Consider the following 63,066-nt stretch of genomic DNA (forward strand, 5'->3'; position numbering starts at 1 on the left):
CTTTCTGTCGGTCTCAGTGGGAAAAGCCAAACTGTAGACTGTGTTGTATTTCTCTTTGATATCTTGCAGTAATAGTTTGTATCTGCAGACGTTTTCTGTCCTACTAAGAGATTTTGTTACAGTTTAAACAGAAGGGAAACAGTGATTAAGCAGTGAGAGAAGATGGGAAAATCTGCTGGTAAACAGTGTAAGCGAATGAACAATGTCAAGAGTTATGTCTACACTCCTTCTCTTCAGTAACATGGCCGTGTCCTTCCATCTGTGCAGGTTTGTGTATGCAAGGCAGTCATTACCTAGGAGCCAAGTAAAACAATGTCAAGAGTTACGATGGTGTTGAGCACCGCCTACAACTCAATCCCCTAGAGTTCTTTAGATAGAGACAAATGGCGTTTTATTTTTTTCTGAGCTAGTCAATAACACACTTCCAAATCAATCTGCACTGACACTAACAAGCAGTAAATTGTTACACAACCTTTCATCCAAACTGTTCAACTGTCCTCAAAATAAAATAGTGCTTTGTATTTGGTGCACTGCAGATGATCATGCAGCTTAAGTGGAGAAAGAAAACATTTAAGCATCCTACCTATAATATAATAATAATAATAATAATAACTAAGATTCAGTATCCTTAACAAATTGTGGATGTCATTTGAACCCTCAGGTGTCAGTTTAATTTACTACACTGTTAAGTCATTAGAGGACAAAAATGTTCACTTCCAAAAACTGTTACAGATATTTTTTTTCTGCTTAAATAAATCTTAAACAACTCAAAACAGGATTTTAACCCTTTAAATGCCACTTTGATTAATAACAAGTAATCAAACTGGCATTTAAAGGGTTAAAATCCTCAAAATTATTGAATGCTTGGTAGTTTTGAGCAAGTTTAAGAGATTTATGCAGAAAAAATATGAATCCGTAATATTTTTTTTCATCCGTTAAAAGTGGACATAATTAATAATAATTAATATAAAACCTCTAATGACTTAAAAGTACAGTTAAAAAAACACACCGTTCTATTGATCTATTAGAAAAAATGAAAATTCCAAAATGTATCAATAGTAAGACTTTTTTTTATATATACAAAAAATTGTGCTATACACTTTTAAGAAAACGTTGCCCCAAAAATGTTCATAACTGCTAACTTTGTCCAGGCTGTTTCTCTTCATTCATATATGCTGCACATGAGAAATGACTCAATCACAAGTGAAGACAAAAAAAAGGAGACTCATTGTGTCACTTTTGATAAATACATGATTTATGTGCACAATCTGAGTTAAAAACGAAACTTTATCATTCTGAGTGACAGTACAGTATAGCTGCCGAAGGCATCAGAGTACACATCAAAGCAGCCTTTACTCAAAGCGCTTCTCTCTACTTGAGGTCGTATGGTAATACTCGATTCTTCGTGTGTTACAATGCCATCATTTAGTATCAACAAAAACAAAGTATTGGGTTTCTTTTACAGTGTGGCAGGATTAAAAAGTGTGCATCATTGTTCACAGTGTGTGTGGAAGTGTGTGTGTAAAATGTTCATTGGAATTATGTTAAATAAAAAAAAAATGCGCAAACAAAAGGTTTCAAGCTAATGTAGCCATAATAGAATAGTCACACTGTCTCGCTTTTGTTATTTCTTTCAAAACTAAAATGTTTATTCTTTTCTCTCATTCATCTGAAGGCACAAGAAAACACCTGACAGCAGGTCATGTCAGCCACAGAGCAGTAAACAGATTTGGTCTGTGGGATTATAACTTATAAAATAATGGCTGCTTCATGATGGTGGTTACCTTACTGTTATCATTATTTGACTGTGGCACCATGTGATTCAGTTCCAGTCCTCAGTATGAATATTAAGAATTACTCAATCAAAATGACTTATAGCAGGTATTGTCTCAGTGAGGAAGATGATTACATCCAGAAGTAGCAGCAAAGGGATTAAACTGAATGCCAGTGCGGACAGTCGTCATGCTAAGCTAAGCTAAGCTAATGAGCGGCTAGTGGCGTTAGCTTCATACAGAGGGTCCTCTAACTCTCAGCAAGAACGTAATAAAGTGAATGTCCCCGAAAAATTCTCAACACTGCCTTCAATTAGTAGGTCAAAGCTGTGTATTTCAAATAATACTCAATTATAAACAGTACTGTGCAAAAGTCTTTAGACCATTAGATTTAGCAATGCTGTAATGACCATGCAGTATAATTATTTCTCGAGTCACGTTATCGAAACACTTCCAGAAAATACAGGACATATGAATGCCATTTTAAAATGACACATTTTCAGACAAAAAACAACAACTGCTCCTACAGGTTAACGTGGGAGCTATTGAAGTATTTAGTGTGACCTACTACAACAACACAAGCGAGGCTCTCTTAAACCTGGAGTGCAACTTTGTTTGTCCTACCATTTCATTTGGAAAAATATCTGCTGTGAAAAAGGTATATTTTGTCAGGTTTATTCAAGACATATGTACTTAAGTTAAATCCATGCTAATACACAAGACCGAATTTCAGTCATATCAATCAAAATGTCAATAATCACAGAATATGACAGACAAATAACCACAAAGCTGGTGAGACTTTTGTTCAGTACTGTTGTTATAGCATTAATATATAAAACCAGATCATAAACCTCCTTGTATATGCAATACTGTTTTCACTGGAGATTTGCTTTTTCCTGTATTGAGTGATAAACGGGCCAGAGAATTGAAATGTCACTAAATGTGGCCTCCAGGTTCTATGATGAATACTGGCACTTCTAACAAGACATCTCGTGAGACACTAAGGAAGACAAATGTTTTTCCTCTGTGTAGTTGTCAGTTTTTGGGGAAGAAAAAAAAATCACCAGTGAAATTCAGTGTGTCCTTTCAGAGCTAATGGTGAATAAATTATATAAAGGACTGAATTAAAAGTGAACTTGTATCAAGCCCTGTTGCACTTGTTCCTCCAGTCCTGGACATGGCAATAATGCCCAATCTGCTCCCTTTGGTGTGTCCCTCTAAATCATCTTATTTCTACTGTGGTTCTTCAGTTAACACGTCAGTCCATGCAGCCCTTTAACAGAGGGGTTGTCCAAAAGGAAAAGAAACAAAACCTGTCTATTTCGCTCAAAGCAAAACCAATTTAGATTGGCTTCTCCAGTGTTTCTTTAATCTAGAGTTGGAGACCTGAGAAAGGTCAATTTTCAGAAAGAAGCTACATTCACTCAGCTTGGGTCCTCAACTCAACTGAAGGAGTTAAACATTGTGTTCTGCAGACAGGTGAGGAAATAAGGTGGGATTTTGATTTTGAGAAGGAGCTTAAAGTGTCTCTTTAGAGAAGCGGTCAGGCCACCAGACCCAGGCGGGAGATCTTAGCTGAGAGGAAGGAGTGGAGGATGAAGACGATAGGCTTTGGACACGAGTGAAGGTCCAGTTGCTGCAAAAAGAGGGGGAAACAAATGAATTAATAGCAGATCAAGAACACTAATGCAAAAAAGGAGACTGAGATTAAGCAAAGGAAGAAAACAAAGAGTTGGTAAAACACACAAAACTATAGAATATATATTACAAAATAACTGTTTAGTCAACAGTTTAGTCCTATTTGGAGCTCAGCACTAAACACTTGGACACAGTGAACACGGCTCTGTTTATAGCTTGAATCAAAAGCAGGATATTTCACCACTTCTGTGACTCATATCCTGTTTTTAAGGCCTTACGAGATTATAAATTCAACATAAACTACTGTTTAGTCAAATTTAGGTGATTTTTTTTGGCGGCAGCTTGGCTCTAGGTATGACATGGGTATTTTTTACTTTTTTATTATTAACCAGTAGTTCGGTATTTAGGATTTTGAGTGATAAGGCATGTTTACAAACACTTATGTCCACTTCAGAAAAGGACTGAAATAACAGTCAGTGCCTCTGAACAGCACACCTTTATGTGTTCCTAGAAATCCACTGAGAAATGGTGCCTAGCAAAAACAACAACTCTGCACTGCTTTGTGTCTGGAGTAAGATTAGATCCTTGGCCTTGCTCTTGTCTTGTCTTAGAACTTTCTGATAAACCACATCAGAGGAGAGTGCATTTGCCTTTCAAGCCCCAATCAATGGTTTTTCTTGAAACCATCTTATAATACATATCTTTTCTGTGGCCATGTGACTTTACTATCAGTGCTTTTCTTTTTCTTTCCCCGTGTGTGTTCCACTCTTGTATTTTTTCATCGTGTTTGTGTGTAAAGCCATTTAGATGCTGGCAGCCATGTTTTCAGTGAGCTCGAACGTCCATGTCCAAGGCTGGTTCTTGGAGACAGCAACGTGTTCTGAGGTGTGTTCTGCCAAGGCAGTACTGACATGAGCTCTGTTTGCATGTGCAAATTTAAATTGTCTGAAAGTAGGAGTGGAAAAGGAAAAGCTTCACTTCCCCATGTATTGTTGCTGCTCGCTCTTTTCTTTCGTGTCTGTGACGTTTACTTCTGTTTCTAAGTGTTTTTTTCAAAATGCATGTTCATGTTCAAACAATACGTTTCCTTATGTGCTCCATAACAAAGCTACCGCTGCAGCCGTTCATACTCCTCTTGCAATCGATTATTTGACATTTACATTAAATCCAAGCACATCTAATTTACTGCCCTAAAATCCAGATGCCCATAAATTTACAGAGTACTCAGATTGGCTTGTTTACATGAATCAGTCTTTTATTCTGATCACATGGCTAGTGTGTCCTGTGACCTTGTACAACTACACCTTTAGGGTTTTAAATTAAAACTTAGTCTTGAGTGTGACCTGAGCTGTCAGACACACATGGATGAATCTGAAAGAGATTTGAATCAGAGCTGCAGTATATGTGGATTCATACAGAAAGATAGAGGGGACTATGTGGTTTCCTGTTTCCAAAATCCCATAAACCGAGAGAAAAAATACTTGAGTTATCATTTTTCTTTCCAGCATGCAATGAATCACAGTGCTGTTGCTTAATGAATGATAAACCCTCGATGCAGTCTTTGTGGATAAAAACTGTTTTTTTTTGTAGTGTTGCCAGGGGAAGGGTAATAAAAGAGCTGCAGTTCATTCTCCCGTCACCCACATTAATAATACCCGTGTGAACATTGTCAAAGGGTAGAAAAGTGAAACTTGACAACCAAAATGATGGTCATGTGGAGTAGTAGGAGTGTTTGTACTTGGTTGTTTTCAGATGCAACATTAAATCCCCCCTGAAACATGGGATGAAAAGTCTCACAGTAAGTGACATGTTATTTAAATCTTACTCTAAAAACACACCTATGTATGTGTGAGGTTCCTTTCATTACAGGAAAGTCAAGTTATTTTGTGATGAATTGGTGTAATTTACTTTCTGCTGTGCTGCTCTACCTTAGCTTCCTCCAGTTTGTGTTTTGCTTCGTGTCCGAGAGAGCTTCCTCATCCTCAGAGAGTGGTTATTTACTTGTTTACTCAGAGCTACACAACTACCGCTGTGAAAGCTAGATTTAGAACTTGGAAACACAACTTTTTTTTCTTCTTAAACTTAAAGGTGTAGCTGCAACTAACGATTATTTTTGTGATCGATTAATGTGTTGATTATTTTCTCCATTTATCTTGTAATCGTTTGGACCATAAAATGTCAGAAAACGTGAAAAAAAAACCTTCATCAGTGTTTGTCAAACCTGGAAATGATGATGTTCTCGAATGTCTTGTCCACAAATTATTCAGTTTTAGTGATTTCTTTGTTACATGGAGCAAAGGAACGAAGAAAAAAAATCACATTTAAGAAGCTAAAACAATCAAAAATCTTGTTTTAATAATGTAAAAAAGCTTCAAACGATTAATTAGAAGTCTTCAGTTGTTTTCCCCGTATTTCCTCTATTACTGTAATCTATGTTGAATCTCTCTCCATGAGTTATGAATAAGCTTCTGTCAGAGCCTTGTCTCGACACATTTTCTGCAAGAAATCCAAAAAAAGCTTCACAAAATATCCAATACTCACAATCTCTCCCTCCTTCCCTCCAAAGTCAAGGAGCAGCATGCGAACTCCATCGTCTGACGACGTCTTTAGTTTTTCGTAGGGGTACGAGAGCAGCACTTTGGGTTTTGTAGGAGTGAGAGCTCTTCTCTCGTCTCCGTTCTCCCAGTCTTCCAGTGTGGGGTCAGCATGCACAGAGAAACCCTGTTCATAGTGAATCACCAGCCGACACTCCTGACCTTGGTACCTACAACCTGGTGATGGACAGAGAGGATATTTATTCTCATTGATTAACGTTGACATTGTGGCCCACATGCGGCTCGCCATACAACTGAATTTGGTCTGCGAGATAATATATTGTCTTTCCTGCTCCTTCATTGACACACTAATCAACACCACACATCGAGTTACCTCACCCGTAAAAGAATTAAACAAATTGAAAAACACAGAGCTGGAACCAAGGGGGGGTTAAAAGGATTTTGCTCCCTCTCTTTAAGGTTAAAAATCACAGCTAATTATTGGCTAAAATACATGTGACAAAAGGCCTGTACGTGCTGTTCTACTGAAATACAGCAGAGCACATCAGCTATATGTTCTTTTGTCCTTTGAAGGCACAACAAAACAAAACAATCACACTTGTAGCTCATAGAAATATTAAAGAGACTGGGCTTGAGTTTTTGAGTGCAGGTGGAAACAGCAACTAAGGCTGAGGGATATGTCTAGAAAATGATCACTCAAAAATATTCCTTAGTCTTGCTCCACTGGATTCTTTACCAAGAGAAAAGGTGGAACATACACATTGAGTACTAGAACTACTGTGTAAATAACTTTGAAACAGTCGTCCAATGGTGATATTTTGCCCTTCTGAGTCTACTCCATGGGTAAATCAAATTTGATGTCTGATTTGTGTCTTTATTTAATCTATAAGCCTGCTTTGTTCCGATTATTATATTATTTGACCTCGCCCGGCCGTCGTTTTGGACGTGTTTTTTTCACTTTCAGCCCCCTCTGTAATTGAGTTTGACAACCCTGTATGTCGTGCAAGAAAAGGAACTGGACAGTAGTAGTCATCCTTCTGATAGATATCTACCACATTCAACCCTAACCACCAAACAAGAAACACAACCCCGAGTCTGTTTTCTGGAGACATTGTGGTCATAGTGTGGTGAGTGACTCGTGGGCATGAGGGTCAAGTGAGTGCAGTGAGTCTGTAGACTTTTACATTTACAGTCCAGAATGAAAGACTTTGATGACATCTGGCATCAGCGCGGCATCAGCCGGTCTTATCTTGTGTGGTTCTGCTGTGCTTTTGCAGCCACACAAGTGTTTAGCAGAGATGATACAGTGAAAGGGTCATTAAAAGGCGACCACAATGAAATGGTCCATTGCCTTAAATAGAATATGGATTTTTATGGATCACAAAACACGTCTTTTAATGTTAATGCAAAAATGTTACACATTTTATCTTTAAATGAATGTAAATTTCCTTATGATCGCAGCTCAAGTTTGTCCCGGCCCTAGGCTGATCCCCAAGGGTTTAGAACCCCCTGGTAATGCACATAAGTGAGTACAATGACAGGCAGTTTTTATACTTTCCATCCATTTGATATGAAGGAGAAGTACTGTACATTCTCTGCGCTCTAATGGATTCTGTGCAGGCAGGATCACTGACTGAGATTAACGCGTTATGTAAGTGAGCTCAGCTGGATGTTTCTTTTTTGTAACAGCAGTCCTTTGCTCTGCATTACATGTGACAGCTCTACACACACACACACACACACACACATACACATAAAAGGAAACACAATGACTTGTTTTTGCAGTATTAGATACCATTAATAATTTACTTGGACACATTCATTTAGAGAACAAAGTTTTGGATGTCAGTACGTATATATATGTTATATATACAGTACTCTGCAGAAGTCTTAGGCCACCGTTAGATTTGTTGTTTTAGCAGTGCTATAACGACAATAGAGGATAATTATTTCTATTTCACTTAAAAACAAAAAACATCCGCTATAGGTGTCAAGTATTTAGCCTGATCTACCCTTACACTTGAACAATAACACAGCTCTGTTAATACTTAGAGTGGAACCTTAATTAATGTTACTGGTAAATCCTGTGTATGTCCTACTATCTCATTTAAAGAAACTATTACGGCAGGTTTATTCAAGACATGCTTGAGCATTACATACACATGTGGCATGAGTTAAACTCATTGACAGCGCGCTGATATATAAGACCAGCTTTAAGTCGCATCACTTCATTCTAAATTCCAATGATCACAGAATTTGACAGACAGAGCTTGTCATGATAATAATATTGACGGTATGATGTGTTTGAAAGAAGAAGCATAAAACAATACTACTTCTACTGTTTATTACATGCACAGAGCTAAAACTAATGTCCTGCAATAAATCCGGGCTTCATAAATGTTGAGAGGGTTTTCTCATTTGTATCAATGAGGGTAGAACAAAATCTTTTATGTACCTTGTAAACTCCTTGGAAATCACAACGTCGTATATTTTTAATGCTTCCCCTCATTAAAACATATTGTTCCATTTTGTCGACAATAGGGCCCCATCTCACATCCATTATAATACATCAATACTGTGCACGCCACACCTCCTTAGTAACTGCAGATAATGCATCACATTTTCTAGGGGACACACTCTTCTCTTCGTGCGGAGACCTACCTGCTGAAAGCACGGAGTCATTTATCTGTTCCGAGCACTTTGTGTCCCACTCGCTCTCCTCACAGCACAGGTCCGGCTAAAACACTGAGCTGAACTATCTTTATCTACTCCACGAGAGCCTCTTTTGTCTCCTCAACACATTTATGCACACTTCTCAATGACAGCGGCGTGAAACCCCCCCGTGGCAGACATGAAGGCCACATGCTGGAAACTTCATTCACCGCGTAAGCACCTCTCACTTGATGACATCCAATCTTCCAGGAAGTCTCTCTGTCCTTGTGACAAACAGAAGGGAGTTGTTATCTTTCCATTATTTGCTGACAGCCTGAGCAGGGCGTGTGACGTATGATGTATGGAGAGGAACAGTGTTGCATGTGTGTGTGTGAGATACAGTGAGTGTGTATGCAATACCTCTGTACAGGCAGAGATAGGGAGTGTATATTCCAATCTGCAGATACAGTATGTGAACTAAAAGACAAATGTGGACGCATATGTGTGTTTGCCTATCAACGAGCCGTTTCTCCCGTCTACTCCGTCAAAACACACTAATCGTGCCATACACACCTAAATCCCTTCAGCTCTTCTACAAAGGCAGGCGATTACGAAACACAAATTTGTGTCTGACTGCGAATAAACACAATTCACAAATAATTCTTTGGGAGTTTATTTATGATTTGAGCTGTGCTGCAATGCAATGATTGTTTACTTGTTTTCGTGCACGTTGTGACCACGTTGTGTGGTTTTCACACTAACTTTATGACTCGGCTGATGTGACGAAGTAGTAAAAAGCGAACTACACTGAAACAACGTGGGCACAGTTACAAACGAGGCTATAAAAGCCAATAGTCTAATTGATTTTCAATTAGCGCGGTGCATAAATTAGCCCGTAGATAAGGAGATTAACAACAGGAAATTGTAAATGACACTTTTTTTTTTAATTGTGACAACTACCTTGCCATTTATATATAAACACACAATACATGTATATGTAGATGTGTTCTAAGTCAGAGCCCAAATCTGCAGGCCCACTTGCAGAATTAAACTGTAGATGAACTTGTGAGCCTCAGAGATTATAAATGGAGCTTGAAGTTCACCACCCTCTGCTTCACTATCAGCTACAAACTGACTGCTAACGTCAAATTCATAATCACACAGGTGCATTGTAGGATTATTCATTTGCTACAAAATTTGCTTAAAAAAAAAATGCATGCGTTAAGTGGAGATTAGAGTGTCTTTTCTCTGAGAGTTCCCTCAAACAGCCGAGTCTACCTCAAGTATGGGCTCCTGACTCTTTTGTGTCAGCAGAGTCAAATAGACTCATCTGTAACCTACTGTGATTTTAAAGCTGAAAGCAGAAAGAAGGTTAGAAGAAGGAATTTCTGTTCATCTGAGTCTTGTGAGGTGTTATATTATTGCGATGATGTGAGAGGACAATCATCAACCAAATGGCACAACAGTTGCGCTTTTGTCATGAAAAGTAGACGTGAAACTCTACCCTTCTACCTGAGAGCATTGATCTTTGGGGCCAGCTTGGTTTCCCACCACAAAACACACACACACAAAATAAAAGGGGCTTTTCAGGCTCCAACAAAAGCCCTTCTTTCTGCCTGGTGGGGGGGGGGGGGGGTGGGGGGGGGGGTGGGTGATAACACTGGCGCACATAGAGAGGATATGAATGAAAGCGGGTAAGTACCATACCAACAAGTGGAAAACACCAAAAGGTTATTAGAGGTCTTGATTTTTAATATTTGCTTTAACTTTTTAATGACATTAGCAGCAGGTAAAACCCTTCATTGTTTGAAACTGTGTCCCCACTGCTGTGCTCTTCTTCACAGTCTCAGCAGGTGAACTGGTTAATGTTCCATAATCACCAAGGTGAAAGTGCTTTTTCTATATGTGCTCCAAGTCACTGAGCCTTTTATTTCTTCATTACCAATCCACCTCTAATTAAGAGAGAGAGCGTGCTGTGATGCAGTGGCAGATATGCAGTACGATGTCCAGTGTGATATTGCTTTTTAAAGAACAATAAATCTATTCTATGCTCTCTATTTAATAGTTGAGCATTAGAACAGGTTATGTAGCTCTGCTAACAAAAATAGCTCCATATCCGGACCGACTTGACTGTTGCCTGTCAAACCAAACAATGTTCACTACTTTGATTCATAGTTTGAATGATGGCTTTCATTTCCTGCTCTCTGCAGGAACGTTTTAATGGACTTGCAGATCTGCAGAACATATCGTTTTTAACTGGGAGGTTTGCACTGAAATATCCAGCGCCTTCTCCTCATGACCATTCATATTTTAAGTCCAAACTTTGAGGTCTGGTTCACACCGGATGTGTGGCACGAGTGTCGCTGCCGTGTGCAGTGAACACGAGGTGCAGCGTGTCTGCTACACCTCGTGTTCACACCATGACACCTTTAGTTTCTGCTTTATCTCTGACTTACATGGACAGCAGGAGAGAGAGAGAGAGAGAGGGTCTGCCCTTCAGCTGATATAATTTTTACAGCTGCTAAAATAAATTTAAAAATATAAATACTGTGACAGGTGTCATATAATTAAATGGTCTGTATATAGCACTTCTCTAGACTCTTGGACACTCAAAGCTTCTGCCATTCTCCCACACTTTCATACAGCTCATTTTCTATCACATCGTTCATACCCATTCACACGCTGCAGGCACAGCCGTCAGGAGCAACGGGGGGTTGTTCAGCATCTTGCCCAAGGACACATCAGCATGTAGACTAGCGGAGCTGGGTATCAAACCCACAACCCACAAGTTGAAAGACGACTCACTCCACCACTGAGCTACTATCGCCGGTGTGGTAAAACGTTGTGGTCCAATAACATTTTTCGATACGTTGTGTCTATCTTCGCGAACTGCATACTTCCTGTGTGATAAATAGATGACACAGAAACTTAAAAATAAACGGAATATGACAGATGCAGCAGCGGCACAGGCATCCAGTGTGAACCAGGAGTAACACTATAGTGTAAATACACCTGTGCAGGCGTGCTGTTATCAGCACTCCTGGATCGCTCATCTCTCATCCAATCAAATGACTCGCTCACAACTGGTCGGACACTGCTGTGGAGTGCAGCGACACAATAAGGAGCACTGACATGAAATATTTTAAAATTGAATCATGTGTTCACTCCCCATACTGGGAACAGTAAACGAGAAAACAACACTGAATAGTTTCATTCCATTCATTCCAGTTCTATTAAAAGACACAATTGTCCTTTGTAGCAAATGAATGTGCATGAATTATTATTTGAAACTGTGACCTCAGTTCAAAATAAAAAAAATAATAAAAAAAATCTTAGTGTTTAAAATAAACCATTACATTGCACATCAAAATTACAAAGGTTATTACAAAGGTATTACATGAGGACTCTGATGAACAAGAGCACATGGAGGGACAGAAAGCTCCAGAAAAAGTTCCCTTACCCTTTAGTGATGCTGCTTTTCAAACAATATTTTAAATATTAATAGCACACACGATCAAATGATTGATTTTGATTTACTGAGACATTACGAGCTATAGAAGACGGGAAGGATTTAAAACGTATGCATAAAAATAGCGTGTTCCGTTCAATACAATCTCAGAAAGGTCACCATCGACATACTGTAATAATTAACAGTAACAACAGCTGGCCAAGCTGTTTCCGGAGGAATTTGATTTCACATAAATTACTTTGAAACACGAAAATGATCAGTGATTGAGAGTTAATCTGTCTTCACAGCAAATCTTAATCATGAGCCTTGACGGTGAATAAACCACTGACGTGATTTATCAGAACGTTACACAAATGAAAAGGCCAGCAAGGTCAGTTCAATGACGACGGGAGTGGAAAATGATGAAAAAAAAAAAGCTAAATATATGCATTGTCACCCTTTTTTCACAGTGAAGTGTAAATTACTTTTAAACTTCCATAAGGATAAACCAGGGCTTTGTGCCAACATCAATCTGTCAAAGAAAAGAAAACTTCAAAAAACGACTTTTGCATTAGAAATCAGCATACATTAACATTTGTACACTAAATATTTGATGCAGCTGCGTGGATAGACAAGTCTCTCGGTCGTGCAGGAAGTACTGGACGATTCTTGAACTACTCTTTTTAATGAACTGTTTCTAATGATTCAGTACACCGAAAACAACTGCTTTGCTCATCACTAGTTTGTGTCGTGTATAAAAGAACCTCACAGGGTTACGTATAATTTTCAATACTTTACAACTTGTTTGTATACAAACTTGACAAAATGGTGATGAGATGTGTTTACAGTGTGTTCCTGTTGTCCTCAAGCAGCAAAAAATAAATCAATTTAACCAGGATTAAACGTTTATCTGTTCATTCTCCTGCGACTTTTAAGGTGCAACATGTCAATACTTGGCCGAGAGTTTCAGTCTAGACAGCATTTGGTCACAGGATTAAATAAGATGTCCTTCTGTCATTCACATTTCCCAGTAAACAGCTGTGACATAGGAAATCAGATTTTTTCTATCGCACACCTCGCGGTGCCCGAGAGTAAATCACTCTGCGCTGACGTGGACGAGGCCTCGCCGAGCCCTCGCAGCGTGACATTTAAACCTAGATTGGCGCGTAGATGTGATTTAGCGGAGTTGTAACAAGAGTTTGGCGTCGACAAACCCTGACAAGATGGTTGTAGCTTTGAGGTCGTGCGGCATGCGGTGCTGGATACATGCTGTTTCATGTGTGAGTGGAGTTTGAAGTGAAACTTTGGCATGGTGTTATCATAGATGGAGAGAGACAGGGGACTCAGGGGAGAAGTGCAGTTCCAGGGACATTCTGTGCTTAGAGATGGAGGGAGCCAAGGGGAAAAAGAAGGTGGGAGGTACTCTGCTGGAATTCCCTGGACGACTGATACCCAGTGCTACACACACACACACACACACACACACGCACACTAGAATAGCATTCCTTTCTATAAATAGCAAGTGCTTTGTCTACATCTTCCATATGGCTGTCAAATTAGATCACAAACCCTCCAGAGTCTCAGTGGTTGTGGGAGTCTGTGTTTGTGCCTGGCTATATTTTTGCTTTTTGCACTAGATTAAGACTTTATTTTAGCTATGCGAGACCTTAGGCAATACTTACTCTTGTAGCCTCTCAAATCTCTCTGGATTGATTCTGCTGCAGCATGCCCGCCCCTGCTCAGTCCACTTGAACCACTAAACTGGCCCATCTTCCCTGTTACTAATGTTCATGTGTTACATGTGGGCACTCACTTGTACTGACTTCTTTGATCATCTCAGCTGAGGCGTGGCATCCGTTGACTATGTGTCTGGTCCACATGGACAGGTCCTTGTTTGTCTCCACCCGGAACAGGTACGTCTCGATGCCGAGTCGTGTGCCGGTCCTAGTGGCAAAGAACAGCTCGGTGCCAGAGTGAGGAGACCCCAGGTCAGGACCAGAGTGAACCAGGCTGAAACAAAACAAGCACTCACTGTATGTAAACACAGCGTCGTTAAACATTGAGATGTTTTATTTTGTTATCCGCTTCTAACTCTCTAAAGATAACTCTTTTTTTTCCTTTCTAATGAGGTGACTCTTCTTCACTTCCATGGTTCCACAAACAATGTGTCTAGAAGCAAAACATTTGGTTTACTGAGCCAGTGAAAAGGAAGACTTACAGGCCAAAACAAAAGCGGCGACTTAACAAGATCTAAAGCCAGACTACAAGTCTAGCAGCTCTGACAGGATGTTTTATTTTACATTTGCTAAATGTCCAAACATAAAGTACACAAAGTGATACTGTAGCGCAAGTTAAAGCTATTGTTAAGTAATCTAAATATTTAGTATGAAAGTCAAAATCACAATCTCCACGAAACATGTAGGCGTAAAATTGTTGTAAATTGTTAAAGCGTTGAGCGATAGTTCAGGATTTTTGAAGCGTAGTCGTGGGAGGTTGTGACACATTGTCAGCACTGAAATTCTACAGAGAAAATCAGTGATTTTACATCAGTGCAGACATGAGTTGTCAATCCACTGCTGCCTCCATCAGTCAGTTCATGTGTATATATGTCATATAACTCTGTGAGCTAAATAATTGTACTCCTGTTTCTATACTTTAGTGCCTGAGTTTGCAAAGGTTTTTAATGGTAAATAAAGCAAAAAACTCGTGTTTCATAGACTTAGGCAGGGATAGATTTCTATTACGTGACCTTTAGTCACTTTCAAAATATCAAAAATGATAATTAGTAACTAGTATTACTAATGCATTTTATTGTAAATGTATTATATTTTTATGTACAGTATCTATACTACGTGTGTGTTGTAGATGTCAGTACATGTAGTGTTGGACCTACCGTGTTGCTAACAGTGGATATGTGTGTGCTGGCTCCTGCCAGGCCTCTTTGCCTCGAGGTAAACTGTCGTAGAGCAACAGGTCCTTCTCTGTCACGGCCACCAGCACGGGCCTCCAGCTCTGCTTCTCACTCTCTGTCTGCAGCACAAACGCAGGAACAGTCCTTATCCATCAGGCTCACAAGGAACTGCACATAACTGAATAAGCTGACTGTAAATGTTCAGACATATTGCTATATCGTTAAAGTAAATTCTTAAGTAATAACTCTGAATATTGAGCATTAAATACTTAAACATATTTTCTAATAACATCAACAGATAAAGCTAATAGGCTAAAGGGCTGGTCTTGAACTTCAGTTAATTACACCAGGCTGCTGAATTTAAATTTGAATCAAGCACAAGCTCAATTACTGTGATGCCTTTCCTACCCATGCCCTCTTGTATTTATCACAAATACTGATTTTGTGAGTAGGATTTTAGATAAAAGCAGGTCTTGCATCAGAGATAACAATGCTTGTGTGCAACCGTGTTGCTTCATGGGACTGATGTTGCGTCAGATGACAGCACGTCAGTTTAATACGTACAAAACGGCTTGCATGCCTAGAGGGTGTGCACACGTCTTCACCTCTTAATCTCTGACTCAGTGTGCAAACACTATTTACATTATTTATTCCTCTCTCGTACACTTCCATTCCGCGAGGATCTCAAGGAAAACCTAAAAATAAAGATGGCTCGTGTGCAGGTGCAGCTTTCACTACGTTTGCTTTGCGGTGCCCTCTCGCCCACCCATTATTCCTAATGAGCAAACCCTTCGCTTTCCCTTCACATGCTGTTAATCTCTTTACTCACAGAGAACCCCCACACACACACACACTTTTCATTATACAATGCTCCATAAATATTCTCATTATGAGAGCTTATCTGCAGCCCAGCCATTGGAATTCTAAGCCGCTCTTTGAAGTTCAGCCTCAGCCAATCACACCGCGGGATTTAGAGGGTCAAAGGTCGGCTTTTTAACGTGATGAGAATATGTTGCTAAGTGACAGTATTGTAATGCATTTGAAGGATGAAATATTGTCAAATTCAAAAGGGCTAAATTAGACACGTGTGTGTTTACACAGCTGTGTCTGTACATGAGCTGTAGGTGGAAACTCGCTTGTGTGAATTTCAAGAATGTGTGCGTCTGTGTGTACAGTAGATATGCTCAAGGCAAAACTAGGTACACACACACACACACATCCACCCACATACATGTTTGCGTAGCTATTCTTGTTCGGTCACTTTAGTCAGAGTCTAATCGAAACCTTATCCCTTCCCCTGTGACTCGTGACATCAAAATCAACATTATGTATCAAGTATTATGTATGATGATGATAATTCGCTCCATGCCCCACCCAATCCCAATATATCATTCAGATTAGGGATGGAAAGCGGTATCGTTCAGTATCGGTCCGATACTAGTCACAATCACTGGAACTGATATCAGACAGATAAAAATACGATCCAAAAATCCTATGTGTTGCATGCTTCACTATGCACAGACTGTACAAATGTAAATACAAATCACAAAAAAGTCATGTTTGGGCTGTTTATGTCTTCTTTTTTCTTGGGAGAACAACCTTTGTTGCACAGTTGGAGAAATGTGTCTTTGAACTGACGAACGTGTCATTTCATAGTTCATAAAAGGTCTCAAATGACTGATACTGACTCAGTGTCGGTAGATACAGTTTGTGATATCGTATCATCCAATCCCATCCCTCATCCTCTCACTCAGAAACATCGCTCTCAGCTTCCTCCACAACAGACAGTGGTCCGTCTTTCATGTGTAGCGATATTGTCATGTTGTGTAGCTTCTGGCCACTATAAAAGATGCTCCCTTGCAGCCCACTTTAACTAGGAATACATAGATATGTGGAAGCTAATCGCGTTAAGAGAGCCATCTCATGAAGACTTTCACCATAAGCAGCCATGAATGCCTAGACGCTAACCTCAAAATGAGGTTCTGCCTCAATGGGACCTGTCTTCGGTCTCCATAGACACACTGTCAGTGCATTTCCATTTGTTCGCATTTGTACATAATGAATCCCATGCTTGTAGCAACCACATCCACATGTCACATTCACATAAAAGCAAATGGAAAGAGAAGAGAGGTGTCTGTGTGTTGATGTAATCTGTCTCTGTCTCTCTCTCTCTCTCTCACACACACACACACACGCACACACCTACCTTCCCCGCCAGCCATCCCAGGTGTCGTATCTCTTTGCTGCCAACACCTATCCTGGCTGTATTCTGGATAACCTCTGCCAGTGCCCGCTGTGGTGGGATGACATTTTTTGGGGTAGATAATCATTCAGGATGCATTAGACTCAAAGCAGCTCTACAGGAGCTTAATCCTTGAACATTTTAATTCCAGTGGTCACACTAAATGATGAAACTCACTTTGAAATTATTAGTCGAATCAAAGACAGACCTGTGTAAGTGTGGATGTGACGGAGTGAATGGCAGAGAACCAAGACAGGGCAGAGGGTTGGTCTGGGCACCGCAGCACCACAGTGTGTCTGGCGTCGGGAGAGTGTAGCTCCAGTTGTCTGGAAGAGAGGATAAGAAGATTTCAAACAGCTCTAGGTTTTCTAAAACTTATGCGCTTCACAAACTTAGATGAATGCATTTCATTCGGGAATATTGAAAATGTATAACAAGCCCTATCAAGCAGACCCATGTTGACTCAATTTAGTCCCACCTCATAGTTTTGGACGCCACATTCACTCAGTTTGTCTCATTCTCACTCGCTCAGAACAACATAATGAAGTTCATTTTAATTTCTGTTTAGTCAAATCAGTGCGTCCTCTGAGGGCCATATGACACAGTACAGTCTCCCACTGAATTTCCATAAGTAATCTGCTTATATAATATGGGGTATTTCTGGCCTGGAGAAAAATGCATTAAGAATCCTGAATAGCGCTTTGATTGTGTTCTCAGCGAATATGAATTTTAAGAAGGTATATGAGGCAGCCTTTATAGAGCATAATGCAGTGTACTGTTGCTTCATACTGTAGCATCAACACAGCCAGTGTCCACATCTGCATATTCCGTACAGGTATGCAAAAGAAAATTATAGTAAATTAGATATAAAAGGGGCAGAAAATGAGAGAGGTTGTGGTGTTAAAATGGTAAATGGTTTGTATTTACATAGCACTTTTCTAGTCTTGATGACCACTCAAACCTGCAGTTGCAGCCATTCACTCACACTTTCATACAGCACATGTATTTATTTATTTATTTATTTATCTATCCATCTAAAATAGAGACCAGGCATATTACCAAACATTTTCATGTAAATATACAAGATTATATCCGGTGGCTACAAATAAGACGGGAGACAAAACATATGAACATTGACAGCAGTAAAGATTGAGACAAGGTCACACCTCTTTTTTTTAGATCAGATCAGATGTAATAAATATATAAAACACATATATACATATTTGGGTGATAAATTGCCAAAGTGCCTATAATGAAAGTGCGAGTGCAATTGCGGATCTCCCGTTTCCAAGGTACTCGCACATTGCTCTCATTGCACAAAGCCCTATGGCTCAACATCCATTTCAATGGTAGTGTACATGGATGCCATTACACAAAAGAAGTAGGCTAGATTAGGGTATAAGTAGATGTGACAGTCTGGCTTGTTCTTAGTCATATATAGTCATGGTTTCAAAAACAGGCACAGCTTTCAGATCATAGTCATAGTTTTGGAGGATATCAATGAATGAATGAATGAATTCAAGCTTGTCATAGTTTCTATCACTCATCTTTTATACCCGTTCACACGCTGCCGTCACAGCAGTCATCGAGTCGAACCCACAACCTTCCAGTGGACAGACGACTCGCTCTACCACTGAGCAAGTGAAACACTACAGTCAGTAAAACCTGCTGCAGGAGCACCCAGCACAGATCCTGTTAAAAGTCAACATTTGAATGAAAAAGCACTGACCCACTGCGTTTGCCAACAACTCATGTGCCCAGGTGGTCTTAGTGTTAAAAAAAATAAATAAAAAAATAAATGCTGTTGTTGCAGGTTTCTTTATTCACACACACTGGGGACCAGGAAAAACCCTAGTGGATGTGATGAATCTGCACTTCCACGAGCCATCAGAGGTGGGAGAGACCGACTCTACATGAGCTCTAGGTGTGTCGCTCTGGGGTAAAAATAGAAGTGGTGCCTGTAAAAGGCGAGTTGATTGGGGACAGACGGGGCGGGAAAGTGGGTGGGGGGCGTGGGTGCGGGGGGGTTGGGACACCAAGGCCAGATGTGCAATTCTGTGCAGAAGGATCTTCAAGGACTGAACCATTCTGACTCCCATTACTTATTTACCAACATGTGGAGTGAAACTGACCCAGGAATGAGGAACTACAGGGAATCACTGACTGCATGTGAAGTGGATGACGTGTTTATAAATGAAATGTCGTGTGGTCCTGCCTGCATGAAGATTGCAGCCTCTAAATTGGTCAAAGGATCGCTGTTCTAACAGGATTATCACCACATACAGCAAATATGAATTCAAGTTGCAACACAGCAGGCATCCTTGTATTCAATAAATGTAATAATACAAAACACACGTCTCGCGGAGTTTAGCTTTTAAATAATATGTAAGAGAGAACCAGAAAAGCAGCACAGATGGGCTCCAGCTGTTTTCAAGTCTTTTGGAATCAGACAAGTCTAAGATCTCCAGTCAAAACAAGATTTAACTCAAGTCATAAATCTTTAAAGCTTAATAAGGAAAATTGAGTCAGCTGCATGTCTATTTAGATATGCACTATGAATATTATGATTAAAAAAGAAAAAAGAAAAAAACTCTCCCAAAGTTGTGTAACATCAGTGTTTGGAGCTTTGTGTTTGCATGGGAAAATCCCTTAAAATTATAATTAAATACCTAAGGTTTGGAGCCATGCTCTATTCTGAGCGTCAACTAATATTTGAGTTTTTAACTGCAGCTCAGACAAAACTACTTCTTTGAAAATGTCACGTGGATATTTATGAACTGAACAAAACAATCCACAGATCATTCGTTACTGCAGTTAATTCTGATATGAAGCACCTACAAATGGAATCACTGATTCATCATGTAAGCACATATATATATATATATATATATATATATACACAGTATATATGTGCTTACATGATGAATGTGCTAGTATATATATATATATATATATATATATATATATATATATATACAGTATATATATATACTTATCGATATGTGACATTTTCAAGCCCATGTGGAGACAACTGTGATGCCATCATTATTTTTGAAATGTCACGAAACCCTCAGACCTTTTCAAGTAGGTTACAAGTAAGTAAAGTACAAAACCTCCTATCTGTAGCTTAAGCCTTGTATCAGGTCGTCAGTCCACAGCTCTGACTCCAACACAAGGTCTCATTCCTCCAACTAGAGGTGGACCAAAGTGGGTTTCTGTCCAATGCTTATACCAGTTTTTAGAAATAAGGGCAGCAGATGGAGAGTAATTGATTTTTATATATATATGTTGAGCTGATTCCCCCCCCCCCCCATCCATATGTAAATATAACTGTGACAAATAATCGGCGCAATTGATAAAGTGGAGGAATATATAACATACAGGCATAGTTACAGCTGGACTGTATGTACTGATAAAACAAAGGCATTTTCTTTACACGTATTTCATCTGTCCTCACCTACAGATTATGTTAAAATGAAGAGTCTTAAAATAATCCTCAAGCTTCGTCTCTCCTCTTTGCTCATATTGCTCAAATTTAAACTACAATCTGATGAAATGAGTACACTGTAAAACGCTACAGCCCCTTTTAGTTATGTCAAATTAATACTTCTATTTAACTCAAAGAGCTCTGACAAGTTTTGGATTTTAAACTTAAGTTTGCACGTTTTCTGAATTTAAACTTTAAGTTCTATGTTGTGTTGACAATTGATGATCTTGATGTGTTCCCTTAACTAGAATTTCTGAGTTATGATTAAATTGTGCGTGGGTGGTGAAAAGGGCGGGCTTTCATTGAGCAGGGGTGAGGGGGGATGGCAGGTGGCAAGATGGAAAAAAAAGCAGCTATTACTTTTAATCTTGAAAGAAAATCGTCTTTAAACCATGGCAAAGTTTAAAGGTATATAAAATGACCTGTCTGCACATACAGCTAAGTTTTGTGTTCACAATTATGAATCTATAATCTACAAATATAGAAAAAAGTGGTAAACAAAAGAGGACTACTTTCCATGGCGGATGGATAATATGCAGCGCTACCTGATAACAACCTGTGAATAGTGGCGGACTCATTTTCTCATCGAGTTGGAGCAGCAGGACCCCTAAAGGAGAGGAACTTTCCTACTGATTTACCTTACCGAAGGTGAGTTTTTATATATATCTTTTGATTAAGTATGTGTAAATCAATCTTAATGTTGTTTAAAATGATGTTTGAATGTAGATTTTAGTTTTTAACTGTAGCTGAAAACTTAATTGAAGTCGATAATAAGCTAACTACCGTGACCTTGTTAGACTCATTGTGGGCAAATTTCCTTAACCGCGCCTTTTCTAAAAAAGTACATAATTCAAAAACATTAACCAATTAGGTCCGTTTTTATATATATTTAATATGTCTGGTTTTTAGCTAGACGGAGAGATGAGACCTTCATTTGCGTCAGACCTTCGTTTAATTTTAATTTTTTTTTCCAATGTAAACCTGTGTTGTCAGTTAAACACGTAATTAGCGGCGTAAAAGCAAACCTCATTTGAACGGCGGCAATTTTTTTTATCGCGATATCAACGTTCCTTTTGGCCGAGCAAAATTTGTAGTTTTTTCACATACTGTTGCAACAACTAGTAACGTTAAAAAAACTACAACACCACACCGGATATAGCTAGACCGGAAAGAGTAGTAGGTGAACGTTACGCTTTGAGTGGATGACAGCGCTCCTCCGTCTCCAAGCGGGCTCTGCGTATCCAACACAGCCTGGATCATTTCTCGCCGCACTCCCTACATCCAAGTAATGATGTATGCAGTGTTATCAACTAAGCTGGCTGACCCCCCCAAACCGTAGTAAGGACACGTCCAAAGACCGCTAGCTCCTTTAGCTCGGGTTACCTCGTTACGGCAACAACACACTAAATCACGGGACTTTGTCTGCGTTGAAGAACTGCACTTTATTCACAGCACTGCAGGGTGATACACAGCCTCTCTTATTATTGTGCGGCTCGCACAATAAGAGGAATAACTCAAAAATATGCAGGGTGACAGAGATATTCACCTGCGGCTGGCTAATGTATGTCTGATATCATGTATGTATATGTGCTATGTAATGTCTCTTCGTAGAATAAGATGTGTAATAATAATTAATCTAAAATAATATTTTGACACATTTTGGCTTGAACAAATATTGCGTCTCCTGCAATTTGAAATTGCAGTAAGCTGTATTGCTATTTCAATAACATTTGTATTAATTGTTCAGCCCTACACTACAGTATATGCCAATATTGTTTAAAATAAAAAAAACATTTGCAGAAAGTAAGCTGATCCACTTTTCTATGTTGATGTCCGTCACCAACAGCAACACTGCATAAAACAAAAGTAAATGTGTTGATAATTTTGTGTAATATGCCTACAGATAAACAATTAATATATGTTTTTCCCAATTTTCAGATATCTGCAAGAATAGGCATTTAATGAAGTGGAAATGTAAGTTTTGTCCATTCTTCAGTGCGCAAGGAGCCTTTAATGTATTTTCATTGTCTTTATAAAGCTTTATGCAGCTCCAATTTCTTTCTCTCATGCCCCCTTTTCTGTATTTTGTCATTTGTTTCAGCTGAGTGCTGAGTTCGACAGAGTTGTCACCAAAAACCTGCTGGAGTCATTTCTGGAAGGACTAGATGCCACAATGGCAAGTCTGTTGGAGCTCTACAAAGCTGGGGTGGCATCAAAGAGGAGGTCAAACCTGAGCAGTGTTCTACAGTGTCTTCAACAGGAGGTATAGACTGTTCAGGAAAACAAATCTAATTTCTTATAAGTATGTACCAAAATAAGATGATTATAGAGGATTCTATTGCATTTACATACTCTTGCCTTTTTTGTGTAGGACACAAACCAACACAAAAGAACAGCTGCCTTACTTGATCTGGCTGAGGATTCGTCAGATGTAATCAGGATGTGTGATGTAAGTCAATGTATTTACTAGGGCTGGAGAAATTACTCGATTAATAAATTAATCTTCATCTACTTTGATAATTGATTAATCGGTTTGAGTATTTTTCTTTAAATAAGAAAAAATAAGTTTTCTGATTTTTCAGCTTCTTAAATGTGAATATTCACTGGGAATATAATTTCCAGGTTTGAAGAACACTGATCAACATTTTCAATGTTTACTGACATTTTATTGATGAAACAACGATTAATCAAGAATTTTGAAAATAGTTGTTATTTGCAGCCCTAGTCTTTTATACAGATTTTTTTTTGCCATAATTAAAATATATACAATATTCCAACTACCAAGAACTAATCTGAAACTGTCAGTCTTTAACATATTTAACAAAATCTTCTACACAGAATTTACAGTAATAAAATGGAGGACTAGCCTGGCTAATGTCAGACTGTATCTCAATCTTATTTGAGATTGAGTATTAGTGCAGACCTTGTCAGAATAAAGGTTCAACCACTGTTCAGCATCAGTACATGTTATACAAAACAGTACAATTTAAGAAAGATGCAGCAACCTGGCCCTCAATAGTCTGTATTAAAGGGGGTTATGTCTGTAAAATTTTTAAGTATTGATAAAATAATGAGATGTCACAACTGTTCTATCAGTATATTTTGACGTTCATAAAAATAAAAAAAAAACATGTTTTCCTTTTATGATAATTTAATTGTCTTTATCTTCGTCATCAGGCTCATGGAGAAACCCTTGATGAGAGAAATGCAGGTTGGACTGTTAATTGGACATGAGGAATCTCGGCACGGTGCATTTGCTCTCAAAATCTTCAACGTGGCTGTGGTGGTATAAGAGACAATCATTCTTCATGACCTACAGGATGTGCCCACAGGCTTCGCCATGCTGATGGGAGCAACATACTGCCTGAACCTCCAGTACCCACACCACATTGGGCCAAATTATAATGTGGAAATGTATGATACTTAACAACTTGTCTTTGGTGTGGTTTAGACATTTTGGCTGGTTTTGTTAGCACAGCTGTTTTTTAAGCTGCTGTTTAACGTGGTTCAAATAAATGACTGCAAGAGCTGCAAGAGTCGATTGTGATTATTTCAAATCATTAAGCTTGATAGCATCAGTCAAAATAAAATAGACATTCAAATTAAAACAAATATGAAATTAAAATTTTCTTAACTTGATAGGACAAGTTGTGTCAATATAAAATAGTTGTATCAACTTGAAATTGTAATTTATTATAATGCAGAAAGTGACTTTTAAATCTCTGTAAATACAGGATATTTATTTGTTTGAACTTGCTGTAACGAGTTGAACCACAAAGCGATTGAAAGTTGAATCAACTTTATAACTAATAGAAGAATGTTGAGATAACTATACCACTGCACTTTACTCAACTTTATTAACTTGAGTTTATTAGTCAAAACAAGGATAATGCTTAAGTTGAGTTGAATTGCAATTCTAAGGCAGCAGGTGAACTTCCGTTTGCAAGTTGAACAGACTAAAAATGTCTTACAGTGTAGTGAAACCCTCTGAAACATTGCCCAAAGTCTGGTTTACTGTCATTACCACATAACATGGAGTCCTTTCAAATACTTTACTTCTGAATGCAAAGTGAGAAAAACAGAGCAAGTGTGAAACTTCCTGGCATAGCTGTGACAATGTGACACCCGTTTTAAAGTTTCATGGACACAGTCAACTACATTCCCCCTTGGATGCCCTCCCATTCAAACATTTATAAAATATTTACTAGTGAGTCAAAGGGGAATTTGTCCTCTCTGCAGGAAGGGAAGTAACTTTAAAAAAAAACACTTGTCAAAGTCAGTTGCTGAGAAGTTTGTGTGTGCGCCTGTCAATCTGCCCTTAAAGTCATAGTAAGCAGGATGTTGTAAATCAAGTGATAGGAGAGACGCTGACACTTGTGTGCCTCCAGTGGACTCCATTTTTTGACCGATCAAATCACAAAGCAGTTCGAGAGAGACTCTGTTCCAGTACACATTTACAGTTGTCACTGTTGGATACACAAGAATCCTGCCTACTGCAGCTTTAATCGCACCACAAAACAGTCCTGTCTTGTAAAATTGGCTGACCGATAAAGAAGAAGTTATGGCTTTTGAAGTGAATGTTCAACCACACAGCTTTGTTAATACATGATCTGAGATTTATTACTTTGCAGCTCAACGTTTCACCAGTTTGTGGGCATGTGGCTGACTGTATGACCTAAATCCACAGCAGACACAATCTAATGTCTGATTCCAGCCCACGTCCTTTACAAAAAGCAAACAAAACTTTTGTCAAACATATTCTGTTTGAGCTGAACTATTTTTAAAAAAAGAAAATCTGTTTCCACCTTTCCACCATTTTCAAGGTTCTCATGGATAGAGGTGAACAAATCTCACCCCTGTTGTGTAGCAGCGCCTCTGAAAAAAAACCTCACGGCTGAAACTGGATTCACTGACAGGTTACAGCAGGTCCATCTTGTCACTGTCACTTATAGCCAAAGTCTGAGAATCATTGCAACTGTCCCCGGGGCCCTCAGGGCGTCAGAGCCCCGGCTCCACTGGAAAACTTTGACATTGGTTAAAGAATCGCCTGCAACTTTGTCTGGGAATCAGCCGACACAGATGCACGTCTTCAGGTGGCTCCTGCGTTATTACCTGATCTTGATCCCTGTCAAGCGTTAGATTGTATAAGCGCCAGCTCTACCGACAGTGAACTGTGCTTTAAGTACTTGTTTTACATCATCTGTGGTAAATATACGTAGCAATTAGTGTTTGTGTATGTGTGCACACGACAAGGGCTGTAACTAATGATTATCTTCATTATAGATTCATCTGAAATCGTTTGATGTCAGTTTCTCAGACCTGGAAATGATGATGTTCTCCAATGTCTTTTAAGTTTTAATGATGTCTTTGTTACCTTTTAGCCTGTCTTCATTCAGAATCTCTATGTTATACTAATTATGTTATTTATTTGTTTAATCCCAAAACAATGTGAAATGGAAAATTGACATTCTGGTCACCTGGCAACCAAAAAAAGGGCATGGAAGATAAATAAACCAAGTTCAGTTCTGTTTGTGGATTAGTTGCATGTTTAGAGCGAGACTCGATTTTTATAGCCTCTAGTCACTACCTCAGAGAGTTTATGTACAAACCTGTACGATTGTTACTTATTATTCTCATCGAACTCAACAGATCTGGGGGGGTCATGTTTCCCCAATTTCACCGACGGGAATTGATAAATTATTCAGATTCTGATTCTAATTCCAATTCTGATAATCCAGTAAGGTATTTCTGCCCACGGGTGGCCCTCAGACTGTTCTCTGTAATAACAATTTAACAAAGACGGCACAAAATAGCAACAAAATAAAAAGTGCCACATGCATTTACATCTGTTAAATGCATTGTATTTATTCCGTGTTAAATAAAGTAGGTTTAGACATTTAGACTGACAGATAATAGAGAATACTGGAAAGGAGATCACAAAATAAGAGACAGAGAAAAGAAAAGGAGTAAGAATTAAAGCAAAGACAAAAAGAATGAAGGGAAACAACATGAGCAGAGAAATCAAATCATTTCTTTAGACGTTCTGCTTGATTGGATCATTGTCATATTACCAACCAATTCACTTCAAAGACTCCTCCTAACACACTAACCCCTGACCGAGAATTATTTCACAAATGACCAAAAAGAGCATCCTTTTCATATGAACTTAAAAGTCAAATGCATACAGGACTGGTTATTGATAACAGACATTATAAATATCAATATCTGGACTTTCATACCAATACTTTCTTTGTTACCAATTTTATTAAATCTGATTTCACAAAGAAATGACTGGCGACATGTGGCTAAAACCAACATTCTTTGGCTTTAGCCAGCCTGATAATCTTTTTGAGGCCAAACACGGAGCAACTTTCTGCTCTCATATTTATTCCGTGCCATGAGATCCCTTCAATAAACAAGCGTCATCCTCTGAAAACACAACAAGGGCACATCTTCCTCTTCTCCCTTGGCCCAAACTTCCTGCTCCCCTCGAGACTAACAAACGTGAACACTGTTAGATCTCGGACAAACAAACAGCGTGCTGCATCCTCATTGGCTCACTGACGCTGATGACATTAACTCCTTAGGTACCAAATTCGACTGATCCACATTTTTCGTTTGGCAGAGACTTTTATGCACATTTTTATGACATAGGTGGCACTACTTGTGCCCCCCCCCCCGTACCCTGTCCTAACTTTTATGAGTCTCCGTGTTTCCCAGTGACATGCTGCTGCACAGAGCAACTGATTTGTTTTATGTTGAAACAGACGGGTAGTAGTAGTAAAGCGGGTACAAACGGGTATGACGTAGAACCCCCAACAACCCAAAACTCTCCGAAAAAAAAGCTTCTGTGTGCTGCTTTACACGTACGAATATAGGTGTATAATAGTGTATGATATGACCGTGGATGCAGCATAAAAACATTGTTGTACAATTTCTGTTCATGAACAGAGGCAGAGTAGTATTCGTGCAAGAAAATGAAATGTTAATGCAGCCATTGACTGACATTTAATAGTGTTGCAGTGTTGCAATAAGTGCTGTCAATTCATAGCCATTCCCAAAGTGGAAAAGAACACCCACCACGCACCAATTGAAATTGTGAATTGAAAATCTTCTGCTGCCCATCAAAACTTTTAAAAGGTTTTTTTTTTTTTTTCGATTTTCCCCCTGAAGGCCACTGCTTCATTGTGCCCCAGCGTAAACAAACACTTCCTCAGACTGTTTATGAACAATTCAGATAAAGGAAGAATGAGACGGTAATTTGACAATTAATTATGAAACTCTTATCTACATTTTAATGACCTCTCGTACCTCACCTGCAGTACGGAAGTCACTACCACGACCCAAGAAGATAAGCGCATTGGTATTTGATGATTACCGGACATATAATTACAAAATAACAGAGATTGTACATCACCTAAAACCATTTCATTGTTGAATATTCTTACCCTTATTTGCACGTTTTAAACAACACGTACATAAATGCACTCATTCATTCAGCACGTGGGTGTGTGTGTCTCTTGTGTGTGCATCACCCACCTGTTCTCGGGGTCTGGTGTGGTCATTGCTCGGGTAACATGACACATCTTCAGTGGTATGCACCTTCTGTCACCTTGGAGGGAGAGGGAGGGCATGGCAGGGGAGCTCGTGGGGTCAGACGGGGCGGAGGAGGAGGAGGTGGTGATGGCAGGGCTGCCGATGCGGGGAGAGTCAGGAGGGGGCGTTTCCCAGCTGATCTCGGACACGGGGGAGCCCTTTTTGACGTACGGCGTGGCCTCACGCATGTACTTGACTGTAAGAAAGTGAAAGACATGTTTATTTTTCAGAGCGTGTCATGGTTTAGTGAGAACAGCGTCAAGAAAGTAGCATTTTAACGTTCTGGAGACAGTTCTGTTAATACAGAAAATATTTCACATTGTATAAAAGACACAGGTTTCTGATACTTACTCTATAATGTGAATAAAAAGGTAGGTTTAGTTCATTTCTAGCACAACGTGCCAAAGCTCATGGTGATACTGGAAGTGAAGTTCTTACTGTCCCTGTCAGACTCTTTCTCTATGTGTGTGTGTGCATTAGAGCATGTATGGATGTGTGTCCCAGGACTGGGCTCACATTGGAATGTCCCCGTGGATAAATCCAGTGCTAAGTTCCAAGTCTGACTACGAATGAGGTTCACTCTCTCTGTCTGTCTTCGCCTCCTCGGACAGCCATAGTCTTTTTGTTTATTCAGATAAAGTTTCCATAGTGACACTGACAGGAAAACAAAATCGCTATCGTACTGTTTCGGTTGCGCAGTGGCGACCGAACTTCCTTTGTGCTGTAAATCAGAGTTACTCTATCTCTGTCCTGTGGAGCCACTGCCCTGCATGTTTTAGAGGTTTCAAATAAATGCGTCGTTATCAGGCTTCTGCAGAGCTTGCTGATGAGCCGCCATGTGAATCAGGTGTGTTGGAAAAGGGAAAACATCGAAATCATGACCAGTGCATGCGCCAGGATTGAGAAGCACTGCTGCAAATAACAAGTTAAAGAAAAACCTTGATTGACACTTAATGTTTTGAATTGAAATGATATCAAAACGTGTCTCTTGGTGGTGTTAAAAATTGTTAATCATAATGTGATCAGAATCTATGGTTGACCTTGTGGACGTCTGATCTGAAACCCAAAACGTGTCTGTGCAGCGGTGAGTGTAACTCTCTGCCTTGAAATAGTTTGCTACGACAAATCCGAGCACAGATGCTCAGACACACAGCAGCAACAGACGCTGTTTGGTAATGATGCCCTTGAGGCAAAGCCCTGGGTATCACACACTTGCATGTGGCTGCAGACATTAAGGTCATTTTCTTAGTTTGTTTTGTGAGCATTGAAATGTTTGTTATTTGCAAAATGACATCATCAAAGGGACATTTTAAAATGAAATTGTCTCACTTCGCTGCCACTTGGAAATGATCACTTTAAATGTCAAAGTGCCAGCGGCCAATACAGACTCAGGTGGCTCTTCACTTGAAACTGAAACCTTGTCTATGAAGTTACAGACATGAAGTAGGAGGAACAACGCCACAGCACCAAAAACACTGTCACTCTCAATATAATCTGGTTACAACCCGTGCTGCCGCTCCACGTGAGAAACGTTCCCAGCAGTAGTTGTAAAAGTCAAACTCTGAACCACTGGAGGGTTTTTCTTTTTTTTATTTATTTATTTCTTTAAATTACTCTGCTGCTTTTATGTCAGCGATGGGGAGAAGAAAAGTGAAGTCAGGACACGTGTTTCAGCAAAAGACAGAAATTGAGAGGCTTCAGATAAAGTGGGTGCTTAGCACACTCTTCTCCTGAATGTTCCGAATCCCCCGGTATGCTGTGGATGTTTAATTGGCATGTCCCACTGTACCAGGCACGTATAATTGGCGTATGGCTGGTGGCATTTGTAATCACAGCATCAGATTTATTCTTGGGAGAAGCACTATAGACCCCTATGAGATGGTTAAAACAAGCCTGACTGCCAACCTGTGGAGAAGAGATGACAGGCTGACACGTAACACAGAGGAGGAGATGGGGATGATGTGAGTGTGTCCTCAATGGACCCACAGAAACGATGCCATTCAGCTGCACAAAGAGAATATCCCACCAAGCCATATCAAATTAAAAACTGCGAAGGAGCAGGAAAGCATTGGTAAAGATTAAGGTCGGGGAAAAGTACACACACACACGTCAACAAGGAGACAATCTTCCCACGTTTGTTTTTGTTTTGCTCTGTTGGGAAGATCTGCTCTTAGTTCCATTCATTCTTGTTCTCTCAGCTGTCAATACTGCAGGAGATGACAACCTACTCCTATGTCTGGGATTTTAATGCCAATCACAGTCACAAAGCCTATGCTGTGGCCGACACGCTCCTGAAAACGGCTACAAAAGGGGGGCACGATTGTGATTGGTCAGCAAAGCGGCTTGTGTTTCCTGATGGTGGGAGAAATGTCTGACCACAAAGACAACATGAGGCAAGCTGAAAACCCTGTCTCCAGCCCTCTGCTCGCTGCAATCCTTATCCTGTTATCGCCATGACTGTAAATGCAGCAACAAAAGCAATGTGACGGCAGCAAATGCGCGAAACAGCTCAGTATTCGGCAAAAAAAAGGCGAGTCTCCCCGCCTTCACCCTGTCATATAATAAAGTTCATGACACCATGTAAACACAGTTACTGATGACAGTGTAATTAACGCACAATCAGGTAAAAATGCATCCATCTGCTGTTGAATACAGTGATATAAATTAAAACCTGTGACTTCCAAGACTCACATTAACATTATGCATCTGCCATTAATCAGACTTTACAGGTCTTAACTTACTAGTGCGAGAGTGGTACGGAATAACAATTCAACAAATCTTATTATGGATTATTTGTCATTTATTACACAGAAATGCTTGATATTCTGCCATTGTAACTATTGCCTGTGTCTTGTATCATTGCATTTTAACACTTTATAGACTTAGAAAACGCCTTTAAAAAAACAATACTGAATAATAATGGAAATAATCATTAGTCGCAGGCCTGATGTGATGATGATGGCAAATGCACCGTCAACCAGATTAATTTCTAATGATTCTGTAATTATGTCATGCACACAGCTTGTTCCACACATATTTGCTCAGTCCACTCTCTTAACTGAACTACACTGGAAAACAACTACAGCAGCAATTATAAATAAACATAATGTTTAGAGGCTAATTAGTTTTACATTAACATTTACTGGAAAGAGGAAATGTAAACTCACTGTCAAGCGTCACTGTGTCCAGAAAAAAAAAAAAAGAGAAGCTGTAAATGTTTCCAGTGGTTGGGGAAATAACTGGGGTGTGGTGGGATGTGATCATTACACTGGAAGTGTAAATGTGTGCGTGTGTATTCCCCTGGGTCATGTTTTTATTCCATTACGGCACCAACACGGCCACACTCTGCACATAACCTCAAACGTATGATAAGAACTTGGGCGATGATGGGGCAACTGTGACTCCATTGAAAAGAAGAGTGAAAACATCTACTCCGCCATTTCTTTTCCATCTTTCCGGGTCACGCTTTCGACAAAATAGCGAGCAATTGAGCAGTGGTTTTACTGTGACTCCCACTCTCACAGCAGAGCAGCTGTCCACTGCTCCCCTATTTTAATAAGCTGTCCACACATTTATATAAACTGCTCTCAATCACATTTACTTACACACATACAAATGGCACACACACAAACCTGTTTTTATATCTTAGTGAGGATACATAACCCTAACCCTAACCCCTTACTCCTAATCTTAACCATCAGAACTAAGTGTCTAACCTAAACCCTTACTCTAACCCTAAAACCAGGTCTTAACCCTAAAAAAGCCCTTTAAGGTTGTGGTGCCCAGACCTCACAAAGATATAAATACAAGTACACACACACATGTTTGCGCAGTATTTGTAATGAAGACACTCAAACATAAGACATAAAGCATTCCTTAGCCCCTAACACTAACCTTAACCATCACAACCAGAACCCTTCCCCTAAAACCAAGTCTAAACCCTCAAAAAAGTCCTCATAAGGGGTGACCAGCCAGAAATGTCCTCACTCCCAATGGTTAATGAGTTTTTTGGTCCACACAAACATCACCCCACAACACACACACTCTCTCTCCCTCTCTCTCTCCCGTTCTCTAACCTAAGGTTTAACGAATATATTTGTCTTAATACGTCTTTTGGTTCTAACAAAGTCTGTTGTTGTTGGAGTTTCTTCTAAAGACTCTGAAACATCCTCTGACTAAAACAGGTTTGCCAAAGATTAGAGGGATTACAATTTAACATTTTCAGAAGTTGGAAAGAGAACAGATGGTGGAAAAGAAGAAGAAGAAGAAGAAGAAGAAGAAGGAGGAGAAGAAGAAGAAGGCTGATCTGATTGCAGAGGGAATACTTTAACTCCTGTGCAGGTTTCTGGATACGAGAGCAACACAAAAGGCTTTTTACAAATCCAGCCTCGGGGGGGATGTTTTTGTTGAGTTTCGACCAGTATCTAAAAGAGTTCAAATGTCATCTTTGCCGAACAATGAACAGTAAATAAATTGACCTTTGAACCTTGTGTCAAACAGTTACTCACTGCAGACACAGAATGTTTGATCAAAAGGCAAATACAACTGATCCGACACACTATTTGGGAATGTGTAGATTAGAGATTAGATTATGAATAGGGCTTTTACACACATGGTATTGTGTTTGTACACACACAACATTACACCACAAAGACACATTTTTAAAGACAATTGGGGGAAAAAAAGAGAAAAGCATGATACCTATCAGCCATGCAACCACAGAGCTGTGTGCTACATGTTCCATAAATGACATCAAAAGCCGCCATCATTTGTCAAAACCACAGAGACACACTCTGTGAACAGAAGGCAGCTTTGACACAAAGCTGTGGACTCAGTCAGTGTCACGGAGGACACTGGAGAATTGTTTTTCAGGTCATTTGTGGCCACAGTGTAAAAATATTCCTAAATGAACTGTGAAAATGAAACATTTCTCCATTATGCAACAGTTCCCTTTTATGATAACTATCGCAAAGAACAAATAGGACAAAACAAACACAATGATTACACCTGGAGGGGGACGGAGTATTAGTCTTCCTCGAACAAAGCCGACAGGAAAAACAGATGAGCCTCCTCTTTTGTTTTGGCTCTAAAGACATTCACGGTGGAGTGGAATGAATGATTCAATCTATTATCTTTACCACAACAGTCACTATTGCTTCTCCACTTTGTTATTGTCACCCGCCGTCATCCGCTGTGAGTCAGAGTCTAAAAGCGGTGGCGGAGGAGATGATAGCTCCTCTAATGACATTAACAGTCAGACGCGTACAGTAGACTCTCTCTTCTCCCTCCCTCTCGTTCTTTCTCTGACACACAATTGACCACATTTTTGCCACAGAGTTAGTCGAGACTACGCTGCTGACTAAACCTCATAATGACACCTATCTATTTACTCAAGTAGGCACATGTTCTCACACACACACACACTGCTGACAGCAGTATATATACACACACACACACGCATCAGATGACAGGTGATGACAGATATGGCTTGTTAGAGGCTTAACAGCAGAGCCTACTCATTTCCTGTCTGCTGGCATTTGGCAGTTGTTGCTTTCTGACTTTTTTATTATCAATTTCATGCGCTTCTATGTTTGTTTTCATCAGTGTCCACTTTTTTGGATTAATGCATCTGGTGTCATATGTTCCCCTACAAATTCCCAATTTCAACATGGGCCGTCTTCTGCCACCATCGAATCGACATTATATTCTTTGCATGATCTTTACTTTTGCCGCTCAAAAACATTGTCTACAAGCACTGGTTTCTGGCAAAACAATAAGGTCTGCATTCAGTGGATTCTGGCTATTTAAATACATGAAACAGCTGCAATATTGTCACATCCAACCAGCTTAGAATCATAGCTTTTAGGTGCTGACAAGCAGCGTGACGGCTTTTAAGTAATCGCAGATTCTCGTGCTTTCCAAAAGAAACAGACAATTTGTTATTTTTACTTGGCACAAGAACCTGAAATAACAGAACAAAAAAAGAATCCAGCTTTGTCTTGTATCTCTGATGAAATAGCAGACCAACTTGCCATTTTTGGTTTTATATATTTACTGCCAGCCACACGGTTGGCGTAGGCCAATTGGACACTCTAAATTGACTGTAGGTGTGTGTAAGAGTGGATGGTTGTTTGTCTCTATGTGGCCCTGTGATGGACTGGCGAGCTCAGCCAAGATTGGCACAGAGACCCCCGCGACCCTCATGTAGAGGATAAGGCAGTAGAATATAGTTGGATGGGTAGTTACTGCCAAGTTTCATATGCTTTGCAATCAATGCATGCCAGTGGGAAGTGAAAGTACAGAGCGTCAACACTATGACATTTGAATACGTACGTTTCACTATATGAACACGGGGGGGGGGGGGGGGGGGGGGGGGAAGAGGCGAACGTATTCATTAAACCATTTAATGTAATGAAATACTTGAGCTACAATAGTTACATAAACCTTCGACCATGAAGCACGTTTGCTGTGAGCAGCTGTTTTCGAAACACAAAGTACATACAGTACGTAGACTATAATAGTTTTATGTTTGCAAGAACAAACCTCCGGTGTGGAGCCTCAAGATTTGGAATTTGTCAGGTTTTCAAAGGTAGATATTCAGATGTAACCTGCAGGCATCTTTTGGCTGATATCAGCTTGCAATCACAGTGTTGTCCACTCTCACTACACTATGTGCCCCAGTATGAGATGATTTTTTTCTTATCTATTGTCCACCGAATGGTCACATCATTTACAAAACTTACATCATGCTCTGTGGAAAAAGACCTGAAACTATAGCCATCGAGACCATTAACTTGTCAGGAAAATGCCTGCTCTCCTTTAGTTAACCCATACTGTCATCTGTATGTCAGCCTCTTAGCCTCCCTCATTAGCTCTCCTTCTATTTCCGTCTCTCTCCCTCTCAGCATTTTTGCCCATTAAATTCACATTTCAGCTCCATTCCCTCTCTTTTCTCTCCTCCTCTCTTGAACAGTGGATGGTCCATTCCTTCTTTACTTTTGTCTCATCTTAGTAAGTTTTGAGCTGGGACTGACTGTTCTCTCTGCAGTACAGCACCTGGACCCCCTGTGGGAAGACTCCTCATGTTTTCACGTGTGCATAAATGAAAAAGAGAGAACACATGTGTATGTGTGTGTGGATGAGTGCATGTTTAAGTAAGAGATAAAGAGAGAGAGAGAGAGAATGTTTTTTTTCATTCTAGACTCCTCCCAGGAAGCCGGATTGTCATTTTCAACTTCAGAACACCAACTGGCTGAGTTGAGAATTTTAGATGAAGTGAGACAATATCATACAATATGATATGATCCACATTCCAAGAATTCAGCCTGCCCTGACTAAAACAACAACAACCTCACGTTTATCAAATTAAAACAAGGCCAGAAGCTTTTCAAAAAGTCTCTGGTGATTAAATCTGACAAAATAGAGAAAATACACATAGAGCACAAACCTCAGCCAAGGCCACTCAGTTTCCCATAATGTTGATAGACTCCCTTATCTTACAAGGATAACGACTTTTTTGGGTTGTAAAATAAAATAAATAAATAAATAAATAAATAAGAATCCAGATCTGCAGAAAAGGCTCTAAATCAATCCTTTGCTTTTTGAGTTATGCCGTTCACAAACAAGCAGACAAACATGGCAAAAACCTCTTTGGCAAAGGTAAAAAGAGTAAAGCAACTTCATATAAACAGTATTTCTGGGAAAAACATTCTGCCAACATGGGACGTATTGGAAGGGCTGCAAGCTGAGCTGCTTCTTTGATAACTTAAGATCCAAACCTCAGATGACTGAAATCCCTAATCCTGCTATAATATATAAATAAATAAAAACATCTACATTGACTCAAAACTGAAAGTTCACCCCTTGCAGCAAACAAACAAACAAACAAAAAAAAACACAGACGTACAAGATGATGCAGGAGACTATGAAAGGGACCATTACCTTGAAAAACATTATTATTTTCTCTGTTTGAAAATTGCTGCCAACACGTAGGATAATGTTGGCACACTGCACAATAAAATATATAACACAGGTCTGGTCTTTGTAGATATTTTAGTGCAGAAGTAACATAATACGTTCAACTCCAATCCCTGAGGGTAGGAAAACAATCCTTCACCAACATTCACAAGGCAACATCCTGAATTAAGCTGGGTTTTGTGGAATTGACCGAACACTGAGCCAAGGACCCCGACAACATATGGAAAATATTGACCACTTCAAGTATTTCCTTTAGAATAATCTGATGATAAATTATTAAGACTTAAAAAGTAATCATTTTCATCCAGAGGCCTTTATTGTGCCTCTAGGTTTTAAATGTGGTTAGGGTTAGGGTCAGTGGTGGATGACAGGAACAAACCACACGCAGAACATACGAGACGAAAAGACACGGGCCAATGATCCCACAGTTAAATGACAAACCAAAACAAATAAATAAAGAGGCATCAGATTGTTCAGGTGTTAAAACAGCTATTGGAACCATCGACTAACCTGGAAGTCAAAACACGTTAAATGGCCATCAGGATGCGACTTCAGTGGTTGCAAAAAGACGTTAGAGTTTGAACTGAAGTCTGCAGGGAAAATGACCGTAACTTGCACTTGATTTAGAACCTCAGTCAACATGTTGTTTCAATTGCTGGTTTTAGGTGTTCTTCAATAGCACATGATGCCAATTGTGTTCCCATTTAGAGGAAACTAGATGATTTGAGCACAAAAAAGGGTGGACAACAGTGTGATTGACAGATGGCAACATCTAATCATCCAAGCTTCAAAATGAGACTTCAGATTTGTATGCGTGAGTTGCCATCTGACAATAAAGTGCTACTAACAGTGAAGGCATTTATTTTACTAGTTGACACAATGGACACTTTGCTCCTTAATGTGGGAATAAATGAACTCTTTCACATTACAAAATAACAATTCATTTACTATTTTTTGCCTTTTGAAAATAAATAACTGCAATATTGGGCCTGAATACATACAACATTTAAATGAATGGTTTTGGAAACTGTGCGTGCTGTGTCATGCCCTGGCCCGGGCAGGGTCACTGACCCTGGACCCCATTTGAGAAACACTGCCCTGACTTGATGAATGAGTACTTACTTGAATATGGGCTTGAGTTTCCTAACATTCTAACATTTTAACACTCTCTCCTGTTCGTGAACCCCTCCAGCTCACATACCTTCCAGTGTCACCTCTTTCCCGGCACGTTTAAGCGCCTGCACAGCCTCGTCGTGGGTCGCGTCCCGCAGGTTCATGCCGTTCACGGACAGGATAGCGTCCCCGACGTAAAGAGTCTGGGTCTGGTCCGCTGCAAGCCCCTTGAATATCTTACTGATGAGGATGGGCATTTTATTCTCCTTGCCGCCCTTGATGCTGATCCCCAGCCCCCCGATCTCCTGCTTGGTCACCTTGACGCACCGCTTTCTGTTGGCGATCGCCTCGGGCACTCGCTCCGGGAGGTCCGTGAACGCGGTGCGCACAGTTTGGGGGCCGTTGTTGGAGTTCGTGTTGCTGTTGTCAAGGTAGGATCCGTGAGAGACGCCGTTAGAGTTGACATTGTCGCTGACGCTGCTCTCCTCGCAGCTCAACGTGAGCGCTTCCTCGTTCAAGTTGACCAAAACTTTGTGCCAGCTCTCCCGCACCAAAACCTCCACAAATCCACTTTTTGGCACTCCGGAGGATCCCGAAGCGCCCGTCGCGATTACCACCGCCATCTTTGGAGCATTTCTGTTTAAAACAACATGCGCTTTAAGTTTCCTCTCACACACTAACTTCCACACCGCGTCCCCTCCACGCTCACGCTCCCGGACTTTGCCCCTTTACAAGTTCTCTGCGGGACTTGTTAAGCGCGTCCAGCCCAGCCAGCCCGAGCCCTCTGGACACAGGCTGCCCTCCGCTCCGCCTGCCTGAGATCCTATCTGCTGGGTGGAGTTTGCTCCCCCCGCCGTCAGCAGATCCCATCTCCAGATCCTGCATGCACACAATGTCTTCATCATTTCCACTCAATATGTAAGTGGTGCAGAGGTTAAAGTAACCGGCACCAAAAAAAAACCACACACACAAAAACCTAGTATTTTGTTTTACTACTTTTACTTTAAGTGTGTTTATAACATGTGTTACCATATACTATTATAAATAAATAAATACATAGAACAGAATATCATTGTGTTACAGTGATACACTCATTTGGCCACCTGGAGCAAAACCGACCAAAAAAAATGAAACGACCTTTCAAATGAACCACCCTCTTTTGCGTGAAAATAAAAATAAATAAATACATAAACAAATTCCAATAACGTTACAGATTACTTTCCAGTCTTCAAATGTCCAAATTGAGCCCCCCTCGGCTCCAGTTGGCCGCGTTCACGTCGCAGGAAAGAAGTCGGGTGCGCGCGTACAGGAATGCGCCCTTGCCGGTTTTTTGACGTTTTCATTGAGAAGTGAAGATGAGAATCACTGACACACACACACACACACAGACACACACCTGACGCTCTGCCCTCATTTCTATTAATATTATTCTAAAAAGGAAGGACACCCGCGTGTCCTGTCAATCATGCAGGATATTTCAGAGAAGTGAAGTCAGACTGAAGTCAGTGTTATCATTATTAATGACAGGAGCCGCAGGGGTTGCTGCGCTGCGCATGAACTGTTCTTTGCAGGGATGACCACGGGGTTCGAGACCTGTGTGTGTGTGTGTATGTGTGTGTGTGACAGGGAGGATGAGAGCAGACAGTGAGCGCAGTGGCATCTGATAATAAACTCACAGGAAGCTGTTGTTGCAGTTTCAGTGGACGCTCGTTCCACAGCTCAGCGCTGTGCACTTCCAAAGTTTCACAGAACAGCGCGTTTCTTAGGAATCTCATCGTTGCCCAATCCACGACTGAGGAAGAGACTACGTGCGTCACACTGATCTGTTAAGAAATGTAACTGCGCCACCTAGTGGCGACGTAAACGCAGCCCCCAATATTGGCTGAGAGGGGCCCAATTGACATTTGATTTATGATGTTAAAATGGTCTGTCTATTTATTTATGTATTTAAAAATCTCCTGTTTTTAAATCTCGTGTCCAAACGAATTTCTTTGCATTGGCCTTTGACACTGTTTAAGTCAAACAGTCTGTTTTTATTGTGGGTTTTTTAATCGGCATTTTTATGTCTTTTGATTTATTTGAGTTGTTTTTGATGTATCTTATCGCCTCTTGTGAGCTATTATGCCTTTTATTTATTGTGTCTGTTTATTTATTCTCCTTTACAGCACTTTGGTTCACTGTGGTTGTTTTAGAGTGCTTTACAAATTGGACTGGATTCAATAAACTATATCTGCTGTGGTTAAAAGGTCCAAGATGTTTTTTTTACAGGAACGTAAATGCTTGAATTTAAAATGTTTTTCAATCGTCTTATAAGTGATATAAAGATTAATGTCTTCATCCTGGGAAATAAACTACAAATCAGACGTATCCTCTTCAATTAAATCATGAAATATTTTTTTTGTTATTTTGTAAGTTTTATAATGTCATTACAGTATGTAACATATATATAGTAGATGAAGGCTGTAGGGTGTATGAGTCGAGCTTCCTCACTGCCCCCCCCCCCCCACTATACCAGATCATATATTTGATCATTACTACTGAAGTGCACAGGAGAGATGATTAATTTATTTATTTTGAGGAAGAAACAGAAATAGTAAGAGTATCTTTGGTTTAATGAGGCGTTTGAGCTACATTTGATTCTCATATATGGAAATAGGCCATTCCCGTTGAATGCACATTTCTTTGTTGTGGTAATGACCTTCAAAACAAAGAAGAAAACATACAAAGAAAAGGTGACGGTATCTAAAGCACATTGATTGCACTATTTCTGTCTTTGCATCAGGGAGCGGGATCTGCATGGACAGGTAGTTTTGCACAAACACACAATGACACCTCTAACTTTGTTTTGCCTTTCTGGGGCAATTGAGAGAATTTCTTTCTACAAAAAAAAGAAACTGCAGCACTTTATTTCCCATATTTCTAATGACAGTCTCCCTAGAACTCTATCTTTCTTTCTGCTTCCTGTTAGATTTATCGTTCCATATTTATCCAACTCTTTTGAGTTTGAGACCCTTCCCCTTCAGCATCCAATAGTTGCTAATGTTAGCTTGGATTTACCATCATCAACAAATTGCTTCCTTCCAGCACAACACAAACTCAGTGTAGTCACATTTTTCTTCTTCTTGATTTACATGGGCAAGGCTGTTTCAACCAGCTCTGGTTAAAACCAGGGTCAATATTAACTGACTAACCCTAAGTACACAGAGCATTTAAGCTGCTTTTTTCCCCCATCACTATGTTAAAACGTACAGTATATACAGAGGCTATAAGAATATGCAATATAATGTGTCTTATATCCTTTTTTTCCCAGCACAACCTATCTGATGTTTTTTTTTCCATTTTCACCAACTATATAAACACACCGAAATAAAAAGTACTCAAAATGTTTAAAATTGGATTGAATTTGTAAAAATTGGAAATATGTCACAGTTCATAATTTGCTCTGCTAATTTTTTATGAACAAAAATGAATGAAAAAAAACGGTCTAATTTTATGACTTTTGCACAATCATATCTACTTTATATCACTACCAAAATATGTGATATAAAATTAATCATAACTTCGACTCAACACATAAGAAGAGGGAAAAAAAACGCATTGTGTAGTCTGAATATGTGACCTATAAACACCCCCACAGTATGTCCATATAAGGCAACGTGTTATTCCCACGGGAATTTACCAAGGTTGCACCTGCGGCAAAGATCCGTGCTGTGCCGTGCACTAAAGTGCATGCTCCAAATTTTGGACGACACTATGACTCTTTGTCATGTTTTGGACGACATTAAACTTTGCCATTTTTGTCACATTTTGGTCGACATACTATACTATGACAATTTTGTCACATTTTGGACGACATACTATACTATGACAATTTTGTCACATTTTGGACGACATACTATACTATGACAATTTTGTCACATTTTGGACGACATACTATACTATGACTTTTTTGTCACATTTTGGACGACATACTATACTATGACTTTTTTGTCACATTTTGGACGACATTCTATACTATGACTTTTTTGTCACATTTTGGACGACATACTATACTATGACTTTTTTGTCACATTTTGGACGACATACTATACTATGACTTTTTTGTCACATTTTGGACGACATTCTATACAAGACTTTTTTGTCACATTTTGGGCGACATACTATAGTATGACCTTTTTGTAACATTTTAGACGACATACTAACCTATGACTTTTTTGTCACATTTTGGACGACATACTATACTATGTCAATTTTGTCACATTTTGGACGACATACTATACTATGACTTTTTTGTCAAATTTTGGACGACATACTATACTATGACTTTTTTGTCACATTTTGGACGACATTCTATACTATGACTTTTTTGTCACATTTTGGACGACATACTATAGTATGACCTTTTTGTAACATTTTAGACGACATACTAACCTATGACTTTTTTGTCACATTTTGGACGACATACTAACCTATGACTTTTTTGTCACATTTTGGACGACATACTAACCTATGACTTTTTTGTCACATTTTGGACGACATACTATACTATGACATTTTTGTCACATTTTGGACAACATACTATAGTGTGACTTTTTTTTCACATTTTTGACAACATACTAATATATGACATTTTCGTCACATTTTGGACAACATACTATAGTGTGACTTTTTTTCACATTTTGGACGACATACTAACCTATGACAATTTTTTTCACATTTTGGACGACATACTATACTATGACTTTTTTGTCACATTTTGGACGACATACTAACCTATGACTTTTTTGTCACATTTTGGACGACATACTAACCTATGACTTTTTTGTCACATTTTGGACGACATACTATACTATGACATTTTCATCATATTTTGGATGACATACTATACTATGACATTTTCATCATATTTTGGATGACATACTATACTATGACTTTTTTGTCACATTTTGGATGACATACAAGTGTGAAATTTTTGTCACATTTTGGACAACATACTATACTATGAGGGCCACACGGTGATGTAGTGGTTAGCACTCTCGCCTTGCAGCGAGAAGACCCGGGTTCGAGCCCCGGTTGGAACAAGGGCCTTTCTGCATGGAGTTTGCATGTTCTCCCCGTGTGTGCGTGGGTTCTCTCCGGGTTCTCCGGCTTCCTCCCACAGTCCAAAAACATGCAATGTGGGGATAGGTAAATTGAACACTCTAAATTGACCATAGGAGTGAGTCTGAGTGTGAGAGTGAATGGTTGTATGTCTCTATCTGTGTGTGGCCCTGCGATGGACTGGCGAACTGTCCAGGGTGTACCCCGCCTAACGCCCGATGTAGCTGAGATTGGCACAGCACCCCCCGCGACCCTCTGGCAGAGGATAAAGCGGTAGATGATGACTGACTGACTATAGTATGACATTTTGGACAACATAGTATAGAATGACAATTTCGTATGACATTTTTGTCACATTTTGGACGACATACTATAGTATGACATTTTCGTCATATTTTGGAAAACATACTATAGTATGACATTTTCGTCACATTTTGGACGACATACTATAGTGTGACTTTTTTCAGATTTTGGACGACATACTATAGTGTGACTTTTTTTTCACATTTTGGACAACATACTATACTATGACATTTTCCTCACATTTTGGACAACATACTATGTTGTCCAAAATATATATATAAATACTATACTATGCCTTTTTTTTTTTTGTCACATTTTGGACGAAATACTATAGTATTACTTTTTTGTCACATTTTGGACAACATACTATACTATGACTTTATTGTCACATTTAGGACGACATACTATACTATGGGGTCAAACGGTGGTGTAGTGGTTAGCACTCTTGGCTTGCAGCGAGAAGACCCGGGTTCGAGCCCCGGTTGGAACAAGGGCCTTTCTGCATGGAGTTTGCATGTTCTCCCCGTGTGTGCGTGGGTTCTCTCCGGGTTCTCCGGCTTCCTCCCACAGTCCAAAAACATGCAATGTGGGGATAGGTAAATTGGACACTCCAAATTGACCATAGGAGTGAGTGTGAGAGTGAATGGTTGTTTGTCTCTATCTGTGTGTGTGGCCCTGCGATGGACTGGCGAACTGTCCAGGGTGTACCCCGCCTATCGCCCGATGTAGCTGAGATTGGCACAGCACCCCCCGCGACCCTCTGGTAGAGGATAAAGCGGTAGATGATGACTGACTGACTATACTATGACTTTTTTGTCACATTTTAGACAAAATACTACAGTATGACTTTTTTGTCACATTTTGTTGTCCAAAATGTTGTCCAAAATATATATATAAATACTATACTATGCCTTTTTTGTCACATTTTGGACGACATACTAAACTATGACATTTTTGTCACATTTTGGACAACATAGTATAGAATGATTTTTTTTCACGTTTTGGACGACATACTAACCTATGACAATTTTTGTCACATTTTGGATGACTATACTATGACATTTTTGTGACATTTTGGAAGACATACTATATTATGACAATTTTGTCACATTTTGTACGACATACTATACTATGACAATTTTGTCACATTTTTGTCACATTTTGGACGACATGCTATCGTATGACATTTTTGTCACATTTTGGACGACATACTATAGTATCACATTTTTGTCACATTTTGGACAACATACTATAGTATGACTTTATTTGTCACATTTTGGACGACATACTATAGTAGGACTTTTTTGACACATTTTTTGTCACATTTTTTGTCGACATAGTATGACTTGTTTGTCACATTTTGTATGACATACTAACCTATGACAATTTTGTCACATTTTGGACGACATACTATAGTGTGACTTTTTTCAGATTTTGGACGACATACTACACTATGACATTTTTGTCACATTTTGGACGACATACTATAGTTTGACATTTTTGTCACATTTTGGACGACATACTAAACTATGACTTTTTTGTCACATTTTGGACGACATACTATACTATGACTTTTTTGTCACATTTTGGACGACATACTAACCTATGACTTTTTTGTCACATTTTGGACGACATACTATACTATGACTTTTTTGTCACATTTTGGACGACATACTAACCTATGACAATTTTTGTCACGTTTTGGACGACATACTAACCTATGACAATTTTTGTCACGTTTTCGACGACATACTATACTATGACATTTTCGTCACATTTTGGATGACATACTATAGTGTGACTTTTTTTCACATTTGAACGACATACTATAGTATGACATTTTTGTCACATTTTGGACGACATACTATAGTATGACATTTTTGTCACATTTTGGATGACATACTATACTATGACATTTTTGTCACATTTTGGACGACATACTATACTATGACATTTTCGTCACATATCGGACGACATACTATACTATGACATTTTCGTCACATTTTGGACGACATACTATACTATGACATTTTTGTCACATTTTGGATGACATACTATACTATGACATTTTCGTCACATTTTGGACGACATACTATACTATGACATTTTCGTCACATATCGGACGACATACTATACAATGACATTTTCGGCACATTTTGGACGACATACTATAGTATGACAATTTTGTCACAATTTGGACGACATACTAAACTATGACATTTTTGTCACATTTTGGACGACACTTTGGACGACATACTATAGTATGACTTTTTCGTCACATTTTGGACGACATACTATACTATGACAATTATGTCGCATTTTGGACGACATACTATAGTAAGACAATTTTGTCACATTTTGCACGACATACCATTGTATGACATTTTTCGTCACATATCGGACGACATACTATAGTATGACAATTTTGTCACAATTTGGACGACATACTATATTATGACATTTTTGTCACATTTTGGAAGACATACTAACTTATTACTTTTTTGTCACATTTTGGACGACATACTAACCTATGACATTTTTCTGATATTTTGGACGACATACTAAATCCCAGTGGGATGGATGTTGGTATTTCGGGGTGCCGTGTGACATCACACACTTATGTGCATGCGCTCAATTCAAACAGTATGTGGGTAATGATTTATTTCATCTGGGTGAACACTGAAACATGAATCCTTTGAAATGAACCCTCTGAGAGAGCAGAAATTATAAATCATTGAGTACTTGTTATCTGGGAGAGACCCTTTAATTTTTGAATCACTCAACAAGTATTTCTTAGAGCTTTAGTCAGTGTTGTTTTAGTCGGGTAGAATTGATGTCTCAATCAGTCTCCCTTGGGGACTTGGCCATATCTTCCGCTCCTTTTCATCCCTGCTAAACATGTTTTTCTTTTACACCTGCTAATCACATTCTGTCCACCAGGTGTCCACAGTTATTGTTTTTCCTCATCTTCCTTTTCCTCATTTCTCTGCCCATTAGCTACACCAGTTCTTTCTAAAGCTTCCATTTCCTCCAGCTTGCAGTCGGATTTACTTTATGTTCCTTTGTGTTTCTGTGTATTTATCATCCACCCATCTTGCCCATAAGTCAGTTTATTCATTTAGGAAAGCTCACCTTCTCATCTGCATACCTTGTCTTCTTTCTAGATGTACAATTGGTTTTAGTTTAACAACTTAAAGGCATATATTTTATAGTTGCTAATACAGTATTAGAACATTTTAGGAGTGGCCTTGCAGGGGAGAGAGCACAATGCATTCTGGGAGTTGTTGGTCAAGAAGACATCAACAATGATTTCACATTTCTACTACACAGATGACCCAGTTATAACTGTCTAACTACAAGAAATGATGTACCTACTAGAAAGACCACAGAGGTCATTTTGACCGTTCATAGATTATTTACACATGAGTTCAATACACAAAGTACAATAATACAATACTACATAAATAATAATAATAATACTACAAAATAAATAGATGTGTAATGTGAATATAGGTGATAGTTAACATGAGGAAACAGTGAGAAAATGTATTAATAGACCAACAAAAACGGGAGCAGCTGTTAAAATTACAGACAATATTCCTTTAATGTCATGTGGGATCATAAGAGGGGAGGAGTATGTGCCTGCAAAGGCGGAGCATCACTACACCATTTACAGCAAATTGAAACTTATAAACACAGTTTTACTTCCTGGAAAAGAAACAGACAGCAAACAGTTCAGAGCTTCTATAACCAAAAAGGTAAAGTTTAACTCCAGAATATTTACAACTATGTGTATTACATGTGAGGAATGTCTAGTTGCTGTTAAATATGTTGCTGTTGATGATCTCTTATATCATCTTACAAGGGATTTTTTTTGTTTTGTTTTTGCTTAAGGTGTTAATATGTCTTTACGACATTTCACATATTCAAAATGCGAAGCCTTTCAATTAATACGCTTCTAATGAAACTGAAAAAGGCAAATTGGTAACTGTTGTTTTTGTTCATCAGGCTAGTGGAGAAAGTTTTAATATGATCTGACATGATTTTTCAAATTCTTTTTCCCCACTCCTAGTGTAAATACTATAAGTGTTGTTTTGGTGAGCCACGACTTGTGTGTAAAATGGTTCATATTCGTACTTTTTTTCTGTGGGAACAAAAACAATAAATATATTATTTTTCACAGATTTAAAAGCTGAAATGGCTTCATCCAGTGATTTCCTGTCTGAAGAGCAGTTCACGTGTTCCATCTGTCTGGATGTCTTCGCCGAGCCTGTTTCTATCCCATGTGGACACAATTTCTGCAAGGCCTGTATAACAAGACACTGGGAGGACAAAGCCCAATGTCAGTGTCCACTGTGCAACGAGAAGTTCAACAAAGGGCTCAAACTCTGTGTCAACACTGGTTTCAGGGAGGTTGTGAACAATTTCAAGAAGCACGGTGTCAGCAAAAAAAATGATGTCCTCGTCAAACCGGGACAGGTGCCATGTGACTGTTGCACTGGCAATAAATTCAAAGCCTTCAAAACCTGTTTGGTGTGTTTGGCATCTTATTGTCAAACACACTTAGAGCCACATAAGAGAGTTGCTGCATTGAAGAAACACAAACTGACCGATCCTGTGCAGAACCTGGAGGTCAATGTATGCAAGAAACACAACAAGATGCTCGAGCTCTTCTGCAGAAATGACCAGAGTCGTGTTTGTGCTCTGTGCACAGAACATAGAGGTCATGATACAGTCCCTCTGGAGGAGGAGTATGAGGAGAAGCAGGGTGAGCTGGAGCAGAAAAAGATGGAAGTAAAGGGGATGATTCAAGAGCGACAAAAGAAGATTCTGGAGATAACAGAAGGGCTGGCCAAAAAGAGGGAACAAAACAATGAGGCAAAGGGAAATAGTGTTCAGGTCTTCACATCTTTGATAGTCTCTATGCAACGAAGTCTCTCTGGGCTGGTGAACGCTTTTGAGGAGAGGCAGAAAACTGCAGAAAAACAGGCTGATGTGCTTGTTGTAGAGCTTCAGAGGGAAATCATGGAGCTCCAGAGGAGCCTCACCAAACTGCAGAAGATCTCAAAGACTGAAGACCATCTCCAGCTCATCAAGCGCTTCCTGTCCATCACATCTACGTTTCCACTCACCAAGGACTGGTCTGACATCAGTATCAGTGGACAGCACTGTGTGCAGGATCTGAAGAGAGCAATGGTACAGCTGCAGGTGACTCTCACCAAAGAGATGCAGCGAGCTGGTCAAGACTTTAGAGCTTGCTATGATGAATTCCTTGCTGAAGAAACTGGTGAGGATAAGAAAATGGTACACACAGATCTGGAGAACCTGCCTGAAGGCATCAAGCTGGACATAATCCGGCGGCAGTACACAGTAGATATGACATTCGACCCATGCAGTGCAAATGATTTCCTCGTATTTTCAGAGGATTTCAAAGCAGTGCAAACTCCCCATATTGTGTGGGTAAATGGAAGCCCCCAAAAATTCAACAGGCATGCCTACGTCTTGGGAAAAAGGGGATTTTCAAGAGGGAGATTTTATTACGAGGTTCAGACTGCAAGTAAGACCGGCTGGGATTTAGGCATAGTCAAAGAGTCACTGCGTGGGATGAAGACAATCATACCAAACCCCAGGACTGGAGTGTGGGTCATAAGGCTGAGGAACAACACCAAATTCACAGCTTTAAATAATGTCCATGTCAACCTGAACATGTCAGAGAAACCAAACAGGGTCGGAGTGTTTGTAGATTATGAGCAGAGACTGGTGTCCTTCTATGATGTGGACACTGTAACTCTGCTCTACTCTTTCACTGACTGCCTATTCAGTGGTAAAATCTACCCATTCTTTAGCCCCGGCCTCCCCGAGGATGGTGTAAATGGTGGTCCACTGGTCCTCTCACCAGACAACGAGTCAGACAAAAAAGTAAACAAAACATCAGAGTTTCTAGGCTGGAGTTTTGCTGTTATTGCTCTGGTTTTGATTTCCTTTACATATCAAATCATCTTCAACAAGGGCTGAAACAGGTTGATTTCTACAAAAATCTTGTAATGATGAGCTCAGCTCGTGGATATTTGTGAAAACTAATGTCACGTCATAATTTCGACTTTTTTATCTCCTAATTATGGCTTTTTATCTCATATTCATGACTTTTCATCTCATAATTTCAACTTTTTATCTCCTAATTATGACTCACTGTGAGGATATTTTTATTATCAAGGCTAAATTTGACCCTTTTTTTTTTCTGGTGGAAATGGGCTTCCATAGGTTGTTCATTTGACTTGGTATACTTGTTTTTTCACTTGTTGTTGAATTAACTGCATCCAATGTACAATTTACATAAACATTTATTCTATGCTTGAACTTGACCATTGGTGTCATTTCTGTAATTTAATTAACCACTCTATCCAGCCACGTATCACACAGACAGTCAACTAAACACAATCAAACAATGTCAAACACGCCCTCACACAGGCATTGATTAAAACTCTGTTTTGCATAAAGACAAGAAGAAGAGAACAGAACGTACTATTGAATGAGATGCCAATACAAAACATAGTGACATCAATACGACATTTGGAATACAGCCACAATAACTTCACCCTCATATTCCATGTCAGGCAAGACGTAAATAAAAGTAACCTGATTATATTATTGATCAGATTTGTGTTATATTTTAAATGTATTACCTATGAAAGGTCAACATTATACATCAAAAACAGAATTTAGGCCTGGTGTATTTTCATTTCTCATTTATATGCAGAAAATAATCATCAGTTTTTATGCTGAGAAGAGAAAACTCATAAAGTGATTCATTACATTTCAGTGACAAATACATGAAAATATTATTCTGATGAAGATTTAGCATAATATCACTTGAGCTAACTTGGTTCAAAGATGGATTTAATTTTCAGTCAAATTTTTCTTCTTCTTGATTTACGTGGGGAAGGCTGCCTGGCCAAACAGGAATGTAACCAGCTCTGGTTTAAACCAAGGTCAATATTAACTGACTTACCCTAAGAACACAGAGCAGCTGCTTTTTTCCTATCACTATGTAAAAACGTACAGTATATACAGAGGCTATAAGAATGTGCAATATAATGTGTCTTATATCGTTTTTTTCCCAATACAACCTATCTGATGTTTTTTTTTTCTCCCATTTTCACCAACTATATAAACTCACCTGAGTAAAAAGTACTCAACATGTTTAAAAATTGATTGAATTTGTAAAATTTGGAAATATGTCACAGTTCAAAATTTGCTTGGCTAATTTAATATGATTTTTTTTTTTAAATATAGTATAGTGTATTTTTAGTTAGTTCATCTATTGACATGAGGCCAGTCACTCACATACACATAATCATCAGTATTTATATTGCTTTATTGTGTGTACATGTTTGACAGCTTTATTATTTACCATGTTTTACCACTGACTCTAAAAAGCTGCACCAAAGGTTTCCTAATCTCTTGTGCTGTATCTCTGTGTACAGATTAAATCTCTTGAACCTTGTTCAATGAGATTAATCCCAGTGGGATGGATGTTGGTATTTCGGGGTGCAGTGTGACATCACACCTTTATGTGCATGCGCTCAATTCAAAGAGTATGTGGGTAATGATTCATTTCATCTGGGTGAACACTGAAACATGAATCCTTTGAAATGAACCCTCTGAGAGAGCAGAAATTATAAATCATTGAGTACTTGTTAACTGGGAGAGACCCTTTAATGTTTGAATCGCTCAACAAGTCTTTCTTAGAGCTTTAGTCAGTGTTGTTTTAGTCGGGTAGAATTGATGTCTCAATCAGTCTCCCTTGGGGCCTTGGCCATATCTTCAGCTCCTTTTCATCCCTCCTAAACATGTTTTTCTTTTACACCTGCATCAAATTCTGTCCACCAGGTGTCCACAGTTATTGTTTTTCCTCATCTTCCTTTTCCTCATTTCTCTGCCCATTGGCTACACCAGTTCTTTCTAAACCTGCCATTTCCTCCAGCTTGCAGTCTGATTTACTTTATGTTCCTATGTGTTTCTGTGTATTCATCATCCACCCATCTTGCCCATAAGTCAGTTTATTCATTTAGGAAAGCTCACCTTCTCATCTGCATCCCTTGTCTTCTTTCTAGATGTACAATTGGTTTTAGTTTAACAACTTAAAGGCATATATTTTATAGTTGCTAATACATTATTAGAACATTTTAGGAGTGGCCTTGCAGGGGAGCGAGCACAATGCATTCTGGGAGTTGTTGGTCAAGAAGACATCAACAATGATTTCACATTTCTACTACACAGATGACCCAGTTTTAACAGTCTAATTACAAGAAATGATGTACCTACTAGAAAGACCACAGAGGTCATTTTGACCGTTCATAGATTATTTGCACATGAGTTCAATACACAAAGTACAATAATACAATACTACATAAATAATAATGATAATACTACAAAATAAATAGATGTGTAATGTGAATATAGGTGATATTAAAAAGGAATAATAGACCAACAAAAATGGGAGCAGCTGTTAAAATTACAGACAATATTCCTTTAAGGTCATATGGGATCGTAAGAGGGGAGGAGTATGTGCCTGCAAAGGCGGAGCATCACTACACCATTTACAGCAAAATGAAACTTATAAACACAGTTTACTTCGTGGAAAAGAAACACACAGCAAACAGTTCAGAGCTTCTACAACCAAGAAGGTAAAGTTTAACTCCAGAATATTTACAACTATGTGTATTACATGTGAGGAATGACTAGTTGCTGTTAAATATGTTGCTGTTGATGATCTCTTATATCATCTTACAAGTGATTTTTTTTATTTTGTTTTTGCTTTAGGTGTTAATATGTCTTAGTCATTTTTAGGCATTTATATTTGCCTAATAATAATGTATTAATAGACATTACACATATTCAAAATGTGAAGCCTTTCAATTTATACGCTTCTAATGAAACTGAAAAATGTCTTTCCAAAATAGCAAACAACATAGATAAACACAACTTCCATTAGTTTTTCAGGTAAATTGGTAACTGTTGTTTTTGTTCATCAGGCTAGTGGAGAAAGTTTTAATATGATCTGACATGATTTTTCAAATTCTTTTTCCCCACTCCTAGTGTAAATACTGTAAGTTTTGTTTTGGTGAGCCACGACTTGTGTGTAAAATGGTTCATATTGGTACTTTTTTTCTGTGGGAATAAAAACAATAAATATATTATTTTTCACAGATTTAAAAGCTGAAATGGCTTCATCCAGTGATTTCCTGTCTGAAGATCAATTCGCGTGTTCCATCTGTCTGGATGTCTTCACCGAGCCTGTTTCTATCCCATGTGGACACAATTTCTGCAAGGCCTGTATAACAAGACACTGGGAGAACAAAGCCCAATGTCAGTGTCCACTGTGCAGCGAGAAGTTCAAAAAAGGGCTCAAACTCTGTGTCAACACTGGTTTCAGGGAGGTTGTGAACAATTTCAAGAAGCACGGTGTCAGCAATAAAAATGATGTCCTCGTCAAACCGGGACAGGTGCCATGTGATTGTTGCACTGGCAACAAATTCAAAGCCTTCAAAACCTGTTTGGTGTGTTTGGCATCTTATTGTCAAACACACTTAGAGCCACATCAGAGAGTTGCTGCATTGAAGAAACACAAACTGACCGATCCTGTGCAGAACCTGGAGGCCAATGTATGCAAGAAACACAACAAGATGCTCGAGCTTTTCTGCAGAAATGACCGGAGTCGTGTTTGTGCTCTGTGCACAGAACATAGAGGTCATGATACAATCCCTCTGGAGGAGGAGTATGAGGAGAAGCAGGGTGAGCTGGAGCAGAAAAAGATGGAAGTAAATGGGATGATTCAAGAGCGACAAAAGAAGATTCTGGAGATAACAGAAGGGCTGGCCAAAAAGAGGGAACAAAACAATGAGGCAAATGGAAATAGTGTTCAGGTCTTCACATCTTTGATAGTCTCTATGCAACAAAATCTCTCTGGGCTGGTGAACGCTTTTGAGGAGAGGCAGAGAGCTGCAGAAAAACAGGCTGATGTTCTTGTTGTAGAGCTTCAGAGGGAAATCATGGAGCTCCAGAGGAGCCTCACCAAACTGCAGAAGATCTCAAAGACTGAAGACCATCTCCAGCTCATCAAGCGCTTCCTGTCCATCACATCTACGTTTCCACTCACCAAGGACTGGTCTGAAGTCAGTATCAGTGGACAGCACTGTGTGCAGGATCTGAAGAGAGCAATAGTACAGCTGCAGGTGACTCTCGCCAAAGAGGTGCAGCGAGCTGGTCAAGACTTTAGAGCTTGCTATGATGAATTCCTTGCTGAAGAAACTAGTGAGGATAAGAAAATGGTACACACAGATCTGGAGAACCTGCCTGAAGGCATCAAGCTGGACATAATCCGGCAGCAGTACACAGTAGATATGACATTCGACCCATGCAGTGCAAATGATTTACTCGTATTTTCAGAGGATTTCAAAGCAGTGCAAACTCCCCATATTGTGTGGGTAAATGGAAGCCCCCAAAAATTCAACAGGCATGCCTACGTCTTGGGAAAAAGGGGATTTTCAAGAGGGAGATTTTATTACGAGGTTCAGACTGCAAGGAAGACCGGCTGGGATTTAGGCATAGTCAGAGAGTCACTGCGTGGGATGAAGACAATCATACCAAACCCCAGGACTGGAGTGTGGGTCATAAGGCTGAGGAACAACACCAAATTCACAGCTTTAAATAATGTCCATGTCAACCTGAACATGTCAGAGAAACCAAACAGGGTCGGCGTGTTTGTAGATTATGAGCAGAGACTGGTGTCCTTCTATGATGTGGACACTGTAACTCTGCTCTACTCTTTCACTGACTGCCTATTCAGTGGTAAAATCTACCCATTCTTTAGCCCCGGCCTCCCCGAGGATGGTGTAAATGGTGGTCCACTGGTCCTCTCACCAGACAAAAAGGAAGACAAGAAGTCAAACAAGAAGGAAAACAAAGAGGAAGACAAAAAGTCAGACAAGAAGGAAAACAAAGAGGAAGACAAAACGTCAGACAAGAAGGAAGACAAAACATCAGTGTTTTTCGACTGGAGTTTTGTTGTTATTTTTCTGGCTTGGATTTCCCTGATTACATATCACATCATCTTTAACAAGGGCTGAAATATATTGATTTCTACAAAGAATCGTGGATATTTGTGAAAGCCAAGCAGTGCAACACGTCGACAGTGAAATCAGTTCTTTTTTGTTGTTTTGTTTTTATTGGATATAATGTACCCTGTTTATTTTTCACCCATAACATAACATGTTTTTCTTGTATTAATCATTGGTGAATGTACATGCTTAGTCACTTTATCATGATATACCATATGTAGTAATTCAATCACACTAGTAAATCACAATAGAGGTCATAGAGGTTGTTCATTTGACTATACTTGCTTGCTCACTTGGTGTTGAATTAACTGTATCCAGTGCACAATTTACATAAACATTTATTCTATGATTAAACATGACGATTGGTGTCATTGCTGAAATGAATGAACCACTCTGAATATTCAGATTACGCCCTGAAGACACTCACCTTCTTCACTACCTTCCTAAAACCCATAGATTCATGTTCATTCATGTTTCTGCCCATTGTCAGTTGGACTTGACATCTCTCATTCTCCACATAAAAATGTCAGTTTCTTTTAATTTAGGATTTTAATAGTTGTTTGGGTGAAGTCTAACCTGGATCTGGATCTTTGTCTTTCTTCAGTTTCTGCCTACACTGTTTAAATAATTGTATGGTGATTACGACCACAGGACAGGCCTAAAAAATAAATAAATAAATACATAAATAACCCTGTATATGCTGTATATTCCTTTAACAGAGGTCACATATGGAATTTTCTTGAAATGTGATGTTTGAGAAAAATGAAACAGTTAGCAAACTAAGCCAGTGAGACACATCACAGGAATGGCATGTCCTCAATGTTTTGTTGTGTGTTAGTTTGAGAGCTGGGTGGATTCAGTCACACATAGTAACCGCTGAGATGACAGTATAATTAGACATAATTTTGTATAATCCGCCAACTATTCAGCCACGTATCACGCAGACAATCAAACAATGTCAAACGCCCTCACACAGGCATTGATTAAAACTCTGTTTTGCATAAAGACAAGAAGAAGAGAACAGAACGTACTGTTGAATGAGATGCCAATACAAAACATAGTGACATCATTACAACATTTGGAATACAGCCACAATAACTTCACACTTACATTCCACGTCAGGCAACATGAATTGTATATAATTAGTATTATTGATCAGATTTTTGTTTAATTTTAAATGTATTACCTATAAAAGGTCAACATTATACATCAAAAACAGAATTTAGGCCTGGTGTATTTCCATTTCTCATTTATATACAGAAAAGAATCAGCTTTTATGCTAAAAAGAGAAAACTCATAAAGTGATTCATTACATTTCAGTGACAAATACTGTACGTGAAAATATAATTCAGATGAAGATTTAGCATAATATCACTCCAACTAACTTGGTTCAGAAATTGATTTAATTTTCATTTTTTGACTTAGAGGCACAGATGCTGAGTCCTGTGCCGTTTACAAACAACACTGACTAAACTGAAAGCAGCACATATTCATTAAGGATAATTGATTAGCCTTATATTGCTTATGTCATTCTGTCACATATTAAGTGTTAAGAGGTAAATGTATGAAAGTGTAGATGGATGGAATGTTAAAGAGAAAAGGAGAGAACTACTACAACGTTTACAGAGAAAGGAAACCTAATTCTCATTCTCTAAAACTAGTTTGACCTCCTTTTGGGAAACATCTGGCTGAACCTCTGCAGAGCCTGGAAAATTCTTCTGCGTGTGCAAAAATACACCACTAGAGGGAGGAGTATACTCACATTTAACACAGTTGGCCTCGCTGCACAGTGAATTCAGATAGAGGTGAGAACGTGTTTGTTTAGTCATTTTTTCATTTGAACTATAATGCCACCATTTTTATATCTTAATACCTATTTTTCTTTTTAAATATGAATAATCATGCACATTATTACCCTCAAAGTCATAGTTTGTAATTTACCTTAGTCTTAGTCCAGTTTAAACTGACAGAGATTGCAAATCAAATCCTTTGTTTTAAAAAACAAAACAAAAACAAAAACAAACTGAGGTTGAACAATCAAACTGTTATTAGTATTAATACAGTTATATTTACTCATAATCATGTCCCTAAAATCTTGGTGATTCATATCTTGAGCCAGCCATGAGATTATTTGAACATATTATTATTACATCTTGTGTCTCGCGTCCCTGTGAAGTTTACACACAAACTTGTTTGTGTGAAAATCATGCTTACAGACCAGTATCTGCAGCTGTACATATCTGTCATCCCCGTCCATGCCTAAATACAGTATGAGGTGTATGTTGCTCCACAGTAATTCAGCAGATGAGCTGTGAATTTTTAAACATGTTAGGAAAACAACCCGGTTTAATCTGTACAGTGTTCTGTCTGAATCTCTAACCCAGTAATGCAGACAGGGATGAACATGTCAGTCGTCGATTTTGAACTGCACCTTTGTGGCTGCTTAGCAGTTCAGATCCATTCACACAGTCAGTCCAGGCAGTCTGAGCCTTTAAACCAGCTGCGTACAAAATAACTCACAACACAAGGTTAGTTTCATAAAGTGGCTAAATGATTATGTGACCTTCGAAATCAGGGAGATGGTGGAGGGAGCAAACGCATTGATGCACTGGGGTGACATCTACTGGTGAGACTGCATATTGCAACAAACGGAAGTCTCCTCAGCTCACCCCCTCACTTTTACCAAGCGTGGTTAAACTATACAGTGGCCTTCACATACCAGAAAGGATGAAAACACTCTTTCACAGCTCTCTCCATCCTTACACTCTCACTCATAGTTTGTTTGTGCACCAGGTTTATGTGGGCGCTGCCATTCTTCTTTGTTTGTGCAGTAAGCTTTGGCTTGAAATGCACACTCTGGCTGGTTTGCTGTTGGTGCAAGACAGCAGCCTCCATAAGGTAAGTCCCCTGTCTTAAGTATATACAGTATAAAAGGCTTATTCAACTTAGCTACAAATACCAAACACATTTTATTTTAAAGCAACTATACACTTATTACATACTTAAGCAAACTTAGGGGTAGTGTATTCTACTTCAGACAATAATTTGTCCTAAATTTGACACAATGGACCTTTAGGTTGTCTTTGGTGTCCGGGTGAAAGAGAGTGGTCTATAGTCACAGCTGCTTAGTGAGGCTATACTTTAGTGTAGCATGCAGAGAGGCAAACAGTGTGACGACATTAACATGCTGATGTGTAGCAGACACTTTTTACTTTAATACTTTCATTGCAATTATTGATCCATTGTTCAGATATTTCAGTCTGATTCAGTATGGGCGACTACCATTGCCTGAATCTATGCCACTAGCATCTGTCTTCCTTCTGTTTTTCGATGTGTAACTTTACCACGCACCTGTGCTCAGCAGAAAACCATGACGTGTCAACCATAATGTTAGCCCCCCCACACACTCAAGGTACGGATGGGCTGAACTTTCCACTGAAGAGCTATTTTAAGAGGCAGGAGCAATTCCTCTGGGAATAACTGGGTTTTCCATTGTAACCTTTCAAGTGGGGTTCACTGACAGAGGTCAGAGGTCACCACACACAGTCAGTGCGGCCCAAAGGGGAGTGGAAGCTCCTCGCTCCCATTTGAAAGCACGAACATCCTGTTCTGTTAAAAGGGATTCCACAGAAGGAAGTCGACTTCATCTGAATAATGTGTGCGTTCATTTCTAGAGAGAGGGATTTCATGTGCAGTACAAGGATAAGTCTTGTGGTAAGAGGGTAATTCACTACAAATCATTTTATTTATTTATTTTAGATCCAACACAGACCTCAAATCAGCTTAACAGGAGATGATGAGTCTCTGACCACCGAAGTAGCAGGCTTAGGATAAGGTGATATGTGACATGCATTTGACTGACCTACATAACACATACTTGAAAACTGGGGGGTGGGGGTGCTTTGGAGCTTTGGAGCTTTAAAATTCTCGAACAATTCCTCCTTAATTTATTTTACATAATTAATGTGTCCACGATTATTTTGATGATCAACTTACTCCAGGGTGAATGGCACAGGTAACATACTACTTTACGTCATACGTCAAGTATGACCGCTAGCGGAGGGAAACTCAGCGGTAAGTGATCATGATATGTTATTAAAGACTTTAGGAAATTGTACGGTCATTATATTCACAATTTCAAATTGTATTTACAGCCTGCAAACTATGATTAGGGTTTTGAGTGTGTGTGTGGGATTGGATCCTCAAACTATCTGGTAACCTCTAGTCACTGGGGAAGAGGGGCAGGGGCACCCCGCTCATTTTGAATTGCAGTATCTTTTTAAAACACGAGTTGCATACATTACTTCAAAGTTAACAAAGAAATCCAAATCTGGATACAAAAAAAAATTCACATTTATTCATGTGGCGTTTTGCACTACGGTTCTGTCAGACACAGACACAAACAGTGTGAAGTACAAATCACACTAATTATATACAATTCATGTTTACACTGTGTATTTGATACACACTCAGTCAGACAAGCTATACAGCAAGTATTTACAAAACTTTTGTCATTATAAAAAAATAGCTTCAGTTTATGTGCACTAGCTTAAACAAATGCAACCATTCTAGACTAAACAACAACATGCATCTGCTTTCATTGCTGGGAACATACAATTTATGCATTTTGTGACAAATGCAGGATTTTAGGCAGATGTTAGAAATAACACTAAGTCATCACTGTGACCCCTCGTTTTTAGGTTGAGTCCTTGTATGGGACCAGGTCAAAGTCCTGTTATTTCAAAAATGTGCTCCATCACTGGAAAATTCCCATGGCAGTTCTAGCAGAAAGTAACAGCTCATGGTCTGATTCCTCTATTTCTTTCTGTTTTCCTGGTGTTGTTTCTCTTTTATTATTGCAAACATATTATATTGTAAAAAACGGCTTTTCTTTCTAGACCCAAGTGTCAAATGTTACTGGAGTTGGCTGCAGTCAAAGCTTTCCCCCTCATAAATGTGACTCAGCAAAATACACAATGGTTTCATATGACATCTACAAAAATGCACATTTCTGCTGGAGTGGCCACGACTTAGTTGTATGTCTGCAAGACATTGACATAAAGGTGAGTCCACACCGCCAGGCTATACGACATCCATGTATCTGAGAGCACAGACAAATGGCTGAGGTCCGTGGCGAAGGACTGGTAGTTGACTAATCTCCAGACATGGAGAGTTTATTTTTATCTGTTACTGTCTTCCAACCGGTTTGAAGGCATCCTTGGATTTAAAGACACAGTTATTGGCTGCAATGTGGATTAACTATTGCAAGTCGTTTAGCTATAACCTCATGCCACTGTATCCCAGCTCTGATGGCTGCCACACAGCGTTGTCTCGAGGACAGTTTCTGTGGCAAGCACAGGTCAGGATCACCATGACTGGCCTCCTGACACTTTTACCCATGGCACACTGGAACTCCACCATGGCGGTCTTAGTTCTGTGAGGTGTACAGCAGCGGCCGTCTGTGCAGGAGCCACAGTAGCGAGGTTTGTACGCCTGGACACTGGTGCAGTTCTTATAGGAGAGGTGGACAGCGTGGTCACTCCTTACCATCCTCTGACACTTACTGCCTCTCTGCAGGGAGAAAACAGTCGCTTATTGACTATGTACTGCATGTGCCAGATCTCTCAGGAGAACAATGACATTAAGTGTTATTTTCTTGAAGAAAGGAGACTTCAGGAGATGTCATTATTACATCATTATTACTTCACCCAAAAAGTACCTTTGTTGAAAGCTGTGTCGGCTGAGTATGACTCTGCAGGTCATCACAGGGTCTGATCATGCACAGTCTGCTCTGCTTCACCATCTCACAGCGACGGTTCTTATTGGTCACTCTGGTGGACACCCCCATGCCACAGGTTTGGGAGCAAGCACCCCACTCTGTGGTCTGCTCAAGGCAATTCAGGCTGGAGTCCCAGTTGTCAAAGCTCACGGTCTCCTCCCGACGAAAGGCTAAAGAAACGCACACAGAAAGATGGAGGAATATAGGTTGGAGTGGGGGAAAAAAATGGGGTCTTGGCCCTTCACCCGGGCAAGGTCAGAGAAACTTTGTTTCACAGTGGAGTGACATCAACATCAAAGAGAACAAGGTGATTCTATATGTGTATGTGTCAGTTCTGCTCATGTGGTGCATCCCATCTCACCCTACTTTCAGTCTACTCACCCGCCATGGCGAGGCCACCCAGAGCACTGGCCTCTGCTTGGGGCTCACACACCCATTTCTCGCAGCACTCTCCAGGCACCTGGATCTTCCGTGGCATGGGACAATCAGGGCCAGGCAGCATCACATCCACGTTGCAGCGTGGCACGCAGGCAATCTGTCCGCCCCGACACACACACTGGTACTTGCAGCTGGGGAAGAAGGTCTGACCATGCTTGTAGACAGAGCTGCCCAAAACGCACACATCTCCTTCATGAGCTGTAGGAAAGAAATGTAACAAAATCAATAAAGGACATGGACAAGACATCGTGTAAATATATCCGTGAATGGCAGCAACAAGAGAGGCCGGCTCACCTGCACAGATACCAGTCCTCTTGTGGACGTCGGCTGTGTAGTCACACTGCAGCCCTTTACGAGTGTCGCAGGGGTTCATTTCAGAGCAGATCTGTCCTTTCTGACGAGCACACACAAGGCAGCAGGCACAGTCGTCCAGGATCAGGGGAACTCCAGGGAGACACATCGGGGGCTCCTTGGGACACTGGCATCTCCGTGGACATGCCTGGGACCAGACTACTGTAAACACCTGGGAGGGGAAAGGAGATCAATTTTGATTTGCTAATGTACATCTTCTTGAATCCTATTAATATGACTGATTATTGATAATTGAGATTAGATGTTACATCCAATTTCACTTTAAATAAATACAATTAGGATATTGTATCAAATGATGATGTTAATGAAGTCTAGTGTTAGAATACAAACCATTGGTGTAAATTAAAAGTTTATCATAGGATTGAATGCTTACCTGTGCTGTTAAAATGAAGAAAAACAGAACAGTCTGTGAAGGTTTGGACATATTCATATTAAGAAGAGCAGAATCAAAAATATCTGCAGTCAAAGTGCCGAGTCGTCTTTAAGGGATCTGAACTGAGCCGTTGGGTTCAGGATGGAAAGCTTCCTCCTCTCTGATGGTTTTGTTGCAGAAGGTTGTACTCTCTTTGTCATTCTGGCTCTGGTCTGCAGAGAGGACGACCTTATATAGTGGGGCTGCTCCGCTGGCACCATGACGACAAAACAAGAAGGAATGCTGGACAGATTGCTCAGAGTGTTGGAGGAAGACGGGAGTCACATTTTATTGTGAGATCCTCTCAAAGAGGGTACAACAAACACAGAGTTTTAAGACTTTACAATTCCTTATATTCTGACAGTTTTTTATTTTTAATATGTGCACGCAGTATATTGCGTGCACATATATATAATATAATATAATATAATATATCGTACAATTTTATTTCAGCATTTTACAATTAATTATAATTGTTACTGGTGCAACATATTGGTGTATATATGTATATTGGTGTAAATCTGTTCATTAGGTTTTTTTTTTTTTTTCTTACTGAAGTGCTATTATGTTACCTAACAGCATGGTGATATTATGGTACCATAATATTACCATGCTGTTAGGTAATGTTAATATTATGGTAATACCAGCTTATGTTTAATGCCATTTTCAGATTGGTGATAACAAAGTAAAAGCATGGTGATAAGAAGATAGTATTACAGTATTCCCACGTTATTGCCTGATAATAACTTGGTAATAACAATGACTATAGGTCATTACCTGGATCAAACCTTAACATGAAAATGTGTGTGAATCAATTACCATAAGGCTGAAATGCATCCTTCCATAGTGCCAAACCCTCTTCCCATTGTTATTTCCAAGCTGTAACTTGGTGAATAATAATAATAAAAAAAAGACATTATCAACCTAATACACAGTTATAACCATACTATTGCCATATTGTTGCTGTGCTCTAATGTGTTTCCCACTAAAACTAGGTGGTGACCCCGTGTCCTCTCTTCCCAAACCCCACCTGGGAGGTCAGAATGGAAAACACACTTGTTCCTAGTAGATTTGGTTCTGCTCCCTAAAATAGAAAGACACATCTGGTCAGACATGTGTTGTGGTTCCCTCCATGCATAGGCATGAAGGCGGATGTCAAAGCGAGGCTGACTGGATCACTGAGTGGTAGTAACAAGAAAGATCAGTGAGTTTGACTTCAGTCTTATGAAAGCATGTAGTGTCATAAATCCTAACTACTTGTGTTTTTGTGTTTTGCCTCCTGTAGGACACAGAACACACTCTGGGTATTAAAACTTCAGATGTATGCTAAACACAGGAACCAGTAACTAAACAGGGCCACATTTTTCTTTTAAATATAAAAATACAATTTTTAATGAAATACAGAGCCAACATTATATCATTAATGAAGAAAAGCAGAACAGAAAAGTATTTTTTCTGTTTTTAATTTAAGTGAAAGAATTATGAAAAAAAAATTATAACGGAAATTAGCTTGTTAATTTGGAAAACCAGAGCCTTTTTATAGATTTTTAAAAGTGAAATACAATATCTTTTCATATTAGAGAGTTAAAGTTAGAGTTAAATTCTGTGCCTGTTATTTGATGATCGTCAGCTCAAAGATGATTTTCTATATGTGTACCTTTGCTGTAGAACATAATACATGCACAGATGTGGCCTCTGATAATAAAGATCCCATTTTCCTCAGAAAGTAGAGCACAAAATGAATCAGGCAGTGTTTTATATACAGTGCATGTGGTTAATTTGACATAAAGGTTGGGACTGTGTTCATATTACAGACTCTTCCTTTACCTGCACAATGTGGTGAGCAGATGTGTCATCCAGACTAAGCTCAGTCAACGCTGTACAACAGGCTGGAAAAGGGGGATTGGGTGGGATTTGACTTTGTTGTTTGAACACAGCAATCAACAATAACTGCTTTTTCCAAACGTAAATGTAACAAAGGCCGGAAACGCCAGTCTCTCCATTAATTCATTCAAGGAGCATCTGTTTGTACTGCATAAAGAATTAATCGTCTTATTTTTGCCTGAAAAGAAATATAATCTTGACAAGGCCAGTTGGGCAAAATATTCTCATTTTAAGAAAACATAATAATTAAGCTTTAATTACCAGTAA

The 63,066-nt window shown here is 39.4% G+C and overlaps 4 protein-coding genes across 4 annotated transcripts; 2 read left to right on the forward strand and 2 right to left on the reverse strand.

The window, feature by feature from the left end:
• Nucleotides 1–1,228: 1,228 nt before the first annotated feature.
• Nucleotides 1,229–38,264, reverse strand: sntb1 (syntrophin, basic 1). The gene is made up of 8 exons (XM_058647971.1): nucleotides 37,480–38,264; nucleotides 28,245–28,497; nucleotides 17,427–17,544; nucleotides 17,183–17,269; nucleotides 14,959–15,095; nucleotides 13,879–14,075; nucleotides 5,952–6,181; nucleotides 1,229–3,408 (listed from the first exon to the last, which is right to left on the reverse strand). Exons 1-8 carry the CDS (start codon nucleotides 38,012–38,014, stop codon nucleotides 3,316–3,318), a joined length of 1,650 nt encoding a protein of 549 aa, XP_058503954.1. The 5' UTR covers nucleotides 38,015–38,264; the 3' UTR covers nucleotides 1,229–3,315.
• An 8,195-nt stretch (nucleotides 38,265–46,459) lies between these two features.
• Nucleotides 46,460–49,946, forward strand: LOC131471526 (E3 ubiquitin-protein ligase TRIM21-like). The gene is made up of 2 exons (XM_058648122.1): nucleotides 46,460–46,552; nucleotides 46,978–49,946. The coding sequence occupies exon 2, from the start codon at nucleotides 46,992–46,994 to the stop codon at nucleotides 48,807–48,809; it is 1,818 nt and encodes a 605-aa protein (XP_058504105.1). The 5' UTR covers nucleotides 46,460–46,552; nucleotides 46,978–46,991; the 3' UTR covers nucleotides 48,810–49,946.
• Nucleotides 49,947–51,055: 1,109 nt separating this feature from the next.
• LOC131471530 (E3 ubiquitin-protein ligase TRIM21-like) lies at nucleotides 51,056–54,574 on the forward strand. The gene is made up of 2 exons (XM_058648128.1): nucleotides 51,056–51,481; nucleotides 52,005–54,574. Exon 2 carries the CDS (start codon nucleotides 52,019–52,021, stop codon nucleotides 53,921–53,923), a length of 1,905 nt encoding a protein of 634 aa, XP_058504111.1. The 5' UTR covers nucleotides 51,056–51,481; nucleotides 52,005–52,018; the 3' UTR covers nucleotides 53,924–54,574.
• Nucleotides 54,575–58,249: 3,675 nt separating this feature from the next.
• Nucleotides 58,250–61,063, reverse strand: LOC131471396 (CCN family member 3-like). Its single transcript, XM_058647920.1, has 5 exons — nucleotides 60,877–61,063; nucleotides 60,426–60,654; nucleotides 60,075–60,329; nucleotides 59,634–59,863; nucleotides 58,250–59,485 (listed from the first exon to the last, which is right to left on the reverse strand). The coding sequence occupies exons 1-5, from the start codon at nucleotides 60,931–60,933 to the stop codon at nucleotides 59,192–59,194; spliced, it is 1,065 nt and encodes a 354-aa protein (XP_058503903.1). The 5' UTR covers nucleotides 60,934–61,063; the 3' UTR covers nucleotides 58,250–59,191.
• Between the last annotated feature and the right edge of the window lie 2,003 nt (nucleotides 61,064–63,066).

Source organism: Solea solea, chromosome 13 (assembly GCF_958295425.1).
Source record: "Solea solea chromosome 13, fSolSol10.1, whole genome shotgun sequence".
Lineage (NCBI taxonomy): Eukaryota > Metazoa > Chordata > Actinopteri > Pleuronectiformes > Soleidae > Solea > Solea solea.

What these genes read in the sequence shown, in the direction of transcription:
- LOC131471530 (XM_058648128.1), top strand. Translation starts at nt 52,019, where the DNA reads ATGGCTTCATCCAGTGATTTCCTGTCTGAAGATCAATTCGCGTGTTCC.
- LOC131471526 (XM_058648122.1), top strand. Translation starts at nt 46,992, where the DNA reads ATGGCTTCATCCAGTGATTTCCTGTCTGAAGAGCAGTTCACGTGTTCC.
- sntb1 (XM_058647971.1), bottom strand. Translation starts at nt 38,014, where the DNA reads ATGGCGGTGGTAATCGCGACGGGCGCTTCGGGATCCTCCGGAGTGCCA. An exon ending in ACACCAGACCCCGAGAACAG is followed by an intron (nt 17,545 to 28,244) that starts GTGGGTGATGCA and finishes CCTCTCTTCCAG; the next exon opens with ACAACTGGAGCTACACTCTC. An exon ending in TCACATCCACACTTACACAG is followed by an intron (nt 17,270 to 17,426) that starts GTCTGTCTTTGA and finishes ATCCCACCACAG; the next exon opens with CGGGCACTGGCAGAGGTTAT.
- LOC131471396 (XM_058647920.1), bottom strand. Translation starts at nt 60,933, where the DNA reads ATGAATATGTCCAAACCTTCACAGACTGTTCTGTTTTTCTTCATTTTA. An exon ending in GAGGACTGGTATCTGTGCAG is followed by an intron (nt 60,330 to 60,425) that starts GTGAGCCGGCCT and finishes TCTTTCCTACAG; the next exon opens with CTCATGAAGGAGATGTGTGC. An exon ending in GGGTGGCCTCGCCATGGCGG is followed by an intron (nt 59,864 to 60,074) that starts GTGAGTAGACTG and finishes GCGTTTCTTTAG; the next exon opens with CCTTTCGTCGGGAGGAGACC.